At 45.0% G+C, this 60,948-nt stretch overlaps 1 protein-coding gene and 1 long non-coding RNA gene across 8 annotated transcripts; one reads left to right on the top strand and one right to left on the bottom strand.

Moving 5' to 3' along the window:
* Positions 1–16,540: 16,540 nt before the first annotated feature.
* Positions 16,541–21,735, bottom strand: LOC138774467 (uncharacterized). The gene is made up of 2 exons (XR_011360321.1): positions 21,511–21,735; positions 16,541–16,719 (listed from the first exon to the last, which is right to left on the bottom strand). It is a non-coding gene; the product is annotated as an uncharacterized lncRNA (long non-coding RNA).
* PPM1B (protein phosphatase, Mg2+/Mn2+ dependent 1B) lies at positions 21,408–60,639 on the top strand. 7 transcript variants are annotated; one of them, XM_069955364.1, is made up of 7 exons: positions 21,782–22,148; positions 40,032–40,139; positions 41,637–42,496; positions 51,079–51,196; positions 51,533–51,644; positions 54,976–55,033; positions 56,809–57,734. In XM_069955364.1, exons 3-7 carry the CDS (start codon positions 41,651–41,653, stop codon positions 57,037–57,039), a joined length of 1,365 nt encoding a protein of 454 aa, XP_069811465.1. In that variant the 5' UTR covers positions 21,782–22,148; positions 40,032–40,139; positions 41,637–41,650; the 3' UTR covers positions 57,040–57,734. The 7 variants fall into 7 exon arrangements, with proteins under 7 accessions (XP_069811468.1, XP_069811466.1, XP_069811465.1 ...); XM_069955367.1 differs by lacking the exons at positions 21,782–22,148; positions 40,032–40,139 and adding an exon at positions 21,408–21,501; XM_069955365.1 differs by lacking the exon at positions 40,032–40,139 and having other exon boundaries at positions 21,769–21,862.
* The last annotated feature ends 309 nt before the right edge of the window (positions 60,640–60,948 follow it).

A 60,948-nucleotide genomic window follows, 5' to 3' on the forward strand; every position in this document is an offset into this window, starting at 1 on the left:
TAAATAAAATAAAATAAAAGGAAGAGCCAGTATATAATGATTAGTACTTAAAGAAGTTGTACTTAAACCTAAAACCATACAAGGTGGAATTATACATATACATACATATACATGCACACACACATATACATATATACATACATAAATACATACTTACACACAGACACACACACCACCAAATGCATTACTACCTAGACTAAAGAAAATAATAATGTAGTAACAAGGTGTCCCTAATATAGTATTTAGTCAACATATATAGGGCTAAATAGAGAAAAAATACAGTTTTTTTGTTTTTTTTTTCAAACTATTTTATCATTTTTCCACATATAGTAAATCACACCACAAGAAAGAGGACACTTCACATTTTGTGTCCGTACAGAAAAGAATCACATGTAACACTCATAGATGCCCTACATAAATCGGTATGGTAGTGAGTAAGGACACTGTATTCAGCTTACAAAATATAAGGCACTATAGTCATATGTTCCAACTATGCTTCTATGAAAACAAAATAACCCCGCCCCCCCGAACTCCCCCCACCCCCCCTTCCACAGATGCAGGTACCTAAAACAAAAAGACGAAAACAAATGTTTTACGGTTGGTATTGCGCACAATCGGGTATCAGACTACTACATTTTCAAACGGCCTAATGTTCCAGCAATATCAGAAGTCAGGTACCATTTGGTCCCCCTAAACACCCTCATCAGATCCTTAATTTCCCCATCCGTATAAAAGAGCTCGATAAAACGTCTCCATTTCTTAAAAGTTTTTACCGTGCTCTTCTCCTTAAGGGTTTCACACTCCACCCTGTCCAGAAACAAAAAGTGTTTCATCTGTGAGAGGACCTCTGCCATGGAAGGCATGACTGGCTGAAGCCATGCTCTCAATATACACCTTTTGGCCACTAGCAGGAGTGCGTGGAGGGCCAATGGAATACGCATAGAGTCCGGAGCCGAATGGAAGAGAAGAAGCTGTGGCAACATAGGTAGCTCCAATTTCCATTTGGCCCGTATTAACTTCACCAGTTGGGACCAAAAGTTACAAGTATGGGGGCAAGACCATATGCCATGAGTTAGGTCCGTTTTCGGCTGATGGCATTTAGGACAGGCCAGAAGCCTGTCTGGGGCTAAGGGATGAGGAGGAATATTAAAACCATAGATGGCTTTATGCATGAGCCTATATTGCGATTCTCTCCACCTTTCACTGGGTATTGCCCGGCGTACCGTGGCCCAGCCCGATAAAATTTTTTGGGGTAGATCAATATCATCAAATATAGTGGCCCATTTATTGAACATGCTTTTACTCAGTGAGTCATTAGATCTGTCCCCTAATTTATGGTATAAATATGACAGAGATGAGTTAGAAGGCGGAACAGTAATCATCGCGTCCATCTCAGTCAGTCTGGTTAAAGGTGCTAGATTTTTCAGCCGCGAGGTCAAAAACCCCAGCAACTGAGAATAGGCTAAGAACTGAGATGGAGGCAACGAAAACCTCCCACAGAACTCCGGGAAAGTGAGAAGTCTGCCCCCATGGTGGTGAAACAGCTGCTGTACGGTAGTGATCCCAGCATCTCTCCACTTTTGGAACATCGGGTTGTTTCTCCCCTGAGGTAATTCTGGGTGACCCCATGGAGAAAGATACCTGGAAACTAATTGGGGTAGGCCGTATAATTTCAGCACTATTTTCCATGTTGCCACAGTATCTTTTAAAAACAAGTTACGCTTGACCTCTGGGGGTAGGGCGGCATATTTAGTATGAAGGAGATGCCAATCCCGCCTCCAGAGCCCAAAGTTTGACCCCTGGATCCAATCTATACAGTGTCTTAGAAGACACACTACATTGTTTCTTCTTAGGTCAGGAAAATGTATTCCCCCCTTTCCCCGGGTAATTGGAGCTTGGCCATTGCTATTCTAGGCCTTTTCCCAGACCATATGTACCTGGAGAAGGCGGACTGCACCCTGGCTACATCCTGGTGGCGTAACAGCAGTGGGATGGTTTGGAGCGGATATAATAATTTCGAGAAACTGAACATACGTATCAGGTGGCATTTGCCCAGAAATGATAGTGGCAGTTGTTCCCAACGTCTCAACTCAGAAAGGATTTTGTGAATCAGTGGGGGGTAATTTAGATGGTAAAGTGTTTCTGGGGTACGGCCGATATGTATGCCTAGGTATTTGATTGGTTTGGAGGTGACTTTTATCAGTGTATCATGAGGTAATTGGGAGCGTAGGGATTGCGAGGCCGAAAGGTCCAACAACTCACTTTTGGACAAGTTCACCTTAAACCCCGAGTAACTGCCAAACTGGTTTAGCATATCATAGAAGATCGGCAAGTCATTCACTGGAGAGGCCAGGAACAGCATCAGATCATCAGCAAATGCTGTTAATTTAGTAGTTACTCGGCCCACCCTGATGCCTTGGACCTTACTATTCTCTACCCACTGGAGGAAAGGTTCCAATGATATATTGAACAGCAAGGGTGACAAAGGGCACCCTTGACGTGTACCCCTCTGTAAAGGGAAAGGTTTAGATAAAAACCCTGAAGTATGTACCCTGGCCTGGGGTTCAGAGTATAAGCCCCTCAAGAATGTCCTAAATGTCCCCGTGAAGCCCATGCGATCCAATACCATTCCCAGCCATCCCCAGCCCACACTGTCAAGCGCTTTTTCGGCATCCAATGTGAGGAGGGCTGGGGAGGGGTGGGAGGCCGGTTTATTCCGTATATTATCCAGCACAGCCAGAACCTTCCTTATATTAGCAACCGCCGACCTCCCCTAAACAAAGCCAACCTGGGACAGAGTGATTAGGTGCGGTAAAAGAGTAACAAGTCTGTCCGCCAACAATTTTGACACTAGCTTTAAGTCAACATTGATCAGGGAGATCGGGCGGTATGCTGTCGGACATTTAAGGTCCTTCCCTGGTTTCGGGAGCACCTTGATGTAGGCTGTGTTAACTTCCTCTGGAATCCTCTCACCCGCTAGATAGCCGTTATATAATGTTGTAAGGCTGGGTGTAATTTGGTCAAGGAGTGCCTTAAAGAATTCCCCCGTATACCCATCCGGGCCGGGGGCCTTATTGTTTGGTAGTTTTTTAATGGCCGCCTTGACTTTCACTTCAGTGAAGGGGGAGTTCAACATATCTCTATCCTCTGACGTTAAACTGGGTAAGCCTATTTTGTCCCAAGGGAAAAGATCTGGACCTCCTCCTCCCGCGCCCTTAGAATACAATTGAGCATAGAAATCCCTCAATAAGTCGTTAATTTGAGCCGGTTGGGAGACTAGGGATCCCGAGGGGTTACGCAAGTGTGTGATAATGGACATGGATTGCTTGCCCCTGGACAAATTGGCTAAAAGCTTGCCTGACTTGTTGCCAAAGCGAAATAATCTCGCTTCTTGGCGGGATAAATACAGTGATTCCCTTGTCTCCAGCCAGTATTCATACTCTCTCCTCACTGTCTGCCATAATTGTCTGGAGGTGTCTGAAGGAGAAGATTGGAAATTAGTATAGGCCGTACGTAGGGCTGTGCTTTTAAGTTCTAGTTGGGTCGCAATTACTTTTTTCTTTTTAACTATGTAGGAAATTATTTGTCCCCTCAACACCGCCTTTGCCGCACTCCAATACAGCTGCGGATTGTGCACATGTTCTGAGTTGTTGGCGTGATATTCAAGCCACCAGCCCCTTAACAGCTCCAGAAAGGGGTCATCCGTTGCCAGCTGAGTCGGGAAGCGCCAAAGGAAATCAGTGCCCCGAACATGGGCTGGACGTATGTCCACAAGCACTGTTGAATGATCCGAAATCAGTAGATCACCTATGTCAACATTAGTGACTCGGGATAGGAGGGGTTTGGACAGCAAAATTTAATCAATACGGGACCAAGATTGGTGCGCCGATGAAAAATGTGTGTATTCCCTGCCTTCAGGGTACCTATGCCTCCAGATGTCCACCAGTTCTGATGCCAACAGAAATGCGGGTAAAGGGGTGGCCCTCCCACTTGCGCCTAGTTTGGTCGGGACCTCAGAGCGTCTGTCCTCTAAGGCATTGGCCACAACATTAAGGTCCCCCCCCACTATTTTCATGGGCGTTGTGTCATTTAGCAAGGTGTCCCTCAGGGAATCCAGGAAGGCTTGTTGTCCCGTATTTGGGGCATATACACTATAGATGCTGATTGGTTGTGGGGCTCCCTTGAGGACAAGGCTCACCACGCTCCCGTCAGTGTCATGTTGGACGTTGGTAACAAGTGAAGTGAGACATCTGTGTATGAGAATTAGGGTACCTGCTTTACCCCGGACCGCCGGAGATCCCACTACTTTGCCAACCCAAAGCCTCTGCATACGGATAAAGTCCGCCTCCTCCAGGTGCGTTTCCTACAATAAAGCAATATCAGATTTAAGACGTTTTAAAGGACAACTCCTGCGGGACCCCCCCCCCAAAAAAAACACAGACACACACAGACACCATACTCACCATCCCTCCGGTGACGATCGCCACTCCATTCGCCCGCCGTCCGCCTCACCGTCACCGCCGTCCAGCGATGTCTCTGACTTCCGGGTCCTGGGGATGGAAAAGGCTGCCAGTGCGCTTGCGCTTTTCATTGGCTGGAGCGCATCACATGGCTTCCAGCAACCTCAGCCAATCAGGGCTGAGCAAGCTGGAAGCCATGTGATGCGCTCCAGCCAATGAAAAGGCTGCTGGTGCGCATGTGCACCAGCAGCCTTTTCCGTCCCATTCACTCTCTATGAAGACGCCGAGGAGGAAGAAGACCCGGACCGCTCCCCGGCTCTGACATCGTCGTCACCAGATGCCGCCCGGGAGAAGAGGACCGTGACGATCGTAATAGGTAATGTATATATTCTTTAACTTCCGGGCGGGGGGGTCGGGGGCCCGAAAGTGGGGGAAGGGGGCCAGACCGGGTATTTAACCACATTACAAAGTTATATAACTTTGTAATGTGTGTTAAATAAGCTAAAAAAAAATTTCGGGGGAGTTGTCCTTTAACTGTCTAAGTACCATCAACCGCTTTTGCGGCGAACGTAATCCTTTTACATTCCAAGTCGTCACCCGCATATAAACAAATTAAATTGCTTAAAAGTAGAGGTCCTGCATCTGCGGAAATTCCCTCCCCCCACCCCCCCACAACAAAGAACCATGCTAAGCAAAAAAAACAAAAACTAAAACATAACAGTGCATAAGTGACTTCCTTTTTTCCACCATGCCCGGTAAAGAACCCGGACTGGGCCTGTGGAGGTAACTCCTGAACAGCCAGAACCCTGGCATTACGCTAACCTTCTCAAACTAAACAGATATAGGGAACGCTCTTCACCCCTCTGTAGATGATTTGATAAGCTATAGAATAAAATCAGATTAAGCAATATATGACAGATAATAAAAGAAAAATAACTGACACAAATTATGTCACATGTGTCCCCCCTCCCCGTATAGCAGAATAGTAAAGTAATGCAGATTCCCGGTAGGTATAAAGAGGTTAGTAATATCACTGTATGTTCATCCCTCCTCCTTCCATGTAGGAAGATCAACTGTGGATCTAGCCCTCCTTAGGCCTCTACGGCGTTGTTTTTTTGGCGCCAGAGGCGACGACGGAAGGTCCGTTCTCTGACTCATGGCCTGCTGGTCCCAAAACGATCTGCGTCGACTATTGTGTTTTGGCCTGGGAGAGTCCTTGGTGCTGGCTGTGGAGGGGGAGGGATCAAATCCCAGGGTGTCCGCAGCAACCTGAGGGTCTTGAAAGGTCATTGTGATCCCATCAGGATGAAAAACCTTCAACGTCGCCGGATACATCAAGGCAAACTTCATCTGTTTTTTGTGGAGGATGGAGCACAAAGGGGAGAATAATTTCCTCTTCCTCGAGACCTCTGCAGAGTAGTCAGCAAAAATCAGCAGATATATTCAGATACTTGACAATCACTTGTCTGGGTTTCTGTTCCTTTTGATTTGCATCTTGCTTTTTTTTCGCTGGTGGGGGTCCCACACGTTGAGCTCTTTCCACAGTAATGTGACTGGGGATACCCAAGGCTTGGGGAATTTCTAGAGAACATATAGCATGTAATTGCATGGCTGGAATGGATTCAGGTAAACCTATAATACGTACATTGTTGCGCCTAGAGCGGTTCTCTAGATCATCAGTCTTTGTTTGCAATGAAGCTGTGACATTCATATTCTGTTGTAGTTTTATTTTTGTAGAATGTAATTCATCTTCTAACAGGCTGACTCTCTCCTGAAGTTCAGTAATCTGTGAGGTATGCGTTGCTATATCTCCCTGTATGGTTGCTAGGGAGGAAACTATAGTGGCCTCAAGAGAGGATTTTATGTCATTTAATATCATCTTGGACACTTGAATTGCCAGTGCCTTGCAAGACATATTTAGTCCTGGTATTATGGTGTCACAGAGGTCCGGCACTGGGGTTTGTGAGGTATGTGTTTCCTCTGTGTGTGCCTCAGCAGCAGCACCTCGTGTGGGCGCCATCTTAGGTGTCCCTGTGACAGAGCTGTGAGGTAAATAAAGGAGGGCTTATGGGGAGGTGTATAACTGGTTCCCCGCTTAATGAAGTGGTGCCTCCGACTCCTCGGCACTTAGAGAAGTCAGAGATGTGGTCCGGCAGGGCCGGTAATGTCAGGAGTCAGAGCGGGGAGCGATATTATGAGCAGACCGTGGAGGAGCTCACTCACACTGCTGCCATCCCATACGCGCCGGAACCGGAAGTCCAATCTCGATTCTTTTACATCAGACATGCACCTGTCTGTTCTATGGAGAGGGGAGGGGGGAGGAGGGAGATTAGTGTCAGCAGAGAGCAGAAAACAAAGGATTACACAGCGGGACCTGTGTGAAAGCCGTATTCAGGGGTCAGAGAGGTCAGTTCTGACTTCAGGGGAGATAGCCCTGTGATGTAGTTGTAAATTAACTATTTGCTGTCCTGTTTTGGTGCCTCATCTCCCTCCACCCCTCCCCTCTCCATAGAGAACAATGAAGAAGGGAGAGCTTCAAACTGCTTTTTCATGCTAAAAATGCATTTTTCGGCTAATAAACCCAATTACAAAGTGTCAGGAACTTACCTCTCCTGGGTCCAGCAGCGTCTGGTTGTAGCTCTGCTCCGGCGGCCTAGCAACCAGGGACGCCGCGGTCTCACGTGACCGTCAGCAGGCCGGAGTGGCACACAGCTAAACGGTGACTCAGGCTGAGTGACGGATCGCTCTGCCACTCAGCCTGCAGTGCCGCAGCTGTTTTCCAGCTGGAGCCAGGAGGCCGGACCAATCAGCTTCTGGTCCGGGCTCCTGCTCCAGTATAAAGTAAAATCAGAGCCAGCTTCAAATCGCTGGCCATTAGGTTAACCCCCTGGTCCCAGCTCCCCCGTGTCCTTTCCTGCGAACCCCGTCCTTATTCCCTCTTACTGCTCGACTCGTGATTCTGATCCCCCGCCTGACTTGTGACTATCCGTTTGCCTGCTGATTCTGTACTGCGTTGCCCGTGTGGTTTGACCTGGCTTTGTTCACTACTCTATTGTGTTTTGTTTGTCTGTCTCGATTCATGTTCCACATACGTCATTGTAGGGAACATCTTTGTGGTTGTCCGCGACCGCCTAGGGTCGATTGAGGCAAGTAGGCAGAGCCAGTGGGTGGATTCAGATATAGGACCCACTGTCTGGCTGTGTTGTTTTCTCTCTGGATCCTGACACAAAGTTTCTTAAAATTGTCTGTACTATTGATTTCAGCAAAAAAAAAAATTAAACGACAGTGACACTTTAAACCCCTTTATTACTGCTTTGAGATTTTTTTTGTGGCCAGGATCATATAATACATCTGAGTTGTGCAGACAATATTGCTCCCATAAACATGGACATGGCTTTTCCACACAGATTTGTGGCTATAATATTCATTTATACAGTGCCAACAGATTCCGCAGCGCATTGTAAGTAGTATTGTAGAGGTAGGAGCCCCAGGAGCAAAACTGCATTGTCCCAAGAAGCCATCTTAGGCCTCATTCACACGTTCCGTGTTCTGTACGGAACACGGACGTGGAATGCATGTAACGGACTCCCCCCGCCCGGGCAGCTTCTGTGATAAGATGCTGGGAGCGGGGGAACTGTATTCATATGTGCCACGCTGTAATGAATAGGCCGCGCGGCTCTGTCACATACCATAAATTATCGCAAAGGGAAGGGGGCTCAACCAATATATCTCAAAAAGGGGTGCCACTCAGTGTCTAGAACTAACCATACAATAACCACAAAAGAAAGACACATAAATAGAGTGCACTCCACAAACAATGTACATACTAAATCACAAATATTATTTATTGAAAATCACATAGAAACACCAAAAAAAATTATTAATAACATTAAAAGTCCCAATCGGGAACACAAAAAATGATGGTTAACCCAGACAAAATAATATTGGGTATATAACCTACAGGGGGCTGCATGCAAATAATATTGCTACCATGATCGAGGCAGCAATTAATAAAAGAAATCAAAATACCTGAACAATACAAAGGGCAAAATGTGAGATAAATAATATGAACTTTATGTAAACATATGCAAATAAGGTGCAAACATACATAAGTGCAAATAACTCCTCAATAGGGACATCACAATGTCCAAAATTATGTAAGATTAATATCCAACACCAAAGAACAAACCATTACAATAATAAACATATTGTGATAAAGTGCACTATATAACAAATATAGGGGGAGATTTATCAAAGATGATGTAAAGTGGAACTGGCTCATTTTCCGGTGTATAAGGCGAATCCCTGACAATCTGATTGAAAGTCAGGGGAAGCCTTATACGCCCAGTCACCTTATACACCCGAAAATACGGTATGTGTCTGGCCTTTCTTTCTTTTGTGGTTGTCACATAAAACACAAAAAAATGCAACAGCAGCTCACTGCTATTAACAAAACATAAACCCAATGCAGATATGAAAAGCACCCCCCCCCCCCCCGAACTTCTAAAAGAAAATCATCATAAAAATGAGGCTCTTGGCATACCACTTGTAAATTGTGTGAACCATCCCACCATGGTAAGGTGGCCCCACACATGGGATGATACCTACAACACTATTCACACTAGGCAGAGGCATGTTAATATGGCTGACAATGCAGACACACAAAAAAATCCAACAGCTTTCTGCTAATGGCAAGACATAAACCCAATACAGATATGAAAATCACTAAAAACAGCCCCCCCAACTGCTGAAGAAAATCTTCGTAAAAATAATCATGCTTTTTTTTTATGCAGTACCATTATCAAATAGTTGTGACCCATCCGGGTCAGATTAATGGAATGTTCCTCCCCGCCTTCTAAGAGCTATAGCGCTTTTATTTTTCCACCTACAGGGCTGGTTGAGGTGTAATTTTTTTGCGCCATTATCTCTAGTTTTTATTAATATCATATTGGTGTAACAGAATAATATTGATCTCTTTTTATTAATTTTTTCTGATGTATAATTTATTGAAATCAGCAATCCTGGTGTGTTTTTGTTTTTTTCATTTACGCCGTTCACCGTGCGGGAACAATAATGGTATATTTTAACCCCTTAGTGACCGCCATGCTGCCTTTTCACTAATGGGCTTTATTCCGATGCGTACGCCTTTTAACGGTGTACGCATCAGAATGAATTGCTGCCCGGCGGCGGCAGCAGTGCGGGGGATCAGCTGTCAGTGTGACAGCTGACCCGCCCCCCCCCCCCCCGTAACTGCCCGGAGCGGCAGTTTAACCCGTTAAATGCTGCTGTCAAAGCATGACAGCGGCATCTAATGGGTTCCGGTCGGCGCCGCGGGTATACTGACCTGATCAGAAGTCCCGCGGCGAAGCCCAGACCCCCGACGGTCTCCATGGTGATCCCAGGGTCCTAATGAAGGCCCCCGGGCTCACCATGGAGATGCCTCTGCTTGGCTATACAGAGGTATGGCCGAGCAGATGCCTGTCAGCAGGTAGCTGACACATGCTCAATACACTGCATTACAATAGTAATACAGTGTATTGAGTATCAGTGATCAATGATCACTGATCAGTAGTACACTAGTGTACAGTAATGTACACTAGTGTAAAAGTGAAAAAAAAAAACGTGCACCAAACACACAAAACACCCCCCAGCCCCCCCAATAATAAAAATGAATTACATTCCCCATACACTATAAAACGTTACATAAAAGTGATCAAAAACACAAATCCTATACATATTTGGTATTGTTACGTCCGTAACGACCCAATCTATAAAACAATATCAATAATTATACCGCACGACACACGCTGTAAAAAAAAAATTAAAAAAACAGTACCAGAATAGCTGTATTTTATCAATCTACTTTAGAAAATACGTCATAAAAGAGATCAAAAAGTCATATACATATAAAACTTGGTATCAATAGAAACTACAGATCTTCCCGCAAAAAATAAGCCCAAAACCAGCTCTGTCGCGCAAAAGATAAGAATGCTAAGGATCTTGCAATGTGGCAACAGTTTTTGTGGGTTTTTGCTAGGAAGATAACTATTGCACCAAAGGGGTAATAGTTAAAAAAACCCACACAAATGTGGTATAGCCGTAACCGTAGTGACCCAGAGAATACATGTATTATGCTATTAGTGACCGCCGATACGGATTTTTACGGCGATCACTAATGGGCTCTATTCTGCTGCCATCAGCTCTTTATGGCGATGGTCACTTATGAGGGTTTCCAGTATACAAGCCTCCTAAATCAACTTAAAAAAAAAACTGGACCCTAAAAAAAATCAGTTTTGGAAATTTCATGAAAATTTGATAATTTGCTGATACATTTCTAAGCGAACGAAATGAAATCAGAATAAAGAGGACATATTGATAATGTGACTTACTAACTAATTTTTGGCATGTGACTTTCTTTTTTTAGAAGCAAAGAATTTCAAAGTTCGTAAATCGCAAATTTTTCAAATTATTCATGGTATTTTGATGTTTTTCACAAAAAACACACAAGACAGTGACCAAATTTTGCCACTAACATAAAGTACCACATGTTACGAAAAAACAATCTTAGAATCGCTAGCATACGTTAAAGCATCACTGAGCTATAAGCGCATAAAGTGAGACAGGTCAGATTTTGAAAAATGAGCCTGGTCATTAAGGCCCAAATAGGCTTGGTCCCTACGCTACGATATGTAATATTTTTATTTATTTTTTTAATATTTTTATAATGGGCAAGGGGGTAGTGTAAACTTTTATTGGTAGGGGGTTTATAAGGGTTTTTCTTTAATACTTTTAAAAACTTGTTTTTATTACACTTTTTTTCACTGTAAAACATGCAATCAATAGATTGCATGTACTGATCTATGCTATGCCATAGCATAGCATAGATCAGTGTTATTGGCAATCTATGTATACAGCCTAGAAATCCAGGAAGTGAAGAACAATGGCCTCTGTGCCAATTCACATTGTCTCCTGCTCCCACTGCTCTACCCTCTTAGGAGACAAATCTTCCATGCCTCTGTCTCACATTGTGTGTGTTTGTTGAGCACAGGCTGATGATGCAGATAGGGGGCAGGACGATGTCACAGGAGGCTTGGCTGGATCCCCCAATCCGCTGAGTGATCTACCATCTCTGAATGGCCAGAAGCAGGTGCAGCACAAAACTTACTGATTGTGATGGGTGGGAGACTGTGATGATCAGCTGAGGGAAAGCATTGCATTCTGGGAACTGCTCAACCAGGAAGGACAGAGACACAATACAGAACAACCCCCCCCCCCCCCCAACAAATGGATTTTGGTAAGTAATGCGTTATGCTTCTGCAGAAGTTTCATTTTTTTAACCTCTACCTGGAATTCCCCTTTAAAGGGTTAATGAGACGCAACTGCCTGTCATTACCTCCAGCCCCGGAAACATTAATGTGTGCGGGACCAATCTCACTACAGCGGTCCCGCACACATCAGTAAGCCCCACGTATATATACATTCCTACGGCATGGGGTATGTGCAGTAGGAACGTGTATATACGTATTAATGACTGGAAGGAGTTAAAGTCAAAGGGAGAAGGAAATCACAAGTTTTTACTTTGTTAGTATATGTTTATATAGTTACTAGTATATGATTTTTTTCTTTTGGCAGCCATGTTTTTTTGCCATTTTTGAGGGATACAGCAAAAGCAATAGCCTAAAAAAACATTCCAAAATTTATAGAAATAGAAAAATACTGTCATTTTTGGGGCTTTTTTGAGATATACAACTAATGGTTTTGGCCAAAACAGTTCTATAAACTGCAGTGCAATTTTTCCAAAAATACATGGAGGGAAATTTATAGCGCTGTCTTATGTTATGTTAAGATTATGTTTGTTGCCCACAGCAACCAATCACAGCTCAGCTTGGTTGCTAAGTACAATAAATCTCCCCCTACATGTGTGACTCCACCTCAATGTAAAGTGATCGGGACCTCCCCACGCTGCGGGGGTCCCAATCAGTCAGTGACAGGTACGTCTCCTGTCATTGCCTTAAAATCCAGAATCTAGATCACAGCGTTTAAGAGGTCAACAGCAGGCAGCAGCATGATTGTGGCTGTCTGTTATTATCCAAGGCTTTTAATACCCACTTACACACGTTCTTACTGTACAGGGCATCAGCTATAGGAATGTATATAGCCATATGGCTGATGTTAAAGGGGAACTCCGGATAAGGAAAACTTGTTTTCTATTTAAAGTACATTAAAAGTTATATAGATGTGTTTATACAATGTATTACCGTATCTGTACGGTTCTGCCACACTGGTAGCAGATAGAAATCCAAGAAGTGAAGAAAAATGGACTCTGTGCCAATCCACATTGTCTCCTGCTCCTTCTGCTCTCCCCCCTTAGGAGACAAATATTCCATGCTTCTGTCTCACATTTTGTGTGGTTGCTGAGATCAGGCTGATGATGAAGACAGGGGGCAGGACGTGATGTCAGGAGGCGCGGCTGGATCCCGCAATCCCCTAAGTGGTTCACCATCTCTGACCAGCCAGAAGCAGCTGCTGCACTGATTTAGCTGATTGTGTAGAAGTGTGCAGGGAAATTAGGGCTGTGTTCACACATGTTGGAGTGGCATTGCAGTACTGCAGCGTATTTACAAAAATGTTGCAGTAACACAAGTAATTGATGCTAAACGGCAGAGAGGATCACAGCCTTATTGTGCAGCTCAACTTCAAAGATAAAAGATGATTGATCATAATATCTGCATGGAAATGAAAAGAAAAAAAATTCAAAAAGTTCTTTACTTTATTCTAATATCAGCGTTACAGGTAGAGAATACAGCATGCTGTGTGGTGTTACAGGTAGAGAATACAGAGTGCTGTGTGGTGTTACAGGTAGAGAATACAGCGTGCTGTGTGGTGTTACAGGTAGAGAATACAGCGTGCTGTGTGGTGTTACAGGTAGAGAATACAGCATGCTGTGTGGTGTTACAGGTAGAGAAGACAGCGTGCTGTGTGGTGTTACAGGTAGAGAATACAGTGTGCTGTGTGGGTGGGACAACAATGAAATGATAAAGTACTGCAAATAATTCAGTAGCACAATGAAACTGCAATGTGTGAACACAGCCTAGATGTTCTGCAACAGATTTGGGCAGGGAAAAGGCAGGGTGGGGAACTGTGATGAACGGCTGAGGAAAAGCATTGCATTCTGGAACATGTAGTACTGTGTACAACTGTTCAACCAGGAAGTGCAGAAACACAAAACAGAACAAAAACCCCCATAACAAATGGATTTTTGGTAGTTTCAAAACTGGGATAGGTAAGTAATGCTATATGCTTCTGCAGAAGTTTCATTTTTTTAACCTCTACCTGGAGTTCCCCTTTAAGGGGTTAAAGGAGCACTTTGGGGATTTTTTTTTTATATAATGCATCTCAGGCTATTATTAGAGAATAATATAGTGCTTTTTGTGTACCTGTTCTTGCTGATATGGAAGGCATGGGTTTCTCATCCATATTCATTTGCATTTCCCCACTCAAATGATTTTCCAATGCTGCCTTCATTTTCCATGATGCCTCTGGCTTTGCAGGATCTAATCACCTGGCAAGACTCAAAAGTCAGTTAATATTCACATTATATGCAGTTGACATGTGCTTTCCTATTTGACCAGTGTTTTAACTACAGTAAAAAAAGAAAAAGGATAGTTGACAGTTCTGACCCTTGCCAAATATACACTGCTCAAAAAAAATAAAAATAAAGGGAACACTCAAATAATACATCCTAGATCTGAATTAATGAAATATTCTTGATGAATATTTTGTTCTGTATAAAGTTTAATGTGTCACACAAACATCATCAATAGAAATCACATTAATTACCCAATGGAGGCCTGGATTTGTCACACACAAAATTAGGGTAGGCTCACACTACGGAATCCACGCGGATAAGTTACGGCGGGTTCCGTGGCTCGTACCTGTTCACGGCGGCCCGTGTCATACACACCATTTTATGGCCAGGCGGATTCCGCCTTCCACCGAAAGAACTGACATGTCTATTCTTGCGGCGGACAGCAGAATTGGCCCAGCGATAGGATGGTGTCTATGGAGCCGGCGGATATGCACGCTGCCGTGAACGGGTACGAGCCATGGAATCCGTCTGAATTTTTCCGCGCGGATTCCTTAGTCTGAACCTACCCTTAAAGTGGAAAAATCCAACTTTGATGTAATGTCCTTAAAACAAGTCAAAATGAGGCTCGGTATTGTGTGTGGCCTCCACGTGTCTGTATGACCTCTCTACAACGCCTGGGCATGCTCCTGATGAGGTGGTGGATGGTCTCCTGAGGAATCTCCTCCCAGACCTGGACTAAAGCATCCGCCAACTCCTGGACAGTCTGTGGTGCAATGAGACGTTGGTGGATAACGTCCCAGATCAGATTCAGGTCTGGGGAACGGGCGGCCAGCCCATAGCTTCAATGCCTTCATCTTGCAGGAACTGCTGACACACTCCAGCCACATATGGTCTAGCAATGTCCGGCATTAGGAGGAACCCAGGGCCAACCACACCTGCATATGGTCTCACAAGGGGTCCGAGGATCTCATCTCAGTACCTAATGGCAATCAGGCTACCTCTGGCGACCACATGGAGGGCTGTGCGGCCCTCCAAAGAAATGCCACCCCCCACCATTACTGACCCACTGCCAAACCGCTCATGCTGAAGGATGTTGCAGGCAGCAGATCACTCTCCACAGCATCTCCAGACTCTGTCAAGTCTGTCACATGTGCTCAGTGTGAACCTGCTCTCTTCTGTGAGGAGCACAGGGCGTCAGTGGTGAATTTGCTAATCTTGGTGTTCTCTGGCAAATGCCAAGCATCCTGCACGGTGTTGGGCTGTGAGCACAACCCCCAACTGTGGATGTCAGGCCCTCATACCATCCTCATGGAGTCGGTTTCTTACCGTTTGTGCAGACACATGCACATTTGTGGCTGCTGGAGGTCATTTTGCAGGGCTCTGGCAGTGTTCCTCCTTGCACAAAGGCGGTCCTGCTGCTGGGTTGTTGCCCTCCTCACATCTCCTGCTTTACTGGCCTGTCTTATGGTAGCGCCTCCAGATACAACGCTGACAGACACAGTAAACCTTCTTGCCACAGCTCGCATTGATGTGCCATCTTGGATGAGCTGCACTACCTGAGCCACTTGTGTGGGTTGTAGAGTCTGTCTCATGCCGCCACGAATCTGAAAGCCCAGCCAACTTTCAAAATTGACCAAAATAGCAGCCAGAAAGCATAGGTATGGGGAAGTGGTCTGTGGTCCCCACCTGCAGAACCCTCCTTTATTGAGCGTGTCTTGCTAATTGCATGTGAAATTGATTGTCGGTCAGTGTTGCTTCCTAAGTGGACAGTTTGATTTCACAGAAGTTTGATTTACTTGGAGTTATATTGTGTTGTTTAGTGTTAGGGCCCTTTTACACAGAAAGATTATCTGACAGATTATCTGCCAAAGATTTAAAGCTAAAACCAGGAACAGACTATAAACAGATATCAGGTCATACAGGAAAGCCTGAGATTTCTCCTCTTTTAAAATCCAGTCCTGGCTTTGGCTTCAAATCTTTGGCAGATAATCTGTCAGATAATCTTTCTGTGTAAAAGGGCCCTTAAGTGTGTTACGTGTTGTTACGTGTTCCTTTTGTTTTTTTGAGCAGTGTATTACAAGTAGTTATGCTAAAAGGTTGAAGAACTGGGGCAATGTTCACTGGAAGAATTTTTTTTTTACCTGCTCTCCCTTTGGATGCTGGAGTAAAGGCAGTTATTTGGAGTGGAGTCAAGTTTCTGTGAAAGTTATTTGGCTCTCAGCACCGAAACAAGTCATCACTTCTATCTCAAATCTCAAAAATAAAAAGTTGTAAGACATTAGGCAATGCCAGACGTATCATTTCTTTTTCTGTCCGTTGCTAATTATTCATCCCTAAATGGAACGTCCACTGCTGAGACCGATTATCTTTTGCCATTTTTCCAATGCATCTAAAATAAGAAACAAAGCAACTCACCAAGCAGTCTGCCATTTTACAAGCTCCTATGTCATTATACAGCTCCTATGCAATTGTATGTGTCTCCATGAGGCTGTGTAGTCCAATCCTTTTATTAGGGTGCAATCAGACGGGATGTTTGTCCGTACAAAAAACTGCCACTAAACACAAAAAGATCACTTGGTCCATCTCGTCTGAACTTTTAGTTGAAATTGCAGCAGGGCAAGCTCTCCGCATTTTTCAACAGAAATGTTGTTGCTTTTCCCCCATAGACTTCTATAGTGGGGTAAAAATGGAAGAAAAAAACTTTATCAAGACCTGTGTACCCATGCATTACTCTTACATAAATGTTGAATTTACCGAGAGGTTAACGGTGTCCTGCAGACTGGATCTCGGAGCTCTCCATATCATGATTAGTTATGATGTAAAGAACTCCAATACTATTTGGAAGTTTGCGCTGGTGAACACACTACGAACAGTCTGCAGAGAATGTGTAAACGCACCCTTAAAGAGGACCTGTCACCCCCTGTGTCGGGGTGACAGGCTCCTGACCCCCCGCTGGAGCACCCTATACTCACCTGATCCCGCAGGGTCCCGCTTCTGGAGGTGGTCAGGTGACTGAGATATGAGCGCCCGAAGCTTGGCGCGCGCGCTCCTCAGATGACTCCAACGCTCATAGAAAATGAGAAAGCGTTGGACTCGCCTGTCATTCTCTATGAGAGTTGGACTCATCTGAGGAGCGCCCGCGCCGCGCTTTGGGCGCTCATATCTGTCACCCAACCACCTCCAGAAGCGGGACACGACGGGATCAGGTGAGTATAGGGTTGGGAGCCTGTCATCCCGTCACAGCGGGTGACAGGTTCCCTTTAAAGGGGTGACCACTTTCTTCCAGAGACAGCACCACTCTTGTCTCCAGTTTGGGTGCAGGTTTTGTAACTCAGTTCTATTGAAGTGAATGGAGCTTAATTGCAAACCACATCTGAACTGGAGACAAGAGTGGTACTGTCTCTGGAAGAAAGTGGTCATAATACATAAGCCGGGGCCTTATACAGAGATAGGTGGGGGGTACAGAGGTCAGACTCCCAGGACCTCCTAATTTTCCACTGTCCATGGGGTAAAAGTGATTTTTTTCAAGAACAACCTCTTTGAAGGGGTTATCCAGTGCTACAAAAACATGACCACTTCCTTTCAGAGACAGCACCACTCTTGTCTCCAGTTTGGGTGCAGGTTTTGTAACTCAGTTCTATTGAAGTGAATGGAGCTTAATTGCAAACCACATCTGAACTGGAGACAAGAGTGGTACTGTCTCTGGAAGAAAGTGGTCATAATACATAAGCCGGGGCCTTATACAGAGATAGGTGGGGGGTACAGAGGTCGGACTCCCAGGACCTCCTACTTTTCCACTGTCCATGGGGTAAAAGCAGGGCTCCAGATGGCGACCAAAATGGTCGCCAATGCGACCGACATTTTGCAAATGGCGCCCAGATTTATTAATCTGGGCGCCATTTGCGACTGGCCCCGGCGGCGCGCTGTCTCTTTAAGATGCGCGGCTGATGCGCGGCTGCCGGGGGTGTCCCGTCCTATCCCCGGCAGCGCGGCGCATCAGTGAGCTGCCTGGGGCCCTGACTTCCGGCACAGGCAGCGCGCGTCAGAGACGCTTCCTGTGTCAGAAGTCACAGCCCCGGCGTACAGGGAGCTCACTGACGCGCCGCGCTGCCGGGGATAGGACGGGACACCCCCGGCAGCCGCACATCAGCCGGGGACAGCGTCCGAAGAAGAAGAGGATCGCCGGGGGAGCGGGTTGTCAGGTGAGTTTGTGTGTTTGTTTTTTTTAAATATTGCTTAGCATAGAGGAAAGGGGGGGGGCATCTATAATGGGGGGAGAGGGGGCCATCTATAAGGGGGGGAGAAGAGGGGGCATCTATAATGGGGGGGAGAAGAGGGGGCATCTATAATGGGGGGGAAAGGGGGCATCTATAATGGAGGGGGGAGAAGAGGGGGCATCTATAATGGGGGGGAGGAGGGGGCATCTATAATGGGGGGGGGAGGAGGGGGCATCTATAATAGGGGTAGAGGGGGTCATCTATAATGGGGGGGGAGGAGGGGGCATCTATAATGGGGGGGAGGAGGGGGCATCTATAATGGGGGTAGAGGGGGTCATCTATAAGGGGAGGGAGAGGGGGCATCTATAATGGGGGGAGGAGGGGGCATCTATAATGGGGGGGAGGAGGGGGCATCTATAAGGGGAGGGGGTATCTATAAGGGGGGGGAGAAGAGGGGGCATCTATAATGGGGGGGGAGAGGGGGCATCTATAATGGGGGGGAGAGGGGGCATCTATAATAGGGGTAGAGGGGGTCATCTATAAAAGGAGGGGGTCATCTATAAGGGGAGGGGGCCATCTATAAGGGGAGGGGGTATCTATAAGGGGGGGGAGAAGAGGGGGCATCTATAATGGGGGGGGAGAGGGGCCATCTATAAGGGGAGGGGGTATCTATAAGGGGAGGGGGTATCTATAAGGGGGGGAGAAGAGGGGGCATCTATAATGGGGGGGGAGAGGGGGCATCTATAAGGGGAGAGGGGGCATCTATAAGGGGGGGGGAGAGGGGGCATCTATAAGGGGAGAGGGGGCATCTATAAGGGGGGGGAGAGGGGGCATCTATAAGGGGAGAGGGGGCATCTATAAGGGGAGAGGGGGCATCTATAAGGGGAGAGGGGGCATCTATAAGGGGGGGGGGGAGAGGGGGCATCTATAATGGGGGTAGAGAGGGGTCATCTATAAGGGGAGGGGGCCATCTATAAGGGGAGGGCAAACTGGCTGCAGACACTGGGAGATAGATATATGCACAATTATTATTATCAGGGCCCCTCAGGTGTCTGTATTGTAGGGGGTCACTTGCATTAGTCACTAGGTGAGAGATATATCTATCTATATACACATCTTGTGGGGGGTCACTATGGCTGCAGTCATAAGTCTAGCTCAGTATGTATAGACTGTTGCAAGCTTTTAAAGGGAACCTGTCACCCCCGGTGACGGGGTGACAGGCTCCCAACCCCCCGTTAGAACCTATACTCACCTCATGGCGCCGGGTCCCGCTTCTGAAGATGGTCGGGTCACGGAGATCTCAGCTGCTGCAGCCCGGCGTGCGCTGAGAGATGAGTCCAACACTTATAGAGAATGACAGAAGAGTCCAGCGCTCCGTCATTCTCTATGAGCGTTGGACTCATCTCTCAGTGTGCGCGTCAGGCTGCAGCGGCTGAGATATCCGTGACCCGACCATCTTCAGAAGCGGGACCCGGCGCAATGAGGTGAGTATAGGGGGCTCTAACGGGGGGTTGGGAGCCTGTCACCCCGGCACGGGGGTCGACAGGTTCCCTTTAAGTTCAAGTTCAGAAGAGTAAGCCTCATTAATAGGCTAGCCAAGTGCAGCTGAAGTACTGAGTCAGACTGGATATGGTTGTCAGACTGGATATGGTTGTCAGACTGGATATGGTTGTCAGACTGGATATGGTTGTCAAGTTGCAAGTTTCCATGTTGAATGTTTTCAAACTAAGAAAAGAGAGAATCTAAAGGAGGAGGAGGAGGAGGAGGCTGCTGCGGCCTCTGCACACAGTAAGTCCCATTTACCATAACATTAATTTTACATGGTTTCAAATGTTGGCGACCAAATATTCTATTTGGCGCCTAAATTTTTCAGGTTAGGAGCCAATGGCTCCTAGGTAAATTTTTTAGTCTGGAGCCCTGGGTAAAAGTGATTTTTTTCAAGAACAACCTCTTTGAAGGGGTTATCCAGAGCTACAAAAACATGACCACTTCCTTTCAGAGACAGCACCACTCATGTCTCCAGTTTAGGTGCAGTTTGCAATTAAAGGGGTTATCCAGCGCTACAAAAACATGGCCACTTTCCCCCTACTGTTGTCTCCAGTTTGGGTGGGGTTTTGAAACTCAGTTCCATTGAAGTAAATGGAGCTTAATTGCAAATTGCACCTGAACTGGAAACAACAGTAGGGGGAAAGTGGCCATGTTTTTGTAGCGCTGGATAACCCCTTTAAAGGACACCTGTCACCCCCTGTGCCGGGGTGACAGGCTCCCGACCCCCTGTTAGATCCCCCTATACTCACGTGATCCCGCCGGGTCCCGCTTCCTGAGCCGGTCGGGTCACGGAGATATCAGCGCCCGAAGCCCGTCGCGCGTGCTGACAGCAGAGTCAGATGCCCATAGAGAATGAATGGGGAGTCCGAATGCTCCGTCATTCTCTATGGGCATCGGACTCATCTCTCAGCGGGCGCGCCGGGCTTCAGGCGCTGATATCTCCGGGACCCGACCGGCTCAGGAAGCGGGACCCGGCGGGATCACGTGAGTATAGGGGGATCTAACAGGGGGTCGGGAGCCTGTCACGGGGGGTGACAGGTCCTCTTTAAGCTCCATTCACTTCAATGAAACTGAGCAGCAACCCCCCCCCCAAGCTGGAGACAAGAGTGGTGCTGTCTCTGAAAGAAAGTGGCCATGTTTTTGTTGCACTGGATAACCCCTTTAATTGTACTACCACACACAGCCTGAGGAGAGGTGGTGCTGTAGTTTAAACCAAGCAGCCATGTTTTCCTGGATCCTTTAAAATAAATTTCCAGCTTGGTTTTATCCCCCACGTTTGTTGTCTCACAGTAGTCGCAGGCCTATCTATAGACCCCAGTGATATCCCACCATAACACATTCCCACACATCATCATGTCGTCAGGGTTTGCCATGAACTTCACTTTCCGTCTTGTCCCCGCCCATCTCCTCCCTGACAGACAAGGCTCGATGTTTTGGTGAAGACGATGACGTCACCCCAGCTGTTCATTGGCCAGTGATGATCTCATGTTACATCCGGGCACCTCGCCCCCCCTTCCCCTCCAGAGCTTCGCATTGAGGAAAACAACATTCACTCTGCATTTCTTACTTCTCACTCAAGCTTGAGGCTACCTCCGATTCCTATTGGTCCATTTAACCGTCAATCAAACCCCTTTAACCAATCCGCACTCAATCTTAGAAAACCGCCCCTTACTCGGCGACAAACAAGGTTGGTCACCTCCTTAACGGCAATAACCTGCTTTCAGCTCTCTTTAGAAGTTTTACGGCTCCAAGTCCCGAGCTGCTTACGTCACTTTTCGTGTAAAATACTAAAAGCTACGTTCAGCCCCGACTGACTACAAGAAAGAAAGCGCGGTACGGGAGAAAAAAAAAACTTCACGAGCGACAGCCAATCAGGAGAGCCATAAGCTGTAACGTCGCTTTTGACTGACGGGCTGTGGGGCCAATCAGGCGCGCGCTTATTTCGGCTGTCAGCCAATCAGAGGCGAGACGGCGTTATCTCGCCCCATCCCCCCACGCCGCTGCGCTCGGTCGTTGGAGGAGAGGGAGTCGTGCTCGTTGAATGGCCGGTAAAACGTCATGTGAGATGTGAGGCCCTGTGTACGCTTGTCAGTCACGATGAAGCTGTGAAGACAACGTACTCTCGCGACAGGGTTTCTTCTTTTGCTATAAGGGAGCGTGTTCATTTTAACCTTCGTGTGTGTGTGTGGTATTTTTTTTTTTTTTTTGGCCCAAGATGAACGCGGCGGTTTCCTCCCTCAGTGTGGCGTCAAACGGCGTCCTAGTGTGACGGGCCCGGGGACGGACAACGTGCGCGCTGTGTAGGGAGGAGGCCACTGTAACTTGTGCTGTTCGGTAAGTGCCCGCAGCTCCCCTCCCCCCTCCTCCTCCTGAGAGGTCGCTCACCTCAGGCCGGGAGCGGCTGTCAAAGCTCGCCGCAGGCCGCCCACGTGACCCCGGTGTGTGATCTATATGTATAATGTAACCATCCTGCTCACGTGACCCCTCTGCTTAGACTCCAATGTATCAGTATTTATATGTAATAATAATATGTATCTGTGTGTTAAGTCATCTGTGGCCCCATATCTGTGACTGTTGCACAACTACAACTCCCAGCGTGCCCTGACAGCCGAAGGCTGTCAGGGCATGCTGGGAGTTGTAGTTGTGCAACAGCTGGCGATCTATAAGTGGGACACCAAAAATATTGTGGCCTGTATCCAGGGCCTGCTGGGATGCTGCTATAATGTAACCCCCCCACCGTGCTAAAAAAGTATGTCCTATATGATATTTTGGTGCGGGTTTGGCTGTGTTCACACCTGTGTGTTACTCCATAAGGGTCTTCACTGACACAAATTGGGTTTTGCAGCTTTTTCCGTTTTTTCACCTGTGCAGGTTTGGATTGTACCTGCATTGGGGACATATAGAAGAGGTCAGCGGACTCGCTGGTGTAGGTGTGAACCCAGCCTTAAGGTGTTATTACATGGGCCCGATAACTATAAACGAGTGCCGATCTATTAGATCGGGGCTCGTTTACTGGGCCTATTACAGGGCCCAATTATCGTTTAACAAGGGCTGCATGAACATGGTTACCGATGTCCTTGCTTCCCTTGTTTAAAGGGGTTATCCAGCGCTACAAAAACATGGCCACTTTCCCCCTCTCTTGTCTCCATTTTGGGTGGGGTTTTGAAACTCAGTTCCATTGAAGTAAATGGAGCTTAAAGTGACTGTACCACCAGGCCCAGGCTGAAGCACTGGAGGCGGGCGACCCACCCTTAGTGGGAAGAAACACCAGCCCCTCCATGACGTGACTCCATTAGAATCAATGGAACCCTATCATTAGAGGGGCTGGGGTTTCCTCCCACTAAGGGTGGGTCGGCCCGCCTCCAGTGCTTCAGCCTGGGCCTGGTGGTACAGTCACTGGTGGTACAATCACTGGCCAGGACCTGATTGGCAGGAGTGATTGGCTGAGCAGTCTATCACTGGCCGTGGAGGTCCTGGCCAGTGATTGGCTGAGCGGTCTTTCAGCTCTGACAGGCCGCTCCGAAGCTGCTGCTGCGCGCGGGAACGGGAGAAGGAGCACAGGAGAAGCCCTGCAGCCTGGACAGGTAATGTATGCTGTTTTTAAATCGTCGGTTTGCACCTAAATGAACGATCAGCAGATGACACGATCATCGGATGATCGTTCCCTCTATTCCACGGAGCGATAATCTGCCGAATCGGGCCGATTATCGCTCTGTGGAAAAGGCCCCTTAGGGTCCTATATACGGAAGAGGTCGACGGAATCACTGATGTAGATGTGAACCCAGCCTTAGGGTCATATATATATTGAAGAGGTCAGTGGAGTCACTGATGTGGGTTGTGAATCCAGCCTTAGGGTCCTATATACGGAAGAGGTCAGCGGAGTCACTGATGTAGGTGTGAACCCAGCCTTAGGGTGGGTTCACACTACGGAATCCGAGCGGAGAATTTCCGACGGGTTCCGTAGCTTGTACTTGTTCACGGCCGCACGCCTTTCTGCTGGCTCCATAGACACCATTCTATCGGCGGCCTGACATGTCAATTCTTTGAATCCACCCGTGCATTGAATGGTGTCTATGGCATGGGCGGAGAGGTGCGCGGCCATGAACAGTTACGAGCTATGGAATCTGTCGCAAAATCTCCGCTTGGGTTCCGTAGTGTGAACCCACCCTTAGGGTCCTATATATGAAAGAGGTCAACGGAGTCACCAATGTAATGTGCATCCAGCCTTGGGGCCTTATATACGGTAGAGGTCAGCAGCGTCTCCATTGTAGGTGTGCACACAGCCTTAGGGCCTTATATACGGTAGAGGTCAATAGACCCTCCAAAGCAGGTGTGAATTCAGCCTTGGGGCGCTTTACATGGAAGAGGCTAATATTTTCCTGTTTAGTAGTCCCCTACAATCGGCAACCAAATGAGAAAATGCACGAATATTGACTGATCGTATCTTTTAAGCAGGTATATCTGGTACTTCAGATGGAAACTAAGATGGAGATGCGCAGCAGAGCCTCTAGGGCAAGTTTAAGCCTTTTTACATGGGACGTATAGGCTGATATTCTGTGTAATTGGCTGCTTTAGCATTTAACTGATAAAATAGCTCTACATGCTGCGGAAACCTGTGACATAGACTTCCATAGGAAACTCCAACTCCGGTGTGACCTCAGGCTTCGGGCCCTTTACATGAAGAAGCCAATATCGCCCTTTTAAATTTTAATTAATTGGCCGATCACACATTTTAAGATGTTTTTTTCCAGTATTTCTGACTTAAGATAAAGGCACCTACACAGATGTGAAGCCTATTATGTAGGCAGTTACAAACCGAACAAGCTCCCGTGTAATAGACTCACGCTTCGGCTTTAATGGGTATGTTCGACGATAGACAACTTTGAATATACTGCTGCTCTTTATTGACAGAAGATCTTGTGCTTTGCTGTTCCCCCAGTGTTGTACCAAAGGGTCTTCGGTGCTCCCTGCTGGTTGCAGCCGCCTCCACTTTTGAGGCAAACTTGTTTGCCAGTGACAGCCCGCTCAGCTAGTCCCTAACTGAAACAGGACAGTGCCATGGCTAGTGATTGGCTGACATGTCAATTCTTTGAGCGGAGGCGCGCAACACATTATATTGTGACACTGGGGCAGGCAGGATTTTTGCAAAGTTTGCCGTGAGGGGGGTTCCACTTGGAATTTCTGCCTGTTTTACTCAGTGTCAACAGGCCCTAACTATGTATTGTCTCCTTCTCCCCCGTTCTGAGCCGCTGCTTTCTGCCAATACGAAAAACTGTGTAAGCCTCTCTCTCTATCTTGTTCCCCCCCCCTTCCAAGGTGGCTGATGTAAACAAGTCCCTATCTGCATCTTTGTAGATTCTTTGTAATGCTAGGAGGATTAATCACAGAGAGTTCATCAGCAACCTGACCTCATATGTTTACATTGGCCACCTCAGAAAAGAGGAGGGATGGAGAGAACAGCTCTTACGCAGATTTTTGTGTCTTCAGCAGAAAGCAGCAGCTGAGAACTGGGGGAAGGAGACAGAATAGATACATTTGGAAGGAATTGTTAGCCTCACCATGGGTAGGAACATATGAAAAGTTATGTTTGAGTGGAATAGCCCTTCAAATTTTACTGATGTAAACTAAGGATCAACAAAACTGAGGCCATCTTAAATGCATCTGAAAGACACCCTCCTTAACCAATAGCTTTGTGGTGATCACGCTGTTGCTCAGCTAGTGGTGAAGAAATGGGGGGAGGTTTATCAAACTGGTGTAAAGTAGAATTGGCTCAGTTGCCCCTAGCAACCAATCAGATTCAACCTTTCATTTTCCAAAGAGTCTGTGAGGAATGAAAGGTGGAATCTAATTGGTTGCTAGGGGCAACTGAGCCAGTTTTACTTTACAACTTTTTTGATAAATCTCCCCCGTGGTTTTGGACACTTTCTGATCTCAATTGTGGCCTAATAGGCTCCCTAAATGTAATAAGCTCCTCATGTTATACAGGTCTGAACATGTAATCGTGTTTAAAGGGGCTCTAGGATTTGAAGTGGATGTACCAATTCGCATGTAGAAAATGTTTCTGATGGCAGGAACCGGGGGACATTTTGGAAAAAGACTGCGCCACTGGGTCTTTGTGATAGCGCCCACTTGGTAGTGTAGAGAAGAAAAAAAAAAATCATTAAGCGAACAGGTACTTTCGCTTTAACTAAAAGACATTACAGCTGCCGGCTATAGCTCTTAATCTTATACCATACTATACTTTGCTCTGTCCAGTGTCCGTGCGCTGATCCTTCCCTTCCCTCTTCCACCTCGCCTGATGGCGTTTCCACACAGGACAATCCATCGGCATAACTAGAGGGAACAGAGCGCAGGTTCTGCACCAGGCAAGGTGTATAGTATAGCTCTACCAGGTTTAGATAAATTGAATAACCCGTTAAAAGCTGTAGTTGGACAAATCTGTGATTAATAATACCTTATCTTGTGCTTGCATATCGCTGACACATTCTACAGCGCTGTACATAGGCCATCATTATAGATTAGGAAATTTACGGTACATACACATGCCTTAACAGGGTTTCTCTTAAGTCCATGGGGATCTATTTGCTGCTTACAGTAACAAAGGAACTGCTCACACAGGTAGATATAGACCAGCTACCCCCATCAACAGCCAAATGGTGCACAAACGTATGCACAGTACCTGTTACCTTTCTGCAATGGAGTTTTATCTTCAAGAAAATAAGTTTATGAACATTATCATGGAGTGCTGGATCTTTTATTGGTTTAACTAGAACTTCCATTATCATGATATTTACCTCTCGGGGTGGACGGCATAAACTCCCATCAAAGTTACTGATAAGAATCACACAGTCCCTGTCTCAGTTAGGGTATGTGCACACTACAGAATCCTGATGGGAAAACCGCAGCGCATTCAACAGCACCCGCTCGCAGCCGCACACATTTCCGCTCGTGCCATAGACTCATTATGCACGGGCTGATTCCGTCTGTTTAAAGGGTATGTTCACACTGAGGAATAGGGGAGTATTCAACAAGGATTTGAAGAGGAAAGTTTCTTCTTGAAATTCCTCGCCTATTCAGCTCTGGCAGAATTTGGGTGGGTTCATACTAAGGAATCCATGCGGATAAATTCCTTTGGATTCCGTCACTTGTACCCGCTCACGGTGGCGTGCATCTCCGCTTGTTTCATAGACACCATTCTATAGGCGGGCGAATTCCGCAATCCGACGAAAGAAATTACATTATTTTTGCGGACAGCGCAATCCACCCGCCAATAGAATTAAGTGTATGCGACGGACGCATATGCTCGCTGCCGTGAGCGGGTACAAGTGATGGAATCCGACAGAGCTTATCCATGTGGATTCCATAGCGTGTACCCACCCTTAGACCGCATTCACACATTCAGTGTTCCGTACGGAACACTGACATAGAATACCTGTAACGGACTTGTGATAAGATGCTGGGAGCGGGGGAACAGTACAGATATGCGCTGCACTGTAATGAAGCAGCCACGCGGCGCTCTTCTGTAGAGATGCCATGACTCTCTGAGACAGGTGGAATTCCGCCTATTTTACTCGGTGTGAACGTACCCTTAGAGTGGAATACAAGAGGAGTTCAAGCGTAATTTAAGCCCCCATTGACTTTTATAGGGTTCCTCTAGCAGAATCGTAAAGAATTGACATGTCACTTCTTTGGGCGGAGAGCGGGTCTGCAGCAGAAAATTCTGCTTGGAAATTCTGCAGTGTGACAAATTAAACACAATGGGACGTTGTTCTGTTCATAATAAGAAATTAAGAGCAGTTTCCTCTTCAATTCCTCGCCTATTCCTCAGTATGCACTTAGCCAAAGAATGAACGTCGGAATCCGTCTGTGCATAGAATGGAGTCTATGGCACGAGTGGAAATGCACATGACCACCGGAGTCCGCGAATGGGTGCGAGCTGTGGAATCTGCAATGGGTTTTCTGTCGTGTTTCAGTAGTGTGCACGTACCCTTATAGTGAAGGAAATGACCTTTTGCCCTTCCTTTACTGTACAATTGTCTCTTGGCCTATGTATAATTCCAATCAGATACTGGCTCACCTTATAGGATTGGTGGCATAGAGTAAGCAGGTTAAAAACACAGATTATGGGGATTGATCTGAAGGGGACAGGTGGTTGAACTGCAGGGAAGTGACTACCTTATATATTTACTGTGTGGAAAACAAATCACTTAAAGAGCATGTACCACCAGATACATCCTCTTTAATCTGAACCGACGGATCGAACGGCGCCGTCACGGGGAAGCCGGTGCCGCGGTCCGTTATTCAACCTCGGCCCGGAGGTAGGCCAAGCCGCCCCCAGTGTGAGGGAATTCCCTCCCCTGTATGACGCAGCTCCATTCATTCTAATGGAGCCGCGTCATACAGGGGAGGGAATTCCCTCCCACTGGGGGCAGCCCGGCCTTCCTCCAGTGCTTGAGCACCGGCCGGTTCCGGTGCATAGAACGGCGACGTTCACGGGCACCGGCTTCCTCGTGACGGCGCCGTTTGATCCGTTGGTACCTGGTGGTACATCCTCTTTTAAGTGCTATATCCGCTTGTATTTTGGATGTTCAGACAGATTGTCCGGTGAGGTGCAGGGCTGTGGAGTCGGTAAGCCGCAGTTCCGACTCAGACTCCTGAATTTTATCAGGACCGACTCCTGCTCCTTCATAAATGGCCGGTCATATACCAGGGGAGTTATTAATCACACTGGCTCAGCAGCTTCTCCCTAATGTCCTACATGATCCTGGGGCGATTTATGAGGGAATGAGGAAAGATATAAAGCAGCTTCTCCTGTGTGTGCAGTGGATGCAGCCAGTCTCCAGCCTCCATGTCCTGAACTACTCACAACTAGACTAGAAGGAGCAGGTGATCTTTTCCTGCTGACAATCTTCTATGTTTCTAACTAAATATTCACCATACACACTGCTAACAATGCCAGATACCTGTAATATAGAGGTCAGCCATAGTGATATAGAGGGGGTCACACACAGTGATAGTGTTTCGAGACTCTTAAATGAGACTTCACAGACTTTTTTTTTTTTTTGCATATTAGTTTTCCCAGGGGTGATGCAGCTATGTTTTCACTGTGTTGAGCGCTTTTACTAGCAGCCTACAATTTCGTCTTTAGCTGGTGTCCCTGAGATCGGTTATTGTTTTACCATGATTGGAAAGAATACACCACTTCCTGCAAGACATACAGCAGCTAATAAGGACTGGAAGACTTAAGACTTTTAAAGAAGTAGGAACATGTAATTTTTTTTTATTTTTTATTTATTTTTTTTTTCACAAATCGCGCCTCCATCGCTGGATCGCCGCTCTGGGACCCCCACCGGGCTCTTCACCAGCGACAAACGTCCCAACCCTGTTGATGGACTGGTGGGCGCTCAGCTAGTCAGTCATTGGGGCGCAACGACACTCCAATCACTGAGCGGCCAGTCAATCAGCTGGGATGGGCATTTTTCCCTGAGTCATTATGTCATCACAGGTCGGGGGGGGGGGGGGATGCCTTCCGACGGGGGTCCTGGTCACGCGGTGGATCACAGGCATGGGGAGAGGTAAGTAAGGATTGGTTATGTTGTCCCCTGCTGCCATTCAGGTTTTAGCCAGGGCCGACTTCTCCTTTTATATAGAAGTCCCTTACAAACTTGCTGACACAAGTTGATTTTAAAGAAAATATTTACTGAATGCCTTGGTCCTTCTAAGGCTACGTTGACACGGAGCAAAACTCCACCGCGGAATCCCCTCAGCCTCCCTGTCATGATGACAGCCTATGGAAGGCTGACGCGGCTCCTCTCTCCGTGCTGAAGAATGGACATATCCATGACTGGTAGGCTGGCGGGATTCCGCCAGTTTTTTTCTGTGTCAACGGAGTCTTAAAGAGCCCTAGTGTCCCTATTACACAAAGGTTATCTGACAGATTATTGAACTCAAAGCCAGAAATGGATTTGAAAAGAGGAGAAATCTCAGTCTTTCCCTTATGACCTATTCTTAGTTTATAGTCTTTCTGGCTTTGGCTTCAATAAAATGTCAGATTAATCTGTGTGTAATAGGGCCTTAAGGCCCTATTCCACCAACAGATCTGACGACAGATTATCTGCCAAAGATTTGAAGCTAAACCCAGGAGTGGATTTGAAAAGAGTAGAAATCCAGTCTTTCCTTTATTCCAGCCTTTACCTGATCTCTCTTTATAGTCTGTTCCTGGGTTTGGCTTCAAATCTTTGGCAGATAATCTGTCGTCAGATCTGTTGGTGGAATATGGCCTATAAGAGTCATCTAACCTGTATGGCCGTCTTGAGAGCTAGAAATAGCTAGCACAATATACTTGTTTGGGTATCCTGACTGGAATGTTATCTCACAAGTTACTTAACACCTTTTGGGTGCTCTTTATCTGGGTTAGGGGTGTTTGTAGATGATAACTATATTCTTGGTGCTGGTTAAAATCCAACTTTTCCCCCACATGACAGATAGTGTGGGGGCTGCCTTCCATCCATCAGCATGGAATCCATCGTAAGTCACGTCTGTGGCCAGCTGAGCATGCTTAAATCTTTGGGTACTATATGACAGAAGTAGTCTTGCATGTCCTGCTATGGAATGGTCAGCTGTCACTGGAGGGTTGGATTTGGACATAAACAACCTGTTACATAAGGTTATTGCAAAAAAACCTGGCGTGGGTAGATTTGCGTTACAAGAGGGAAATTATGACACGGATTCTTATATTGCTGCATAGTTATTTTTCCTGAATACCAGGGACCTTGGCTATAGTCATAAATGACTAAATGTGATATTAACACTCAATTTTCATATGAAATAGTTACCTTTTAGAGCATTTGACTGTCAGCCATCCCTATAGTACCTCCAGCAGTGACTGGTGCATATACATTATTATGAGATTATTGCCCAGTGTAGGTCATACGTGTGTGTGTGTGTGTGTGTGTGTGTGTGTGTGTATGTATGTATGTATGTGTATATATATATATATATATGTGTGTGTGTGTATGTATGTATATATATGTGTGTGTGTGTATATGTATGTATATATATATATATATATTAGTGTATTGCAGGATGTCAGTTCCCATGTGTAAAGTGTTGACAGTGGCATTTGTGATTGCTCCATGGACATGTTTGCACTAGCTTGCATACTGTGGAACAGCTGTATGGATTCCCTCCTAGGAAACAATGCATTACATGGACACGCACATACTTCACTCTGGTTGCATCAGACATATCGTTTTCTCTTAATATATGGTAGAGACTTGAACAAACCATCAAAACTTGCAGGCCATGTGTCTATGCAGGGGGTAGGAAGTTTAGTTAGCTTTTAGGTTTTATTCCCATATTATTTGTGGGACATGTTTGACAGATCATTAAAGGTGTTCTCCAAAAAAAAATCAAAACTTTAAATCAACTACTGTCAGGAAGTTTTACAGACTTGTATTTACTTCAGTTTAAAATGTCACGTCTTCCAATACTTATCAGCGGCCGAATGTCCTGCAGGAAGTGGTGTATTCTTTCCAGTCTGAGGGAGCATTCAGGCTACGGAATACGCTTTGAGAACATCCTGTGGATTCCATAGTCTGAACACACTCTGCTGCCACCTCTGCTCTGGACAGTTCCTGACATGGACAGAGGTGGTAGCAGAGAGCACTGTGTCAGACTGTATACCACTTTCTGCAGGATCGACAGCAGCTGATAAGCACTGGAAGGCTTGAGATTTTTTAAATAGAAGTAGTTTACACATCTTTTGGATACCATGGTTATTTCACTTCCTGGATATCATGGTGATGTCACGACCCGACTGCCGGAGCTGTGTGGCTGTAGCTACTGGAGAGGATGATGGCAGGGGACACTGAGGGACACGGGGCACTGGAGGGACACTAAGCATCCCTCTGCCATCATCCTCTCCAGCAGCCACAGCCCGCCATCTTATCCAGGAAGTGAAGCCTTGATGCAGTAGTAAGTGCAGGGAAAAAAACACTTTATAAGCATTTCCATTAATAAGTGTATATTGGTGATTTGTATGACTTTTAGGGGCAATACAATACTTCAATAAAAATTTTTGACAGACTTCTCCTTTAATTTAAACATTTTTGGGGGGTACCCCTTTATTTCAGAATTACATTTTAACACCAGTCCATAGTTTATTCAAAGTCTATGGGGCTGTCAGAGATGGCTGAGCTAGCTCACAGTCCCATAGGTTTTAAATAAAGCTGCAGTGCATGTATTAAAGCGACTCTGTACCCACAATCTGCCCCCCCCCTCCCAAAACCATTTGCACCTTCGGAAGCTGCTTTTAATCCAAGATCTGTCCTGGGGTCCGTTCGGCAGGTGTCCTAAAAAAACAACTTTTAAACTTGCAGCCCTGTGTGAAATTGGCGTGGCCAATAGTGTCTGTGCCCTAGGATTGCACGCGTCTTCATCCTTCCTCCTCACCCTCCTCATCATAAGGAACACCCCATGCAGGTTTTCTTTCAGTCATCAGTGCACAGGTGCCTTAAAGTGACACTGTCACCCCCTTTTTGCATTCTGACTTCTCTACACAGGTGTAATGGGTAAATTTAGCAGTTTTTATACCTTATTTTATATCATACGTCATGGTGCTTGTTTAAGTAAAAAGTGATCTTTTATCAACTGCAGATTGTGTTAAGTGGGCGGGACTTCCCGGTATTAGCGCCACCGTTGGCCCCTCCCCGTGACATCCCTTGCCGCGAAGCCCTGCCCACTTAAACACAATCTGCAGTTGATAAAAGATCACTTTTTACTTCAACAAGCACCATGACGTATGATATAAAATAAGGTATGAAAAACGCTAAATTTACCCATTACACCTGTGTAGAGAAGTCAGAATGCAAAAAAGGGGTCACAGTGTCACTTTTAAGCCACTCTGTACCCACAATCTGCCCCCCAAACTGCTTGTACATTCGGATAGCTGCTTTTAATCCAAGATCTGTCCTGGGGTCCGTTCGGCAGGTGATGCTGTTATTGTCCTAAAATACTTTTAAACTTGCAGCCCTGTGTCAAATTGGCGTGGCCTAGAGTGTGTGTGCCCTAGGGTTGCACTGCCTCTCCATCCCTCCTCCCCGCCCTCTTCATTGTAAATGCCCCTAGAACAATTTCTCCCATTCATCACCTGTGTGAATACTGCACATGAGCTGGATCGTTAAGGCACCTGTGCACTATTCAGACAGGTGATGAATAGGAATAATCCTGCCCTGGGGCATTCCTAGTGATGAGGAGGGACGGAAGACTGGTGCAATCCTAGGATATACACACTCTAGGCCATGCCTATTTCACACAGGGCTGCAAGTTTAAAAGTTATTTTTTTATTTTTTTTTTCTCTTTTAGGACAATAACTGCATCACCTGCTAAACGGACCCAGGACAGATCTTGGATTAAAAGCAGCTATCTGATGGTACTAGTGGTTTGGGGAGGCAGATTGTAGGTAGACAGTCGCTTTAACCATCCAGCAGCTATCTGAAGGTACAAGTGATTTGGAGAAGGGGGCAGATTGTGGGTACAGAGTCACTTTAAGCCTCCACTTCATTCAAACAGGGCCTCTTGGCCCAAGTCCAGTAATTGGTGAGGGTCCCAGGTTGCATCCCTGCCAGTCCTGTAAATAGGTGTCGGTGGTCATTATGGGATAACACCCCTTAAAAACGGCTCTGTCATTAGGCTTCACTCACATTACACGAAGTATACACAATCGGCACACACCAGTAAGGTCCCCTTTGACCTGATGGAGGCCAAAAGAATGTCCTAGTTTCTGTTTGGGGGGATATTGTGGTGCAAACAGAGTCTTAGAATAATGTTGACCTCCCTTTAAGGTCAGAATCACTATTAACTAAAGAAAACTTACTGTTAGGGATAAGTAAATGGATTTAGAGCCAGTTAGGCCTACTGTGGAGAAATGTCCCTGCAGACTCTTTTCTTTTGTGCCTTCATACAGTGCCGTGTTATGGTAGAATATTTATGTAATTTAGTGTCTTATGGAACATGCCATATATATATATTTTTTTTTTTTACCTACTTGAGTTCATATGAAATCTTAAAGGCATTTAGGCATACAGTGTGGCCCTGTAGACTTCTATAGATACTGTTTTGATATCATAAAGTGTGCGAAATCCTTTAAACTAGATTGGACACATTATTTACTGTGAACTAGGGGTGCCACAGCTAATCAATAGGCCAACAATCATTGATCTGTACCCTATCCTGAGGGGAGGGCATCAGTGTGCGGGGAAAAAAAGCCTCACAAACACCTTTTATACAGTCACACATGCACGTATTCAAAGCTGCATATTTTTTTCTTCAGAAGGTGTACAGCTAGGATGTCATTCTTTTGTCTGGCACTTAAAGGGGTTATCCGGCGCTACAAAAACATGGCCACTTTCCCCCTACTGCTGTTTTCAGTTTGGGCGGGGTTTTGAAACTCTGTTCTATTGCAAACCGCACCTGAACTGGAGACAACAGTAGGGGGGAAAGTGGCCATGTTTTTGTAGCGCTGGTTAACCCCTTTAAAGTGATGCTGTTACACTCGCTTCATTTCGTTGGTGGACAGTGTCACCTAGGCAGGGAGATTGCTCATCTGCCATGGAGCCCCGCCTATCTGACACTATCCACTGATGAAATGAAGCGATTTTAGAGCATAAAGGAGACTGACAGGTTTTATACAGGTATATATCAAATGTGCAGCAACTATGCTTGTGGATGGTGCAGAGAACCCCACATAGAGTAAGAGGGGTGACAGTATTACTGTAAAATCTGCAGAAAAAGCATACAGCATAAAAAATGCAGTGGCATTCCTAATGATGAAGAGGGTGGGGAGGAGGGACGGAGACGTGGTGCAAAGTTAGGGCACTGATTCTAAGCCACGCCGTAGGGCATGGAGCTATAGGTTTAAAAGTAGTTTTTAAGACAATAACTGCTTCACCTGCCAAACGGACAGCAGGACAGATTTTAGATTAAAAGCAGCTATCCGAAGGTACAAGTGGTTGGGGGGGGGGGGGGTCAGATTGTGGGTACAGAGTCGCTTTAATAGGGCGCAGGGGCCACATGGTTATGGATTTTATGCTACTGTGGGGCTGCAGCCGCCTGTGTGTCGCGGCACGACCCCCGTTTACCTGTATATGGGAAGGGGTCACGCAACCAGGAATCGCTGTGTTAATACAGTATAAAGAGGAATGAGATGTTTGTGTAACTACTATTCGTTTTAATGCAGGGTATATGGAAAAGCATGTCTAAGTCCTTGAGCCCCTTCAGTCTCTCTTTCGGTGGTGGGTTGCAGTTGATCCGTGGTCACACCTTTCTGACGTATCTTTTATATATCCCATAAAATAGTTCAGTGGGAATACCCCCCTGGTAGGCGCAGGCTGTGCACAGTAGGAACATTTATTTTTGATTCTATGTTCTGTAAATTCACTGAGCACAAATGCCATTAAAGATGATAGATGGCTCTAGACTAATTTTAGTATTTCGTGCCTTTCTAAAATTGTCTTTTTAGTACGTCAAGATGAGACCTGCCCCGTTGTGTTATTAGAAATAACACTTAGTTTCTTAGTTTTTCATGTGCATGAGTAATAAGAAATTCTCTGTAACAAAGGCATGAGTCCCCAAACACAGTGCACAGGAGCCAGTCCAGCTGTAAGAGTAAAGAATAGCAACCTGAGCGTCTCTATTTTACTTACACATGTAGAAGGAATAGATCTGTATTAATACACATTGCAGTCATTTTACTTACAGCCGAGTTGTATCTTTGCCACGTCCATTGTTTTGTAGCCTCCATGCCGGGTAGTGCCGCCTTTTTGTGGCATTTTGTGGACTGATAAATAGTGAGGGAGTGTCATGGCCGATCGGTGGGGCTTAAGGGAGTCCTAATGACATTAATGGGATATTAGTAGAACTATAAAGTGTTTAAGATTGCATTGTTCCTTTTGTATAGGGAGTAATGTGTAATGCATTCAGTCAGTTATTAGTACAATAAAGAATTCATTTGTTAAATGATATTTAGGGCGCCTGTACATCTTACACTAAAATCTGCCAAACCCACCAGTGATGGCAGGATTGGCCTACTTCCTAAAGGTCCTTTTACTCAGCAAGACATGGGACCATAGGATGCAAACGAGCCCCAATTAGTGATTTGTTTGCAGTGCCTTTAGGGTCCATTTACATAGAAAGATTATCTGACAGATTGTCTGCCAAAGCCAGGAATGGATTTGAAAAGAGGCTTCAAATCTTTGGCAGATAATCTGTCAGATAATCTTTCTGTGTAAATGGACCCTTACATGGTACAATTATTCGACCGTCCAGGCAGCATGAATGATCCTTCTACCATTTGTGCAGCTGTTGAAACTGACAGCGCAGATATATTTTATATGTGTATCTGTGCTGTCAGTTTCCAGATCACACAAGCCGTGCAAACATACCATCAGCGCTGCTGTGTGATCTGGCACTGCCAGCTCCCGTCCTGCTCTGTGGCTACCACTGTGACATCCGGAGGAGGTGTGGCGGAGGCAGGAAGACCGTGGTAGCTACAGAGCCGGACGGGAGCTGGCAGTGCCAGCTCACACAGCAGAGTTGATGGTATGTTTGCACGGCTTGTGTGATCTAGAAACTGACAGCACGGATATGCTATAACCTGCACATCTGTTTACACAGGAAGCTGTGTGGCTGATAATGCAAAATTTTAAAACTGCACAAAAGGTGCGATTAGCCAAGGGTAAGGCCTTTTCCCGCTCCTCAGCTCATCGTTGTCAGTTTCACATGGGACGATTATCGGCCACAGGAACATTTCTAGCCAATAATCGACCTGTTTTAAAAATCCCCTAAGGTGTGTGGAGCCTTTGTGGAGAGAAGGATTGGGTGTGTTGGATTTTTTTTTTTTGTCTGAACCTATTCTGCGAAGGTATATTCTGCCACCATAGCGGTCTGGCTGTAGCTTACCCTTCCCTATAGGGAACACACAAATGTTTCACTGTCCAGAACAGGTGTGTTTGCAAGTTGGTAGAGAACTGTGTATAGCCACCTCTATCTCTATGGCTTACTGATATTGCTGGTGATTGCTGCAGCTAAAACTGGCTGTGCACAACCTCATAAGAGTGCGTGGGCAGCCATGTTATATGATGTTATCATGCTGGCTTCTCTAGGTCAGTGCTTCTCAATTCCAGAACTCTTGGCCCATCAGCAGAGCATGTTAATAAAACTATAGTCTCTGCATCAGGTATTATCACAGGTGTTCTTTGTATTGGAGATCTTCGAAACGTGACCTGTTGGTGGGCCATGAGCACTGGAATTGAGAGGCACTGTACTAGGTCTAGCACTGGCAACCGGTTCAATGCTTAGGCTAGTGGAAGGGAGATGGGAGCCGGACATTTCCATATGTCTTACTTGGCTGATGGCACAATCTCTTTACCAACTTTAAACAAAATGCTTTTCAGAAAAAAATGCAATCGTCAAATCTAATGGAGGTTGGGTTGGAGCTACTGGCTGAAAGTTGGTTGAAAGTGATTGGGTCACAGAGCAAAGAAGGTAAAATCAGGTGTGTACCACATACATGTACAGGAGAACAAATGTGCTGCTTTTAGTTAGAGATTTCTGGCAAAAAATTTTATTACAGTATTGTATTGCGCCCCCCCCCCCCCCCCCCCCCCCAAAAAAAAAAAGTTATACAAATCACAAATATACACTTATTACAGGAAATGTACTGTAAGTTCTTTTTTCCCTGCACTTACTACTGCATCAAGGCTTCACTTCCTGGATAAAATGGTGATGTCACACCCCGACTTCCAGAGCTGTGCAGGCTTTGGCTTCTGAATAGGATGATGACAGGGGGACACTAAGGGACACAGGGCACTGGAGGGACACTGAGCATCCCCCTGCCATCATCCTCTCCAGCAGCCACAGCCCGCACAGCTCTGGGAGTTGGGTCGTGACATCACCATTTTATCCAGGAAGTGACATCACCATTTTATCCAGGAAGTGAGGCCTTGATGCAGTAGTAAGTGCACGGAAAAAAGCACTTTATAAGCATTTCTCGTAATTGTATATTTGTGATTTAACTTTTCAAGGGACATACAATCCTTAAATAAAAAAAATGTGCCGGATTTTTTCTTTATGCATTATGACTTCTCTACACAGGTGTAAAGGGTAAATTTAGCATTTTTCATACTTTATTTTATATCATATGTTGTGGTGCTTGTTCCAGTAAAAAGTGATCTTTTATCATCTGTGGATTGTGCTATCTGGGTGGGCTGTCACGGGCATATCGCCACTTAGCCCCGCCCACAATGCCAAGATTGGCCCTGCCCCCTTGACTGTATTGACGTATAGGCCCCGTCCCTCAACGGTCATTGAAACAGGCTAGCCTAAAGGTCTAGGCCCCACCCTCTCTAGGTCGGCCCATACTTTGGAAGGGAGAAAAGTTCCCAAATTGGTGAGACAGCAGCTCCACATGGAGGGTGTTCCCCCCCCCCCCCCCCCCATTTGTATTTGATACTGATTAAATATATAAAAAAGATATTAAATAAACAACCTAGGATCTCTCCTCCTATCTAACTTAACATCTCTTTACAGCCACTTCAGAACAGAAATCAGTCTGGTGCTGCTCCTTAGAAACAAAGTGATGTTAGTTTATTGGCACGTAAACATAGTAATACACCCAACAGTGACGTGTTTCAGCCTTTCTCAAACAGATAGGGAACAGCTACCTTTTATAATGCTTTCATTTTTAAAATATTTAAAGAGAACCAATCATGGGCGGAAATTAAAACATTTTTTTTCGATAATTAGATTAAAATTGTAATTTTATTAATATTTGTAATTTGAATTCATTACTTTTAGGGCCGCGTTTTCACAATATACCGATTTTCTTTTCCTGTCTCGCGCCGGCTCTTTTCAAAAGAGCCGGCGCGCGACAGGAAGCTCCCGGCATGCCGAGCGGCAGGAAGGGCTCCCATGAGCCTTTGCCACCGCTCTGTAAGTACACAGTGATCCCGCGCTATACAGCGCGAGATCGCTGTGTATGAATATTCTAACTGGGCCTATAAGTGTATTCCTGAAGATACAGACTGCCTGTGCAGTCTGTATCTCATCCTTTTACCTATAGCTGCGGAGCGGAGCAGTAAGGCCGGGGGCGGCCATCTTGATGACGTCAGTGGTGCGTTCCAGTGCTGGAACGCAAGGGACGTAATCAAGATGGCGCCCGACTTTACTGCACCGCTACAGAGGAGTGGGTAAAGTATAAGATACAGACTGCCTGTGCAGTCTGTATCTTCAGAAATAAACTTCATGAAGATACAGACTGCCTTTGCAGTCTGTATCTTATACTTTACCTACTCCTCTGTAGCGGTGCAGTAAAGCCGAGCGCCATCTTGATTACGTCCCTTGCGTTCCAGCGTTGGAACGCACCACTGTGACGTCATCAAGATGGCCGCCCCCGGCCTTACTTCTCCGCTATCCTGGATTAGGTAAAAACATAACATACAGACTGCACAGGCAGTCTGTATCTTCAGGAATAGACTTAGGGACAGAGAATCTTTTATTATAGGGATAGTGATTTTTAGGTGATTGGTCCTCTTTAAATGTTATTGAAATACGTTCTTAGATTCTAGATGTGTATCATTTGGGCATAGACGTTTCTTAGTGCAGAGAAGAAACCATGTCAGAAGCCGGCAGTAGATACTATCTACCTCTCTTCTGAAGCTTCTCTCCTTTCTGGTACCTTCTCGTTTTACCGCTGTCAGTGGATGATCACATAGTCTGGTGCTGTGTTTGATCCTGTTAAACGGGACCTCATGACCCTCTAGAGAAAGGAAAAGTGTGGCTTTTAGTGTCCAATGATCTACTCTATATGACTTTCACATCTGTATCCAAGGCTCAGTTCGGGCCTTTGTCGCAGAATGTGTTCGTGTAACCAGATGAAATGATATACCAAGGACTATGGTTTTTTTAATATTTATTTTCCATGCAGCCAAAATTCTGGAACAAACTGTAAACCAATTGGACTCCATTAAAATCTGTTGGTGCCTGGTGTGTAGCGAACCTGCCCAGCTCCGTTTTGAGTGTCAAGCTGAGTCTGCCTCCATGTAGATGTGATCCTAGCCCAATCTCAACTCATAGCTCATGCAAAGTAGTGGTACACCATTATAGAGCCATAATTGCTTATTGAGCCCCCATGTTTTACACTGTATTATTTCTCTTTAGAACAATGACAAAGTCCATTGGCTCTTTATAAAATTACCAGATCACCGTGAAGTCACTCGCAGGTAGCAGTCGCACACAGCTTGCTTTGAGGTCATTGTGGGAAAAGTGGTGAGCGACTAGTAGATTTAGCCATGTCATGTTGCATAGATATCATAATGCACCGACCATATCATGAGATGCAGTGTCTCACTGTGTCATCGGTCATGAGACACAAGGATCACAAAGTCTCCTTATAACTTTAGACTTGGGTGGGAGGAGGTAATGGGTTTCTATGACACTAGCCTATTCCCTATACAGGAACATTTTATGTATATGGCCACTTACATGCCGGACTACTTTCAGTAGTGTTTCCTTGTCTTAGTTATAGGAAATAAGCATACACGGCCATAGTGAGTTCCCTGTAAGTTGTGGGAACTTCAGTCTTTCAAACCTTAGAAATCCTAAGGCCAACACAATGGAGGACCAGCCTATCTCCTACAGTAAAATGTCTTTAGTGAGATTTATCTTAACTCGTAGACTAAACTTGGAGGCTCAATTGTATCACAGGTTATGGTCTAGTAATGCTGCTAAGCTTCAGCCGCAAAGTGCACTCATCTTATTTGAGGAGCGGAGTACTATGCAAACAGACATTCACTTGTTAATATCATGTGGTGACAGTGTTGCTTCTTATGGTAAGGAATGCAGTCTATACTACAAACAGCCCGGTCCTCTCCGTGGTGCTGGTTATATAGCAAGGCATTCTGCATTATGTTTAGTATGAGCACTTTTCACTTCCCACCATAGTAGAAGTAGGATTTAACTTTTACACCAGAATAACAGAGGAGAACCTGTTTTCTTGTTGAAAACTTTTAACAAGCCTCTGAATATTTCCAGATTAGTTGCACAAAGGCGCTTAAAGAGATTGTGTAGACTTTGTTTTTCCATCTACTCTTGTTCATTAAGAATGAGGGCTTTCTAGAACTAAATTTATGGTCTATCCATAGCATAGGCTAATGTCAGATCAGTAAGGTTGCAGCACCCCATCAATCAGCTGAGCACTGTAGCGGTTTTTTTTTTGTTTTTTTTCTGCCCACCTGAAACTGCTTCATACACTTCGTAATGACTGTGGCTGGATGAATGTGTCTGAGCTTTGTGTAGTACCAGGCACAGCCACTACAAAATGTATGGCACTGTGGCTTAGTGAAGAGGATGCAGCGTTTGCTGGGGTGCCATGGTCCCTTCAGCCAGTTGAGTTACCCAGTGCACCCTCTGTGCAGTAAGTAGGTGCACAAGGTTTTTGCTCATTTAGGGTACGTGCACAGTACAGAATTTCCACTGAGACTTCAAGTGGATTGCGCCATGCGGCCTCCCCTTGTAGTTCCGCCCATTCCATGGACTCAATGATATTTGCCAGTGGAACTCGCCAGCAAATATCATTGAGTCTATGTAATGGGCGGGACTTTAAGCTAAGGCCATCCACTTGAAGTCTCAGTGGAAATTCTGTTGTGTAAAGGTACCCAAAGGGGTGGGGAATGGGGTGGACAGTTGTAACAGATTTAGGATCAGTTTTCTAACACGTCAAAATTGTTATCTTGTTTGACCTTTTTCTCCATCTTTTCCCCGCAGGATAATTACTGATCATGGGGGCATTTTTGGACAAACCTAAAACTGAGAAACACAACGCTCACGGAGCTGGAAATGGTTTGCGATACGGACTCAGCAGCATGCAGGGCTGGCGCGTTGAAATGGAAGATGCTCACACAGCTGTGGTGGGCATCCCTCACGGCCTGGAAGACTGGTCCTTCTTCGCTGTTTATGACGGCCATGCCGGATCTCGCGTTGCGAATTACTGCTCGTCGCACTTGTTAGAGCATATAACAGATAATGATGACTTCAGGGCAGCTGAAATGTCAGGATCCAACGTGGAACCTTCTGTAGAAAATGTTAAAACTGGCATTCGAACTGGATTTTTAAAAATTGATGAGTATATGCGCAACTTTGCAGATTTGAGGAACGGCATGGACAGAAGCGGCTCTACTGCTGTGGCGGTCCTTATTTCACCGAACCACGTGTATTTCATCAACTGTGGGGATTCTAGGTCTGTATTGTATAGGAGTGGACAAGTTTGCTTTTCCACACAGGATCACAAACCTTGCAATCCAAGGGAGAAGGAGAGGATTCAAAATGCTGGCGGAAGCGTTATGATCCAGCGCGTCAATGGGTCATTAGCGGTCTCTCGCGCCCTCGGGGACTATGACTACAAGTGTGTCGATGGCAAAGGCCCAACTGAGCAGCTTGTGTCTCCCGAGCCTGAGGTGTATGAGATTGTACGGGCGGAAGATGACGAATTTATTATACTAGCTTGTGACGGCATTTGGGATGTCATGAGCAACGAAGAGCTTTGTGATTTTGTCAAGTATAGGCTTCAGCTAACAGATGATCTTGAGAAAGTGTGCAATTCTGTAGTGGACACCTGTTTACATAAGGTAAGTAAGTCATGTGATTTTGTCACTTTGTGCAACTCCAATAAACTGCACCTAGGGCAAGATAAATCTGTGCAAGCTTAGATCAGTCCCAAATGGTGGTCCTTGGTTTAAGCTATTCAAAAAGAACCTGTCACTAGTTGTTTGCATGTAGGGAGATATCTATCAGTCACGTTCATGGACCGTCCTGGTTATAACTAAGAATATTCTGAAACTGCACTGTTCAGAGTGAACAGTATCACAGGTAAAGCTCTGGCTGTACAGGTATAATAGGAATTGTAGTTTTGCAACAGCTGGAAGGCCAAAGGTTCTCCGTCCCGGATTTATAATTTGTTCAGTTTGCCGTGGATAGAGGCAGCTCATGCTGGGGAATTGAGCTGCCAAGGCAACTGCACTCCCCAATGAGTTCTGTGCATGAGCCATGTCAGTTAGAATAGGGCTTCTGCACAGAACTCGCTTGGTGCATCATTGTTGCTGATTTCCCAGCGTGAGATGCGTCTCCACACTGCACTATGACAGTGCAGTCTGAGGTACTTTTCAAGGCAAGCTTGTGAACTCTATAAATGCAATATTGGACATAACCATTGCTAACAGATGTCGGTTTATGAATGAATTTGTGTTTTAGCAATATGAACAAGTGGAGCTGTAAGATACAAAAATAAAACTATAGTTAGGGGAATAGAGGTATGGTCAATAATACACAACAATCACTGAACTCGGAGAACAGTGAAAAAATCCAATGCAGTACTCATTTTAAGAGTTTCCATTGATTTGCCCCCCATAAAATCTGAATATGCAAAAATGGGGTCCATGGAGCCTCTGTAACAAGTCTCAAAACCCGGGAATAGCCAGATATCCCTGTTGCCAAGGGGTGCCTCCCAGTGGAATAGAGGTATGGTGCCAGTTTTCTTTTATTTTGAGTCTTGTGCAACCCCCTAGAAACCTAGTCCGTCACTTTAATGTACTGCCATATTTAAAGACTATAGGCACCTTTGCCCTTCTGTTAATGTTAGGGTGCCTTCACACACACCGAATCCGCAGCAAATTAGATCTAAATAACTGAACACAGCAGCGGTGTGTGTGAAGGCACCCTTAAAGAAAGAAGGGAAAGAGTTACACACAAGCTCTAAAAGTGAACAAGGATGAGAGAAACCTTGGAGGACACTCATACAGGCTGGATAAAGAAAGGAGAGCAGATACATAGCAGTCTGCATAGGAGAATGAAAAAAGCTGTGGACTGTAGAGAGAAAAGAGATCACACAGGAAATGCAGAGACAGTAAAAGCAAAAGTAAGCAAAGGTTTTAATAAAGACCCATGGAGGTAATGTTTTGCACCATAAGAAGAACAAAGCATTACCTGTGATAACCTGTCTGGGGTATGGCATTTCCAAGAACTCGAACAGCACAAGCAAAGTCTTTGAGATGGACGTGAGCAGTTTGGATTATGGAGGGCGTTGTGTATCATTGGCAGAACATAGGATGGAAGAGATGAGCGCGGAGTGTAAATTGTTTAGTGAAAGGGCAAACAGGGTGATGACTGGCACAGGGGAGGCATTGGTGTAGAAGAGAATATGATCATGGATACTCCCTTTAGGGTGGACTGGAGAGGGATGAGTTTATAGAAGATGAATTGTACAGTTACTGTAATCCAGATGTGCATGAATCCAGAATGGTAAGAACTTTAGCTGCCTCAGCAGTAATAAAAGGGTAGATTTTGGAGATGCTTTTGAGGTACATGTAACATGAGTGTGCAAGGGCTTGAGTATAGGGTGCGAAATAGCTCAGAGGTTAGCACGATCCTAGGAGTTTTTTTGTTTAACAAAGTGAACTGTACAGGGAATAGGATCTCTAGATACTCATTGTTAACGATGACCCAGGCAAGATGGCTGTCCCCATAACAACATACTAAAAAAATGCAGAAAATAAAAACCGATTAGGAAGCTTTAGTTATCTGGCTCTAATCCATAAAATCTAGGTGATATATTCCTTTTAAGATTCCTTAGTGCACTCGTCCGGCATACGTTTTATGAACAGTGTACCATTATGATCATCTTAATTCTTGATCATCTGATTGGTTTACTTTAGGATTTGTCCATGTTTTAGTGTTTGTGGTATGTCAACCATGGTGCACTAGATATACAAAGGATATCTCCTGTTACCTGCCTGCAAAATCTAATGAAAGGGCTTTAATTTTTAAGCTCAAATTGACAATATGTGCAATGCACATTACAGTTGTGCTGGGGTTCACTTCTGCAGAGGGGCTAGGACAATACACTGGTGGTTGACTGCAATATACCACTAAAATGTATTGTGATGGGTTATACCCCCGCCCATAAATCCATACCTCCATAGGCAAGGGCTTTAGTGACATGACTACTCTCTGCCAACAAAAGGGGTCTGGAAGCTTCTACTTATGGCCGGCATGTGTTTGGGAACATGGCATTTAGCTTTTTGTTGCTGAGCACAGAGCAGCAATAGAGTGCTCCAAAGTAATGCAGTATGGAATATCCTGCCATCCATGTAACCAAGGCATGCAAGGGCTTAGAAAAACTTGGCTTCTTTCCTCCTAGAAACCGCATCGCTCTTGTCCTCCGTTTGGGTTTTTACAGCTTTGTGGAAGGGAATGAAGTTTTGTGATGCCACATACAACTTGGGGACAGGAATGGTGCTGTTTTAATCCTGGATAACCTCTTTAACATCCCATCTAAAACCTGCCTGGAATTTTTTTATGTTACAATATTTAACTCTTATCATGTTCTTGGCTTTCAGGTACTCCTTTTTTTACATTGTACATTTGGCGACTGCACAGAAAGCATATTCCTGATTTCTGCAGATACATTGGTCACTGGTTGTTTGCCTTTTTAGTGTGATCCTATTGCACTTTTGGCTGATTTAAAGTCTACAGACACGTTCAGCATATAGGTCATTAAAGCAAATGTACAGTCAGTACATTCACTTTAAGTTTTGCACATGCGTCAAGCTGTGCAGGCACAGGAAAGCCAGTGTTTTTTGAACCGCGGCCCGGTTCCCACGCGCAGCTCTGGTTTATGACCGAGCACTGGCCCAAGCTGAAGCACTGGAGTCGGGCTGGCCTGCCCCCAATGGGAGAAAAACCCCTGCCCCTCTATGACGCGACTACATTAGGATCAATGCCAAACCGCCTCCACTGCGTCACCCTGGGCCGGTGCTTGGTAATAGACCAGTGCCATGCATGGAAACCAGGGTGCGGCTTTTCTGTCCCGATGCTCATCTATTCATGTGCTAAAGCAGGGGATGTGATATAAAGTATGTCTGCAATTTATGTTAATTTTAATCATTCTTTATACCAAAGCTATACTTGTCCTGAAGACTGCTTTATAACGGCTATACTTACTGTATACAGGTCCAGTCTCCTTACATTGGAAATCCACCTCTCCACCATCTTCATTAGATTTACAGATTCAGAATAGAGATTTTAGAAACACTGGAGTCCTTTACTGCAACCCTTAAAGGAGAAGTCTGGCGAAAATGTTAAAGTATTGTATTGCCCCCCCAAAAGTTATACAAATCACCAATATACACTTATTATGGGAAATGCTTATAAAGTGCTTTTCTCCCCTGCGCGTACTACTGCATCAAGGATTCACTTCCTGGATAACATGGTGATGTCACTTCCTGGATAACATGGTGATGTCACTTTCTGGATAACTTGGTGATGTCACGCCCCGACTTCCAGAGCTGTGTGGGCTGTGGCTGCTGGAGAGGATGATGGCAGGGGGACACTGAGGGACACAGGGCACAGGAGGGACACTGAGCATCCATCTGCCATCATCCTCTCCAGCAGCCACAACCTGCACAGCTCTGGGAGTCGGGTCGTGACATCACCATTTTATCCAGGAAGTGAAGCCTTGATGCAGTAGTACGTGCAGGGGAAAAAAGCACTTTGTGCATTTCCCATAATAAGTGTATATTGGTGATTTGTATAACTTTTGGGGGGCAATACAATACTTAAAGGGGTATTCCAGGTTATTTTGATATTAATTCTACTGATTTCTCTTGTAATATAATTAATATATCTCATTGGTTTCTATAATAAATTTTGTCTCTTTCTCTCTATTTTTATGTAAGTCACGTGTTTCTGTGACGTCACCGAACCGGAAGTGTGGGGACTTCCCCGACTCGGCCAGCCTCTTGGTGTTTATGTAGTTAGAAAGCTAGCAGAGCTTTACAAACGGCCTCCCTGCGCACGGGAGGTCACATGACACCCTGTTCCCGGGCGGCCTGTCAGTGTGAAGGAGGTCGCATCCACCTCCTGTATAATCACTAAAACCCTCCACCCCCTGCCAGTATAATCATCCCGATGTCTCCCCCGGCCCCCTCCATCCTGTGTATACAGTCCTTTTCAAAGATCTCTCACCCCATCCCCCGGTCTCGGCACCTCTTGCACTCAGCTGACAGGCTCTCTCTCTCTCTCTCGCTGTGTGTGAAGCAGGAGAGATTTCTTTCCTGCTCCGTACACAGTGCCTGTCAATTGCCCCGATAAAACTCAGCTGCCAGGAACTGTGTACAGAGCAGGAAAGAAATCTCTCCTGCTTCACACACAGCGAGAGAGAGAGAGAGAGAGAGAGAGAGACTGTCAGCTGAGTGCAAGAGGTGCCGAGACCGGGGGATGGGGTGAGAGATCTTTGAAAAGGACTGTATACACAGGATGGAGGGGGCCGGGGGAGACATCGGGAGGATTATACTGGCAGGGGGTGGAGGGTTTTAGTGATTATACAGGAGGTGGATGCGACCTCCTTCACACTGACAGGCCGCCCGGGAACAGGGTGTCATGTGACCTCCCGTGCGCAGGGAGGCCGTTTGTAAAGCTCTGCTAGCTTTCTAACTACATAAACACCAAGAGGCCGGCCGAGTCGGGGAAGTCCCCACACTTCCGGTTCGGTGACGTCACAGAAACACGTGACTTACATAAAAATAGAGAGAAAGAGACAAAATTTATTATAGAAACCAATGAGATATATTAATTATATTACAAGAGAAATCAGTAGAATTAATATCAAAATAACCTGGAATACCCCTTTAAATAAAAATTTTCGCCGGGTTTCTCCTTTTAATATAGTTGATAAATTTCACACCATTAGGGACACATTCTGGGAGCAGCCGTCTAGTTCTCTGCTCTCTGTGATGAGCCGTTCTTTCCTTCTCAATTCTTACCGTAACTTTTGTTCTCTACTCCCCCCTGGGCTTCATTTTATGACCATTTCTTTTGGTCCTTGAAAGTTTTTCCCACTGATACGACTGACATTTGGACTTATGTTCAAAGTATATTTGATGTTTTTTGTTCTCTTATACTACCCAAAGTATTTTGTCGATTTGCCAGGATCGTGTTTTGATCCTCGATTCCTTGCAAATGCTGACACTACTAGTAGTCGTTCTTGCTATACAAAACTTGGGAAAAAAAATTGGTAAAAACTCAATTTACATGATAACTACTGTAGTATAAATAGGACCATACAAAGTGATATGGTTATCTAAGGAGCACCTTACGGCCTCAGTTCATGTGCTTGGCAGTGATGAAACCAGATGTTATAATGTGGCGAATAAGATTTACTTTAATAAAAATACATGAATTTTATTGGCCCCATTGGTCAGGCTGGGCTAGTGTATTCAGTGCATCAGGATGCTGACACATACTGAAGCGCGCTGCAGCAGGTCCATTTGCTTTACTAGTTGCTGTGTTTGGGCCACTTCCTGCTTGTATTTGCTAACTAGAAGAATGAACCCAGCTCTAGTCTTCTGGTTTTACTTTAGCTTTTACCATTGATTTCACTGGAATTGAATATGGCGCATTGAGTAGACTTCCAGCTTGCATTTCCTATGTCAGACTCAACCTTCACTCTATACACTCACCGGCCACTTTATTAGGTACACCTGTCCAACTGCACGTTACCACTTAATTTCTAATCAGCCAATCACATGGCGGCAACTCAGTGCATTTAGGCATGTAGACATGGTCAAGACAATCTCCTGCAGTTCAAACCGAGCATCAGTATGGGGAAGAGAGGTGATTTGAGTGCCTTTGAACGTGGCATGGTTGTTGGTGCCAGAAGGGCTGGTCTGAGTATTTCAGAAACTGCTGATCTACTGGGATTTTCACGCACAACCATCTCTAGGGTTTACAGAAAATGGTCCGAAAAAGAAAAAACATCCAGTGAGCGGCAGTTCTGTGGGCGGAAATGCCTTGTTGATGCCAGAGGAGAATGGGCAGACTGGTTCGAGCTGATAGAAAGGCAACAGTGACTCAAATAGCCAACCGTTACAACCAAGGTAGGCAGAAGAGCATCTCTGAACGCACAGTACGTCGAACTTTGAGGCAGATGGGCTACAGCAGCAGAAGACCACACCGGGTGCCACTCCTTTCAGCTAAGAACAGGAAACTGAGGCTACAATTTGCACAAGCTCATCGAAATTGGACAGTAGAAGTAGTAGAAGAAAACGTTGCCTGGTCTGATGAGTCTCGATTTCTGCTGCGACATTTGGATGGTAGGGTCAGAATTTGGCGTCAACAACATGAAAACATGGATCCATCCTGCCTTGTATCAACGGTTCAGGCTGGTGGTGGTGGTGTCATGGTGTGGGGAATATTTCCTTGGCACTCTTTGGGCCCCTTGGTACCAATTGAGCATCGTTGCAACACCACAGCCTACCTGAGTATTGTTGCAGACCATGTCCATCCCTTTATGACCACAATGTACCCAACATCTGATGGCTACTTTCAGCAGGATAATGCGCCATGTCATAAAGCTAGAATCATCTCAGACTGGTTTCTTGAACATGACAATGAGTTCACTGTACTCCAATGGCCTCCACAGTCACCAGATCTCAATCCAATAGAGCATCTTTGGGATGTGGTGGAACGGGAGATTCGCATCATGGATGTGCAGCCGACAAATCTGCGGCAACTGTGTGATGCCATCATGTCAATATGGACCAAAATCTGAGGAATGCTTCCAGGACCTTGTTGTATCTATGCCACCAAGAATTGAGGCAGTTCTGAAGGCAAAAGGGTGTCCAACCCGTTACTAGCATGGTTTACCTAATAAAGTGGCCGGTGAGTGTAGTAGTTTCTAGAGTGGAGGAGCGTAGGGGTCCTAGGCTCCCCTATACCAGCGACGGGCCGACAAGCAGGGTAGAAACTTAGTGTCACTGTCGTTTAAATTGTTTGTTTTTTTTAATTCAGAGATCAACAGTACAGACGATTTTAGGAAACTTTGTAATTGGGTTTATTAGCCGAAAAATGCATTTTTCTCATGAAAAAGCAGTTTAAAACTCTCCCCTGTCATGATTGTTCTCTATGGAGAGGGGAGGAGTGGAGGGAGATGAGGCACCAAAACAGGACAACAAACAGTTAATTTACAGCTACATCTCCGGCTATCTCCTCTGAAGTCAGCACTGACCTCTCTGACCTTTTGAATACTGGCTTTCATGCAGCTCCCGCTGTGTAATCCTTTTGTTCTCTGCTGGTGACTAATCTCCCCTCTCCCCCCAAAAAGACATCAGTTGTCATCAGGTTTTCATCAGATGCAATCAGTTAATATCAGTTTCCATACGTTTATTTTATTAGTTTACATCGTTTTTTTCCTCTACGGCATTACAGGAGGCCGTAGCACATTGGAGTCCTCTACTGTGGGCAGCAATACATGGGGACATGTCCTAGAGCAGGTGTAGGGAACCTTGGCTCTCCAGCTGTTACGAAACTACAACTCCCATCATGCATGTATATCCCAGACATGATGCGAGTTGTAGTTTTGCAGCAGGTGGAGAGCCAAGGTTCCCTACCCCTGTCCTAAAGGGTGCTGCACCTGTACAGTGGAGCTGTGGGCTGCCCCACTGCAAGGGGGCACTCTGTTGCAGGGGCAGGGTCACAAGGGTTAATGGGGGGACAGGGACAGCTTTATGAAGCGCTAGAGGCAAATGCGGGAGGATGCATAATGCATGCATCTGTACACGGCATGCCTCCAGCGCTCCATAGACTTTAATGAATGCGGTTCCAGATAAGGGAGCTGACCGCACATCAGAACGCTGCAAGCAGTGTTCTGACGTGCAGTCGGTCCGGCGGCGCTAATGTGAGAACGCATCATCCGAACAGTCCCATTGAAAACAATAAGATCAGTTCAGAGTTGCATTTCCCTCCAGTGCTTTTCTCCTGCACCAGAGGGAAACGCTGCCAGATCTATGTAAACTAGGCCTAAAAGAGTGGAGATTTCCTAATAGTGAGCAGTGAATGAGAGAGAGGAAGGGGGGGGGGGCTGGGGAAAGGCTTTTTGATTGCAGATAATGGCATATTTGCCTAATAAACCCAATTACAAAGTTTCTTAAAATCGCCTGGACTATTGATTTCTGAAAAAAAAAAATAATAATAATAATAATAATAATAATGAACCGACTGTGACACTTTAACATGTAGGTTCCTTGTATGTAATTTTGGTACATGGACACGACTTCTGCTGGACTGTGTGTAGACGAGGCTCAGGAATATGCCTTAGATGACACCTTTTGTCTCCTGGATGTTTCCTTTTAAGATGTCTTCTATTTTCTCCTTACAGGGAAGTCGTGATAACATGAGCATTGTGCTTGTTTGTTTCCAAAATGCCCCTAAAGTTTCTGAAGAAGCTATCAAGAAAGAAGCAGAGCTGGATAAATACTTAGAATCGAGGATTGAAGGTATAAGGGTTTGTCTATTGTTTACTCCATAGTCTAATGCATAGTCTAAAAAAACTAAACTGCCAGAATGTCAGAACAGCCAATGGCTGCCCATGCATGCTGCGAGTTGTAGTTCTGCCACAGATTGGAGACCACTAGTATAGTGTAAATTCCTGCATTATATGTGGGAGTTGCTTCATGGCACCTGACAATGGAGTGCTGGGTTAGTACATATCTATGAAGTTCTTCATAGCCCTAAGCATTGCACTTCACGGTCTGTATTCTTCTATGGAACAGCATGTGCTTCTTATGTGTCTATTGCATGTTCTCTAAAATGAACATGTTTCTGTCTCCTAGAAATCATGACAACTGCTGGGGAGGAAGGAATGCCAGATCTCACACATGTCATGCGCATTTTATCAGCAGAGAACATCCCACATTTACCACCTGGAGGTGGTTTAGCTGGAAAGTGAGTGGATTGTATTGGTTAGCTTTTTATTCACACCAGTTTTTGTTTTTATTTGTTCGAAATGTACAAATTGTAGTATGGCGTAAAAGGGGCTATCTTGCCAATATGATTCTGTTACGTGACGCACTTTTCTCAGCTTCACATCAAGCAGTGTCCTTCCCCCTCTGGCAGCTGAAAATATTGGGGTGTTTTTCAGTGTTTTCAGCAGAAAACCAGTGTGAAAAGTCAGTTTTACATAATGCTCTTAAAGGAAAATTCCGGAGTCTGTTAAAAAAATAATAATTACCAAAAAAACAAGGGATCATGTACACTTTTTGTATAGTAACAGTTTGAGCCCATAATCGCCACTCTCTGACCCCCACATTACCTGTTCTGATTATCACCTGGTCTCTCCTAACTTCCTGTCTAAGCTCCCAGCTCCTCCTCCTTGTTGCTGTTCCTCTGTCACGCCTACTGTACACACCCCTCTCCTCTTTGTCCCACCCACCTTAATAATCATATTCCTCCTCTTTACCTATATCCCTGCATCCTCTGTCCGGTGTCTGCCCGGCTGCCAGTCTATCTCCCCCTGCCCTCCCCCCTTCACTTTATGATCAGTGAACAAACAGAGGTGTTTCAGTAACTGCATAAGCCTGTCATACCTTTATCCACCTCACCTCCCACCCCTGTTCTGGTGCCTTACACCTCAATGCAATGTTTCTTAATGTACAAAGTATTGCCAAACTGAAGATGATTAGCAGGTACAAAAACACAGAGCTGTTGCTAGCACGTGTAAATACATATATACTTGTACTTAGTGTACAGTACAGTACTCAGTACATTCAGAAACAGAGATTTGCATTGAGGTGTAAGGCGGGCACACTGCAGCAGCAGGGCACCAGGGAGATCAGTACTAGGTCTGTTCTCAGTGTTATCCTCATCTATATACACTGAATAGAACAACCCGCAGCAGTGCACACTAACACTGGAGTAATAGAACACCTCCCAGCTTCAGTACAGATTATCAGTACTGAAGCTGGGAGGTGCCCTGCTGCTGCGTCAGTGTACACTGCTGCAGGTTGTTTGACGACTATACTGACGAGTCCAAGCATTGCCGACCTCGGCTCACACTAGCCATCTATAAAAAATAAATAAAAATTTTAAAAAAAATGCTGCTCCTGGCTTGGTACAGAGCGGTCACATGGTTTTCTCTGCTCTGAGAACCATGTGACCAGAAGTAGGACGTCCAGGAAGGAGACGTGCTCTGATTGGCTGGCCTACATATCAATGAGCTGGGAGGCTTGCTGATTGGCTGGCCAGCATATGCATGAGCTGGGAGGCGTGCTGATTGTCCGGCCTGCAGATCTATGAGCTGGGAGGCGTGCCAAGGCTTACAGGCATGCCGACAGCTCACAGGAACGCCCAGCCACCCGGCCAGCCACACGTCACGACCCAAGACAGTGCAGGGGACCTCGGACTTGTCATGGTGTAAGCACAGAAAGCGGAAGTATGCAACTTCCGGGGGCTGGAGACCACAGGGAAAGTCTGGTAAGGGGAAATAATCAGTAATGGGTATACATGGAAAAGTTATATAACTTCTTATGTGGGGAGGGAATAGGGATAAATGTTTTTCGCCGGACTTCTCCTTTAATTATGCGCAAAGCACAGAGAAATCCTACATTTTTGAGCACATAAACAATTGAGGGAACAATTTAGGATGTTATTCACTAAATATACACAAACTATTGATTTCCACTAGAGCTGGGCGATTGTGGCCTAGCATCATCACGATTAATTGAACATGTAATCTTGATTACAATTATTAAACGATTATGCCACACCCTTTTTATAAGCCTCACACCTTTTGCAAGCCACACCCATTTGGGCATGCCAAACTGCAGATTAGAGGAGAGGGGTCCGTATATACAGAGCCCAGCTGTGGTGCTGTATACATAGGGTAAGCGAAGGCTATATCCAGTGTTTTAATACTATAAATCAACATCCTCCAGCAGTTGTGAAACTACAACTCCCACAGCTGCTAGAGAACCACAGGTTGGGGGACACTGCTATACAGTATCTTTAGAGAAGGAATGTCATGACAGATTTAAGGGGTTACTGCTACTTGTTGTCCATACTAAAAAAAAAAGTCGTGTGACAATTGGAAAGCTTTAACTGACTGACGCTCCTCCCCGGGTGCTGGGAAAAGCTGGATACGGTCCTGGGAAGCTGGTATAAGATCCAGCTTATCCCAGCACCCGGGGAGAATCGACACGGAGCGGCAGTCAGTTATGAGGCAGACGGCTGATGAGCGGATTGCAGAGATAACACTGCACTTCTCTTCCTTATAACTGTGAATTAGCTCATCTCTAGTTATCAATAAATGGGCAATGTTTAAATAATAATCATCATGCAGAAGATCAGGTTGGTTAATTGAGGTCATATCCCCTCTAAGTTCTCCTGTTAAGGTCCTATTATACCAAGTGATCGGCCATATTTGTCTGATTATCGGCCCTTAAGGCTGATCATCTCTTGGTCTAATAGATAATGTTAGAAGGCAGCAACTGTTGACGTTGTACGTGTTGAAAGAAAACCATACCGCTACTCCCACAGCTCCCCACCAGCACCACCACCTTACCTGCTCGCTGTAGGTGCGTGTAATATCACTGACCACCAGCAGGGAACGAGGAGCAAGTAAGCGCTGTAAATAGGGCCTTTAGTCTCCTTCCTCTTCTGACAGCATAAAATATACCTAAATTCCCTTTAAGTCTCCTTTTTCACGTTGGTAGCTATAGCTATGGTCACTTTTGAGCTTCTGAATACCATTGGATAATGATTGTGCCAGAGTCTGGAGAGGTGAAGAGAGAACTTGCTCAAAATTGGTCTTAAATTCCGGCCTATTCAGCCTTGCTATACATTGCTTTGATACTACATATAGACTGGTCCTTCTCTGACAGGCAGGGTGTAAGCAGTTTGTATGGTTAATGAACTCAGGATCACTGTGCAGCTAAAAGGAAAGGGTATCCATCAGTAGGGAGCGTGATTGAGCATGTGTGTCCACCAGCATCCACTTGGTAGGTGGACCTGTACATTGATAAACACTTAGAACACCATCTCACTCCATACTATGTGAATGAGTGTGGTTTTCTTATCACATATGGTGATGGCATCAGAGATGTATACCTGGTCAGACCTTTGTGGACACAATACAGTGATTATGCTCTCCTGTTTTTATTATAGCATAATGGTCACATGCTACCACCCAATCATTGCTTTCCCATCAGTTATATTCCTTTGCTTGGTTACATCCTTTCTCTGTCACATGCGTTTTCTCTTTTTTTTTTTTTCCCTTTAGACGCAGTGTTATTGAAGATGTTTATAATAGGTTGAATCCACATAGAGAGAACGATGGGGTAAGTTTTACAAATCCACCTTTGATCTGATTAAGCACACGATAAGCAGCTCACCAGGGAGTCGGTACATGTTGAGATTTCCATTACAGTGAGGATAAAATGATTAGAAATAGCAAGACGCTAAACCACGAGTGAGAGAAAGCAGACCCAAATATGTGGATGGCTGTGTTATACCAGCTCTTATCCCAGGCTGACAGGGTCTCCTTTCATTCTAACAATGGTTAGGAGTCACATTCATCTGCTTTATTGGTTATTGCTGGTGTCTTTATGAACTTGCATAAGTGCCTTTCGAGTCAAGGCTATATATGCCCTGACCATTGCACATGCTGCCAATATGGGAAGACTTTAAGGGAATGTCATCAGAAAATGTCCTACTGTTTAACGAATCAAGTTTTTAAGTCTGGCATAATTTTTTATTAAAGTATATTGTATTCCCCCCCCCCCCCCAAAAAAAAAAAAAAAGTTAAACAAATCACCAATAGACACTTATTACGGGAAATGCTTATAAAGTGCTTTTTTTTCCCTGCACTTACTACTGCATCAAGGCTTCACTTCCTGGATAACATGGTGATGTCACTTCCTGGATAACATGGTGATGTCACAAACCGATTCCCAGAGCTGTGCGGGCTGTGGCTGCTGGAGAGGATGATGGCAGATTGATGCTCAGCGTCCTCCTGCCTCATCCTCTCCAGCAGCCACAGCCCGCACAGCTCTGGGAGTCGGGCCGTGACATCACCATTTTATCCAGGAAGTGAAGCCCTGATGCAGTAGTAAGTGCAGGGAAAAAAAGCACTTCATAAGCATATCCCGTAATAAGTGTATATTGGGGATTTGTTTAACTTTTGGGGGGCAATACAATACTTTAATAAAAATTTTCACCAGATTTCTCCTTTTAAACTTTTTGGTGATTTTTCTAATTTTCCCTTTACTACCTGTAGTACAGAATAAAATGAAATCTTTAGTTTCCATTCTCACCACTAGGCTTGCAACAGAGCTGAGGCTCCCTGTTCTCTCTGTGATAGGAAGGAAGCTACTGCACATCAGTACAGTGAAAGGTGTCACAAATAGATGAAAATAAAAACAGTAGGAGTTCTTCAAAGGTCACAGAACATGTTCCATAACTTATCCTATTCATGTCTATTATAGCCAATGTCCTCAGGGCTTGCAGTAAAGCATATTTCTAAATGCTGTTAAAAATGGTCCAGGCAAGATTGCTGCCCCCTTAACAATGTACAAAAAATTACCATATAAGAAAATAAAAAAATGATTACTAGATTATGTATTGGTATCAGTTAAAACAAATTCTAGTAATCTAGGTGATGCATCCCTTTAAAGTTATTTATATGTACAGGTCTCCACCATGCATTTATAAAGTCACTCTTAATGTTTGCACTTTCTTACCTGTATAAGCGATTAGCACCTAAGGCATATTATACTGTGCCTGACCGTAGCTTGTAATCAGATAGAATATTCAGTTGCTTGGATGATGTGAATGTTGATTTAGAGGGGGGGTATTCCTTTCTCCGTGGTGGCGTTTTGCTAGTATATAGCATTTCTTTATTATCTGTGGTGGTCTTACTTCTGGAGCCCCCACTACCCAGCGCACCCTAGCAAATGTGCCATTGTTTACTGAGATGTGAATACCCCTTTAAGTAGCCTTGCTGACGGAATAATCCGTGACTAGTGTGCATTTTGAAATGTTGTAGAGTTACTTTTTTTTATTTTTGTTTGTTTTTGTTTTTACTTACTGACTGGGGTCTTGAACCTAAAATAAGGACCCCACTGGAACAGAGGAGAATGCAGCGCATGGGAAGTTGGTGGAAGCGCTCAGGGAGCTGAGAATTAATCATAGGGGAAATTACCGTCAACTCCTGGAGGAAATGCTGTGTAGTTACAGGCTAGGTAAAATGCAGGGCGAAGAGTCCTCCACCGGATCTACAGAATCTCCTGCTCCCGACAGTGCGGCCAGCGACACAGTAACAGGAAGCCACAGCCAGATGGAATAAAGTGTGCATTGCATGATTCTTTCCCCCTTCTCACAAAGTAACTATGTACAAGTAAATGCAATGGGGATTTTTAATACTCCTCCCTCCCCACAGGCCGCATCCAATCCCTGGCTTACAGATTTTCTTAGGCTGGCTGTTACAAAAAAGCTTTCTATGGCCGACTCCATTGCCCTGTAGTGGCATTACTGACCAGGTGTCTGGTGGGCATCCGCTGGACTATAACAATCTCCTATAGTACCCGTCCACCACCTCTGCTAAAATACAACCCTTCCCATGTATCTACTTTAGTTGATCTTATGCAGACTTGAATGTAAGTTTTTTCCTAGTTGCTTTTTTTTTTTTTTGTCTCTGTTTAAAGTTGCCAATCCTTTAGACGCTGCTACACCACCATTGTTCAGATGGGGGAGAAGGAAGTAATGGTTATGTCATGGTACTGTCATGTACTTTTAGTGTCTGTAACTTCAGAGAGTTAGTATTCATTTGGGACGATGTGCGACTTACTGCACTGTCTGTAATGGCGTCCGTCCTCATTGGGTGGAAATGTTTGCAGGGACATTTTATAATGTCGCTGCTTTGATGTATTGGATTTGTGTTAGAATTGAACCTGTTGGTATGAATGTATTTTTTTATCTCTTGTAGATGGCTCTCTGTTATACTAACTGCATTCAATAAAATAAATGCTCCAGTGGTTTAAAGTCGGACACAGTTTCTTTATTTTTACCCATTGAACAGCCCTTCAATGTGTACATAGGATAGATGTTAATGGAGTTATCCAGGCTTAGAAAAAACATGGCCGCTTTCTTCCAGAAACAGCGTCTCTCCTGTCCTCAGGTTGTGAGTTTTGCAGTTATGTTCCACTGAAGTGAATTGAAACTGAATTGTAATACCACGCACCACCTGTGGACGGGGGTGGAACTGTTTCTGCAATAAAGTATCTGTACTTTTTCTTATCCTAGATAATCCCTTTTAAGGGTGCGTTCACACCTACAGGATCCGCAGCAGATTTGATGCTGTGTTCAGTTATTTAAATAAAATCCCCTGCGGATCCGCAGCAGAAAATGAGCTGCGGACCAGGTAAGTGTGAACGTACCCTAAGGGTGCACACGTACAGGATCAGCAGCAGATTTGATGCTGTGTTCAGTTATTTACATGAAATCTGCTGCGGATTCGATACGTGTGAACGTACCCTTAAGGGGTATTCCCATGTTCTAATGTTATCAGTTTTGGGACCCCTGACAACCCTGAGAATAAAGGGACTGTTGCACTCCCAACAACTTTAAAGGTTATGCTTAACATCCTTGCAGTGTCTGTGGCCAGGGACATCACTGTCAAGGAGACGCAACAGTTGCCTATGACCCCTTTGCGAATTGGTGTCCTGCGGTCAGGCCTTCACCAAACAGGAGGTGAGGACCTCTAGATCACTTGTAGATTCCATCACTTCCTGTTTGGTGATGATGTAACTGCCAAGAGTCAAACTCTCTATGGTTGAAAGTGCGTCCTTTTTAAAAATGTTATTCAGGCTTAGGAAAACATAGCCACATGTCGAAACAGCACCACCTCTGTCCCCAGTTTGGATGTGGTTCCATTGAAGTGAATGGAGCTGGTGTGATACCACACAGAGCCTGAGGACCGGGGTGGCACTGTTTTTGCAAGAAAGTAGCTATGCTTTTACTAGTCCCGGAGAACCTCCTTAACCCTATCAGCTAGGTAGGTGAGGTTACTGTATAAGGAATGCTGTCAGACAAGAAAACTTCTAGGTTCAGTGCAAACCATGGAAAAATAAGTCACACTTTTTGTTTTGTGTTTTTCTTTCTTTTCTGTAGGGTGCTGGCGATCTAGAAGACCCATGGTAGCCTTTCAAAACTCCTTAAGTGTTTTTGGTCTGGAATAAAGGGGGAAAAACTTAAAATCACGGTTCTCTTCAAACCAACGAAGAGATTTTGGTGGAGCGTCAGCTATGTAATAATAATAATAAAAAAAAAATTATATACAATGGGCAAAATGAGATGATTAGTATTTTGCACCATTTATCGGTTTGTTTTATAACATTGTCACACTTTAGCAGTATTTTTTGCCAGCCTCAGGATTTCTGGTCACGTTTCAGCAACATTACTCCTTAACACTTAAAAACTGGAGGGCCCCGCAGTGCGTTGTCGCCGGGCACCTTTGGTGCTAAAGAGCTTAGGAAGAAATACGATGCCTCATGCAGTTTACTAGATGTATCGAGGTGCATGCCGTTGTACTTCAAAAGGTGCAGCACTTCCAAACTAAACTCCACACGCATGTAAAACACTTCATTGTATGAGACATTACTTTTTTTTTTCTTTTTTGAAGGGGATGTAAGACTAACCTTCGATTTTCCCCAAAACATTGCAATTTCTTAAAAAAAAAAAAAAAACTAAAAAAACAGGCTTGGTTAAATGTTATTTCTTGCTGTGGGAGCCCAAGTCCTTACTTTTGGTACACTTACAGCAACTGGAAAGCCACAAGCTGACTACTTGTATTCTGTAACATATCACTCAAAACAAGGATAGCTCCCCCACACTTCTGGGTGCTTCCCCTCTCCATTACTGGTGCAGGCATTTTTTTTAAGCTAAAGACTCTGGCCTCCTTTTTATAATGTAAATTGTGATTTTTTTTTTTTTTTTTCTGGTTCAAGTGGATTTTTTTTTTTTTTCAGATTTCATCGTAAAATGGTAGCACTGTGTAACGTGGGTATAACTTCTGTTTTTCTCATCATTTTCAGAGCTCAACTTACCAATTTGAAATGACTATATATAAATATAAATATAATATGAAATTAATCTATTTTAAATCTTAGCAGATAATACAGAGATATTTTCATGAATTCCGTGACTTTTTTTTTTTTCCTTTCATTTTCTAAGCAAATGGGCATGGTACACGAGTGGCTGTTGTGAGGTACTTGAAGATCGTCTAATTCTATTTTTTCTTTTAATTCCTTTAAGTTGTGCATGTCAGAAATACTGTTTAAAGCTGAACGTGGAGTAAAAGTATTTATCCAAAAAACATTGTTTAAAAAAATAAACTATCGGAGAAGAAACAAGGATTGTATAAATTCATTTACATGCTGTGGATGCCTTGTGAAGTTTTTTTTTTTTTTTTTCCTGGCAAGGATGTTTTTGCTTTTTTGTCTGGTCATTTTTTTTTTTTTTTTGGGTGACATAAAACTCCTCCTGGTATATTCCTGTTATCTTGCTGAAATCTGAAAATATATTTACATACTGGTACACATAGATCAGCTATGCCAATTACTACTTTAATTTCCTGTGTGTTTTTTATCGTCTTAGGATTACAGCTACCATATTTTTATTTATTCACTAGATTTTTTAGGTCTGTAAGTTAAGTGTTCTCCATGATAATGCAGAGTTCTACTTGTCCATTGGCTGGGCTTTTTGGTTTATAACTTTTTCCCTCCCTCCTTCTTTCCTTCCTACCTGTTTGTTTTCGGAGGGAAAGAGTGCAGAAAGGCAAAGTGTCCACTCTCGTCCAAACCTATACCTTCCCAGTACCATATTGTGATGTTTCATACAATACAGTGAACATAACCAACTTGTTACCTTCAATAAAGGATTGGTAAAATGGTGTGGTCTGCTTCTTTCTTTGTCATGAATGTGATTTGATTTATTAGCTGTTTAAACGACTTGTCCTGTACCGTATTAGAAAGAAATGGTAGGTTTCTTCCCATTTGTCACTAGGTTAAATCTCCCATAGAAGTGAGTGGTCCAGAGCTGAAATACCCCACCCAGCTTGTTGTTGTGGGTGTCCCTGTTTTTGAAAGAAAACAGCCATGTTTTGCTAATCCTGGAGAAGTGTGTGTGTGTGTGTGTGTGTGTGTGTGTGTGTGTGTCTGTCCCAAATAGACTTCCAAACGCCTGAACCATTTGACCC

The sequence above is a fragment of the Dendropsophus ebraccatus genome, chromosome 15, assembly GCF_027789765.1.
Source record: "Dendropsophus ebraccatus isolate aDenEbr1 chromosome 15, aDenEbr1.pat, whole genome shotgun sequence".
Lineage (NCBI taxonomy): Eukaryota > Metazoa > Chordata > Amphibia > Anura > Hylidae > Dendropsophus > Dendropsophus ebraccatus.

Bases quoted from the DNA above. Each gene is read 5' to 3' on its own strand.
- PPM1B (XM_069955367.1), top strand. From the start codon at position 41,651: ATGGGGGCATTTTTGGACAAACCTAAAACTGAGAAACACAACGCTCAC. The intron at 51,197-51,532 runs GTATAAGGGTTT...TCTGTCTCCTAG, and splicing joins CTTAGAATCGAGGATTGAAG to AAATCATGACAACTGCTGGG. The intron at 51,645-54,975 runs GTGAGTGGATTG...TTTTCCCTTTAG, and splicing joins GGAGGTGGTTTAGCTGGAAA to ACGCAGTGTTATTGAAGATG.